The sequence below is a fragment of the Cajanus cajan genome, chromosome 6, assembly GCF_000230855.2.
Source record: "Cajanus cajan strain Asha chromosome 6, NIPB_CcT2T_4, whole genome shotgun sequence".
In the NCBI taxonomy this organism is placed as follows: Eukaryota; Viridiplantae; Streptophyta; class Magnoliopsida; order Fabales; family Fabaceae; genus Cajanus; species Cajanus cajan.
Genome location: NC_138522.1, coordinates 5,196,826 through 5,268,914, shown reverse-complemented (window position 1 = coordinate 5,268,914; position 72,089 = coordinate 5,196,826). Strand labels below are relative to the sequence as shown.

General features: G+C 30.2%; 1 protein-coding gene, 1 long non-coding RNA gene and 1 pseudogene across 3 annotated transcripts; 1 reads left to right on the top strand and 2 right to left on the bottom strand.

The window, feature by feature from the left end:
- Positions 1–23,473: 23,473 nt before the first annotated feature.
- LOC109796027 (uncharacterized) lies at positions 23,474–24,265 on the bottom strand. Its single transcript, XM_020355631.1, has one exon. It carries the CDS (start codon positions 24,263–24,265, stop codon positions 23,474–23,476), a length of 792 nt encoding a protein of 263 aa, XP_020211220.1.
- Positions 24,266–25,089: 824 nt separating this feature from the next.
- On the bottom strand, positions 25,090–34,073 carry LOC145958915 (inositol polyphosphate multikinase beta pseudogene; annotated as a pseudogene). Its single transcript, XR_014434476.1, has 2 exons — positions 27,963–34,073; positions 25,090–27,078 (listed from the first exon to the last, which is right to left on the bottom strand). The product of XR_014434476.1 is annotated as an inositol polyphosphate multikinase beta pseudogene (transcript).
- A 10,953-nt stretch (positions 34,074–45,026) lies between these two features.
- Positions 45,027–46,253, top strand: LOC145958824 (uncharacterized). The gene is made up of 2 exons (XR_014434379.1): positions 45,027–45,455; positions 45,548–46,253. It is a non-coding gene; the product is annotated as an uncharacterized LOC145958824 (long non-coding RNA).
- Positions 46,254–72,089: the final 25,836 nt, after the last annotated feature.

Sequence of the window (72,089 nt, the reverse complement as noted above, 5' to 3'; positions counted from 1 at the left end):
TCTGTCTAAAGTAAATCTACTTATAATATTTTATAATAATGTATTTATTACATGTAACTTATTATTACGGCAAGTTGTAAATTTTATAAATTCAGATATTAACAAGAGTGTTTGAAATATTGGTTACCAAAATACATAAAAGCAACAACAAAATATTTATGATATTGAAAAATAATAGTAGAAATCATTTAAAAAGTCAACTTTTTTAGATATATTTTTATTTTTTAAAATTATAATAAAAATATATATGATTTTAAAATTATAATATATTGTAATTATGATTTTTTAATTCCACCAATTATCACTAAAGATGTAATGACTTGATAGGTCACTACATTTAATATAGTACAATCATTATCGAGCAAAATTAAAATTTAATCACATATACCAAGATATTCATGTAACATATATAGTGTTGGGTACATAATTTAAAACACAAACACCCCTTACTGAGTTTTATATATACCATGTACATATATATGAATAATATACATGAACTATATAATTATACACAAATATTTCTAATCATTGGTCAAACGTTTATACAAAACCTTGCTACATCGGAGTAGCAACACCACAACAAGGTCACCACCAGTGTGGTCCTTCACCAACTAACCAAGCCTTCCAACTAATCCTGCAATGCTCTCTCATAAGTATGATCATAGCAGTTTCAATCACAAGGAAAACAAAGGATAAGTTTGTAAATGGTTCAACATAGCAATTATAAACAAGTATAACTTAAGCTACACCACATAACTTAAACAACTTTAAAATATCATCAATAGTTACAACTTTCAAACTTCACTCACAACTTTCAATCATAGCATAAACAACTTTAAAAAAAAATCAATGGTCGTCACACATATCAATTATGAAGATCTCTTACGACAAAAGTGAGCAGTTTGAGTGATTAGATCCTATCAAACCACAAGGTCTGACATATCATAACTAATTCAAGTATAGACAGCTTTAGGCCTCATTAGAGTGGCAGGTATACAACTTAATTTGATTTCTTAAGTTTCACCATTTAAACTAGAAAAAGTCTAATACTAATGTTAGGATAAAATAACTTGGATGTGAGCCTACCATAGCCTTATCATGCATATCTAAGTATCATATGAGATTAGCATGTCTATTACCCTCTAAATACTATGCACTTTTCTGACAATCAATTAAGGATTTTACTAGCTGATTTCATACTTTACTTAGTTGGTCACTTTATACATGTATGACTCGGCCTAACCCCAAACAAATCTCACATAAAACTTATAGGAAACAACATAAAACATCTAACCATTTATAAGCCAGCTTACTTATTGAAGGTTCTCAACTAGGCTCTTAGAGAATCATAACTTATATCCACACAATGAGATATTCTAATTTTTGTAAAACAACTTTACTCTCCTATAGTTTTTATGTATCTCAACTAAGACATGTATTTCCATCACATGCCTATCATCTTAATAACTTGATCAATTATAGACATCATACAATTTTATATAACTTTATCAGCTATCAATTTACTGTTTAAAACACAACAACATCTTACAACTTCATCAACTTTCATCTATAGTAAACTTTAAACATAATCATACATCATTATTCATTCACATGATTCATCATACTTCAATCTCTAAACATCATTAGCATATGAACTTATTTTAGTAGACCACGCCCAACGCCACTCTTTCTATACTTGGTGTTAATCGAGGTAGACAGTCTCGACTTGCTCACGCCCAGTGCCAATCTACCCGCACTTTAATTTGCGTGGATGAGGCAAAAAATCTTTATTTCTCTCATGCCTAGTGTGGCCATACTTCAAGTCCAACCTCATTTTAGGCAAAAAACTTATATCTTAGTTATGCTAGGCGCCACCAATGTCACAAAGTCAAAGGTTTTTCTCTCTCCTCATGCCCAACGCCATTCAATAAATGTATAGTGTGACCAAGTCAGAGGCTTTTCTTATAATAGCTTGGAAATATCAGAATGAAAAAGATCCAGAGATTTGTATAGGTGTGAAACTACAGTTAAAGATGACTTAAAAAAATTAATTTGTACTACCTATACAAACAAGATGCATATACTTTTTGATAGCTCATCACAAAAGAACTTCATAGTTAAGTGTGCTAGCCCTTATTGGAGCAATTTAGGGATGGGTGACCTTTTGGGAAGTTTCCTAAAAAACGTGCGAATAAGGACAAAACATACAGACAAAAACTTGTGTTGGTTTGTGGGTTAATTGTTGATCCTAAAAGCAAACGAACATTTCAAAAAGGGTCACCCATAAATAGGTTTTAACTAGTGTAGGGTTTTATCCAACGAGTAGTTGTGTGAAGTATCACTATATATGTGAAATATCGTGGAGTGGAACCATTGAGTTACCAAATTTAAAGGGTGTTGCATTTCTTTTTCTTCCACGTCTGACATTATTCATACCAAGCTTGACATGATTAGAGTAGAGAACCTCTAATTTGAGCCACATCCATGCGATGAGGATTTTCTTACTTGGAAGAATCTCATTTTGGCTCAAATCTACCTAAAACTCAGAAAAAACCATCATGTAATGCATAATACAACATCTAGGCTCCATAAACAACTTGAAAACAACTTCATACCCAACAGGCAACCATTATAAAACACAGATCATCCAATTTCCTTCAAAACACAACCAAAACCATAACTCAAGATAACCCTCATCTCCTTCCCATTTTCAATCCAAAATAGCCACCAAATAGTGAATTCAAACAATAAATCATCATTTAAAACACAATAATCATCAAGCTCAAACTTCCCTAACCTCTAGTCGACTAATCGAGAAGAGAGGAAAAGGAGAATAAAACTTTGCACGACTCTGACTCGAGATTCCTACTTTGGGAACTTGATCTCTTACTTAGTTAAATGGGTTCAGATGTAAGGAAGGGAAAATGAATGATTTAGCAGAAGAAAGGGGGGCGGGAGTCTTCAAGTTTCAGAGAACTTCTCTTTAAGTTCTTTATAATTTTCTTAAAACATGAACTTATAAGATTTTCTTCTTAAGAAAATCCTTATATGTTTTTCCTTACTCTAAACCAACTTAACATCTAACTCATGCTACCTCAACCAACTTAACTCTCATGGGCCCTTTGACTCCCAAAGCTCTAAAACATTAATCATAAACAATAGAGAAAGAATAAATTATATATCACATATAATTAGTTAAAACACTTAAAACATACAGTGTTACAAAAGAGGAGAAGATAATTTTTTTTATGAGTTATTTTGAAATATATGTGTCTGTGTGTGTTTAGTCCTCATAAAATGTGCAAGCTTTGATTTTGGTTCATATAAATTTTTTTATTAATTTTTTTATCACTTTAAAATTTGAAATTACTAATTTTGATCCATATTATTATGTAATTTTTTTTAACTACTTATGTATTTATAAGAATGTCAAGTAACCATTCCATATAATACTTACAAACTAGTTATGACATTATATCTGCGTGTGATGCCTTTAGAATTTTTTTTTATAGATTTTTAATCAAATATTATTTATTTACCATAAAATGATTGTTAGAAGTAAAAAATAGCAACTTTAGATTTTGAAAAGATAAAAAATGAAAGAATATTTTATGGATACTAAAATCAAATTTTGATAATTTTACAATGACCAAAAATAGTATTTACAAATTATAGAAGGGTGTAAAATAAATAATTTCTTTTACATGAACAATTATGGAAATCCATCCATTTTATATAAAAAAAATATTTAAACTTATATAAAATAAAGGTTGTTGCTCATTAATTATTTTGTCTAAAATATTGAATAAGCTTATTTATGATACTTTTTAACAACGCAAATATTACGCTTAATAATAATAATATTTATATTATATATATATATATATTATTAAATTGGCTACATTTGAATTACACGTCATTAACTTTTTATTAAAAATATATTTATTATGATAAATTATAAATTTTATAAATAGTTTTTAAAAGGGGCAAATATTAACAAGTTTTTTTTTATAGATATTGATTAAGAAAAAAATGAAAGCAAAAGTAAAATATTAATGATAGAGAAAAAAATCATTAAAAATATATTTTTTATTATTTTAAATTTAAATTAAAATATATGAATTTAAAATTTGAATATATTATATTAATTATCACAAAAAGGGAGAATTCATTTTTTATGCACTACAGTGGTGAGCAAGACTTGGTTTGTTTCACTGACGTGACTCGGTCTGAAAAAGATTGGGCAGATTTAGATTTTAAAATTTAATCGATTTATTATTATTATTTTGATAATCCAAATAATTAAAAATAAAAGGAAATATAAGGGTGCTCTAATCCATTACAAAAATATCACATGTGATATGTGTATTATGTACTACTAAAAATATTGTTCCAAAACTAGGAACCTAAGCTAGTCCATCACATCCAAACCCACAACTTTGAAATAGAAATTGCATAATCAGATTTTTCTAGTAGTCTCATTTACCGCCTGAATATATTTACCTAATTGTTGGATCATAATTGATTTATTATTTTAAGTCGGGTTCAAGTTATCCTTTCATCGTATCAACTGGGTTGAATGTTTTACATAATTGTAAATTTGTTTTTTTACGATTGTGAATTAATAATAAAAAATTTAATTTAATAGAAAATATTTTTATAACATGAAATTATATTTATAATAATTTATTTATTTTAAAATATATATTGTAAGATCTACCTTAATTTAAAAATTAAAAAAGAAAAGAAAATTTTGAGGTTGAGTAATAGTGTGCAATTATCGATCAGAGAAGCAAAGAGATTTTTGGATAATTGTGGCGGTAGAATCGGATGAAGAAAATGTACCCCAAACATTCCCCATGTAAAATAAGAAAAATAGAAAACTATAAAAATATAAAGTGATAAAAATGTTCATATAAAAGTAGACGACTATTAAAAATGGTATCACTTTTATTAATAATAAAGATTTAATTATACAAATTATTAATATTAATATATTATATTAATATATTATGTTAATTTGATCTCGTCTCTTGTATTCTATTTGATACTTTTATCCTGTATATTTATATTTATAGTAAATAATTAAAAAATTGAATAAAACTTTAATTATAAAATGAAAAGAGTTCGCAAAATGTCTCCATAAATAAATGATTCACATTTGTTTCATAACACTAAATTTAGTTTTAAGTTAACTTTTAGAAAAAAATAATAATTAAAGAATAACTAAAAATCTAAGAAGCATCAAAGGCTATCCAAAATTTCAAAAGAATTAACAAAAGGTTCCTAGTTAACATATATGAGTTTTAATATTAAATTTCAAAAGGAAACCATCAAACATAAATCATAAAATCCAAATCTCCTGAGGTCACATCCTACATCAGAATATATCCTAATTACATGTAATGATAATAACGTATCACTCAATTCTTAAATATTCACAACTCATGCACTTAATGTAATGTACATAGAGTTATCTAGATCTACATAAACATACAGCTAATAAAACTCGTGTATGGAGGCTTGAAGATTAATATTCATGTATGGTGGCCCAAAGATTAATATTCATGTACGCTTGCTTGAAGGTCATTACTCATGTACGATTACCTAAAGGCTAATACTCATTACAGTTTTCTAAAGGCCAATACTTATGTACAATCATAAAACATTTTATACACATGTTACACATATAAGACTCTATGCAACATTTAGCCCATGGCCCATCATATACTCATGTCATTCACATAGCATATCCATCACAAGACTCCTACATATACTTGGCTCAATCAAACATATAGCTCATGGGCACAAACATCTCAAATACACATAACAACTCATAACACATTAGTTTGTCATCACACAACATCTCAAACACATAGCTTTAGCTCTTAACACTTCTTATGTACACATTCTAGTTACTCTTTAAACTTTCATACAAGAAGTCATAATATTATTTCCCTTTTAGTTTGTTCATCGTTCTTAATACTCTCCAATTAACATTTTAACTCACAAATGCTCCTTTCCTATCTTAGGTTTCTTTAACATTGTGTGGTATAAAGATGATTCCTAGAGTTATACCTATGATATTAAGTTGATCTTTATTTTATTATAAAGTTAAGACAATAATATATAACTTTCATGACCTCAAGGATTAATTTTACCATATATTTAATACTTTTATAAAATACAAAATCGTAGCTTTTAAGCTTAAATTTGATAGCTTGATTTTCGCTCACTAATTTGATCATATCTTAAGTTTTAAACCTCTATTTTAGGTAATTCCATTGTGTTAAGTCAAAATATGATCTTATATCCCTCATTTTTTTGTGAGTTTTAATGATAATAAATATTACGTCTTTTGACAAAGAAATTGTTTTTGAAAAGTCACTATTGCAGACTGTGGAAGACAAAGTAACGTTTGTAAGACAAAACATATAATTATCTATCATGTTCTTAACATCCACTATTTATTACGATTGACGCGTTTGAATTTTCAAATGAATGCTTTATATCTTAACAGATCGAAAGTTGTTGTCTTGGAACTCACATTCTGTTAAAAGTGTATAAAAACATGTAGAGCATAAGAACAAAGGACACATATCCTGAATTTCACGAAAAAGACGCAGGAAAAAGACTACAACCTCGTTGCACACTGACTTTGATTCTTGTTGTTCCTATTTTGCTACTCTACTTTGATAAGTAGCTTGATTTATCGAAGATAAGGAGTACATTTAGGTAAAAGACATTAATAAAAGCAATTAATGTCCTAATGGATACTTCTTCTCTCTAGATCAGGCAAAGGAGTAAAACGAAATAGTTTTATGAATCAAATTCAAGAAGCTGCAACAATCATCTCTTTCAAAGCTACTATATAAGAAGCTTTGGAACTCAAGACAATCAAGACTTGGAGAAGATTTTGAGATACAGAGAAAATATATAATTCAAGAGAGAACCACATAAAATATTCTTCAAGAGTTTTGTTGTACTTGAACATTTGTAGTAATCACGTTTAAGAGAGACGACAATTGCAACTTTGAAATACCTTCATAACCAATGTTATAGGGTAGAGCCTGGAGAGGCTTGATTGTAAAAGAATACTTGGAGTTGAGCTTGGAGAGACTTATTTGTAAAAAGAATACTTGGATAATAACTTAAAAAGGCTAGTTAAAGGACACTTGTCTTGAGCCAGAAGTGGCTTAGCGAAAGAATACTTGTAACTTTGTTGAAAGTTAGTGAAATTTAATATGGTTGGATTAACAACTGGATGTAGCCTTGGTGGTTGGGGTGAACCAATATAAAAACTTCTTGTGTCCATTGATTACTCTTGCTAACTCTTTGTTCGCTGCAGATACTACATTTACATGTAAACGTGTAAGTTTTTGATATAAATTATTCAACACCCTTTTTAGTGTCTATCTTTTCTTCATACATTGCCATTGAAAAACTAACATCCAAGACTACAACCCTTATAAAGATCAAAAACCCTAATTTTGATGCCCTATACCTTGCATATAACAATAAGCATAGTAGTAGAATAACTTAACAAAATTGTGTTCATGCATAGATAACCTACTGAATAACATAAATTCTGGAAGAGGATATCACATAACAACTAAGCCTATAACTACTCCAATAAGAATATCTAATGAAAAATAACTACAAAATAAGTCTAACATCATTCCTTAAAATATAATTGACAACATAAAAAGAACCAAATACTAACTACAGCCCGATGTCACATCCTAATAAAGTACACCCAACACAAGGTCTAGGCCTTGTCACCATCATCATCAACATCACGATAAACCTCACCTACAACAACATACACATAAAATAGATACAAGACTAGAGAGTAGAAAACATCTTACTATGGCTCGTGGCCTGGAACATAGTTGGATAGCCACACAAACAACATCAAAATATATAACAACAAATTATAATAATAACATGACATAGAAATAACAACACATAACACTAACAAGGTATATTATATCATTAATCGTTGAGTCACAATATGGTTCATCACACGATTACACATTTACATATATGATGCAATGGACACAAACTTCAAAATGCATATGCATGTGACATCAATAAAAACACATCGATTTGCTGCTTGTTTGAAGGCATGCAAAGAGTAGCCTAGGAGAATATGTGGGGTCACTCTCTCATCGTACTCTACATTGGGAGGAGATACACCAGTGGCTCATTAGGACAATTGTGTCATGCAAGTTCCACCCTATATATACAAGTGGGTGAAATTGGGGCTCCCAAACCTGGTTATCCTTAAGGTCATGAATCCCAAAAAACATAAGATATTATCTTGTGTATTTATCTATAAGAGTTTTAATTTAATTGAGATTATTTTGATAACGATATTTATTGATAAGTTTAAATATGTTTTTAGTCTTTGTAAAATGGACGTGTTTTGATTTTGGTCCTTATAAATGTTTATTTTTATATTTTAAAATTTATAAATGTTGATTTTGGTCCATATAAAATGAAAAAAAAAATATTGTTTCAATTCCTATATAATATTCTTCTTTAGTTTTCATATCATAACATCCCAATTTTTGAAAAATAATAAGTTATTTAATAATTATTTATTTTATTGGCTTGATTAATTTAGCTATTAAAATAGATTAAAAGTGTTTTATTGAAATAAAATAATATAGGTTGAGAATGTTACATGTCGATGGGATAAGTGTTTGATTAGGATTCTAGAAGTCCAATCCATTAGCTTAAATCATAATAATATGTGTGGGGTTAGAAGTTATAGATTAATTTTGTGCTCTACACTTTTATAATGCTCAGAGAAAACTTGTAGAGGAGCCTTTGCCTAAAGAACAAGTAAACCAGTTTATGGAACATTAATACCACATCCTCCACATTAGAGATCATCATATAAGGTACGAGGAAAAACGAGAACTATCTTTCATGTGCATGTATAAGAATTGTGGTAGTGGGATTGTCCCTCGATCCATGAATAAAAATTGTGGGTAGTGGGATTGTCCCTCAATCCGTTATGTGTAAATTAAGGCTACATATGTGTTATAGGACTAATTCATGAGTGATTGACCAATTGGATGTGATAAATAAATGTTAGGCATGAATTTGAGAAAGATTGGGGGATTCTGCGTCGAAATTTATGGGTTTGATCACTTAGCAAGCCTTCATAGATTAAAGGCTACAAGAGAGTTATCTTGTTTTCATTCGGTGAGAATGGTCTTGCTCAACGAAGATGAAGAACAATATGAGTGTTCCTGAGTTAAAAGAATTCAATTAACAAGTCTTAGCCTCTATGATAGGTTTGTTTTAATTTGCCAAATAAAAATAGTTTGTTCAAAGAGGTTTAGTCAGTTATGTCTTTTTGTTGCATAAACTAATGTGGAGGGCTGAAATTCTAAACCCTAAACCTAAACCCTAAATTCTTTTACTATTGTTAATCTCAATCCTTATAAGGGAATTGTAACCTTCCACAAAGGGACATACATGAAGTATTTCAATTTTTTTCTTAATAGATTAGCCCAAGTATATCTTTTAGTCTAACAACAACAATTATGTGGGCAAAGCGTGGTGCTATGAACTACTTGCGTTAGTTATCTACATGCCAAAGCTAAGCTTAAGTTATGTTTAGCTATGTCAAGTTTTATGAACTACTTGCGTTAGTTATCTACATGCCAAAGCTAAGCTTAAGTTATGTTTAACTATGTCAAGTTCTAAGTTTTGTTTGGTCATTTATGAAGTCTAAATTTGGTTTAGTAAGTGTTAAGTTTAAATAATATCTAACTTTGTGCCATTTGTGTGTTGCGTGATAAAATCTATGCATTCATACATATTTCGCTTGAAAGTATTGATTGCAAATCTAGTTAGAAAAATTCATACATGGTCTTCAACCTTAGAAATGAAATCTAATTTGTATTATTAAAAAGAAAATCTAAATGAAAAATTAAAGAATATATATCTTACCTTTATGTTTCATCATATATCTGGAAAAAAAATACTCATAATCACATACATATAAATATGAGTTTAGAGATATTTTTTTTCATATAATAGTCGCATTAAAATTAGAATTTATTATATGATATATATTATTTTAATTGTGATTATTAAGTCGAAGTTAATGATTTTTAAAACCGATATTAATTATGCAAAGGTAATTTGTTTTTTAAAAGGAAGATGGGGTAACTTCTCTCATGGACCACTAGCACAAATAGTGTATAGGTGTACCATGAATTTTGACCATAAGATGTATCTAAACTAATAGCTTATTATACACCTTAATACACAGGATAAATTTTTTTGAATTTTTTATTGAATTTTTTTTTTAAATTATCCAAAAAAAACACATGTTACGATGCACTGACGCAACTGTTTTTCACGTTCGGAACGACCCGTTCTGATTTCAAAACGGGTCGTTCCATATGAAACAATGACACATGCATAATGGATCGGAACGGACCGTTCCAGATGAAAAAAAAAAACACAAGACGAATGGATCAGAACGGCCCGTTCCGAAATCAGAACGGCCTGTTCCATATTCAAAAATAACACATGAATAGTTAAACTAGAACGAGCCGTTCTGAATTCGGAACGGGCCGTTCTAACTATTTTTTTAAGCAAAATAATTTTTTTTCATTCTACTAAATTATATTTAAAATTTAAGTATAGTTTTTCAATTGATAATGTTTTTCTATTAGAATTAGAGGTTTACATTAATTATATGCGTAAATTTCTAATTCTAATTAGAAAATAACACCAAACAATTTTTTTTATTATAAATATAATTTTCTCTCATTTAAATCATTGCAAAAATTTGTTAGTTTTAGTTTTATATCTTGACATTTTCCTCTTAAAAAAATGATGTTACCAAATATTTTTAAATTTGATTTACATTAGTTTAATTGCTTTTAAGGTGCATAGACTTTCGTGGTTTTGTTGCCAATGCCACAAACAGTAGGCGTTGATTAAATGTCACCTAGTATGAGGAGAATTACTCATTTTCTGCTTGGATTTGCATTGGGTGCTAATGTATGTGGTGTTAAACATAAGTTAGACAAAGGCCCTCTGCCTAATTAGGGTCGGGCGTGAGTTTTGTCATACTAGACACGAGAGAATAGGAGACTCTTTGCCTCAATGACATTAGGTGCGGTTAGTTTGGCGCTAAGCGTGAGTGAGATATGAAGCTCTTTGCCTCAATGACATCAAGCATCCTATGAATGAAGCCCAAAACTAAGCCTAATAAGCTTAAAACCCAAAAAGTCTTATACTGAGGCCCATAATACAAGACAAAACAATATAAACTCCTATACTACCAAAAATATGAGAAAGGTGATCATCCATGTAAAGCCCAAGTAAAGAGAACCCTAGGCCCACCAAACCCATTGGGCTCACTGAGCTCAGAAGCAGTCAAAAGCCCAAAGACCCATGAAGTCCAAAACTAGGCCCAATAAGCTTAAAACCCAAAAAGTCTTATACTAAGGCCCATAATACAAGACCAAACAATATAAACTCCTATACTACCAAATATATGAGAAAGGCGGTCATCCATGTAAAGTCCAAGTAAAGAGAACCCTAGGCCCACCAAACCCATTGGGCTCACTAAGCTCAGAAGCAGTCAAAAGCTCAAAGGCCCATGAAGTCCAAAACTAGGCCCAATAAGCTTAAAACCCAAAAAGTCTTATACTAAGGTCCATAATACAAGACCAAACAATATAAACTCCTATACTACCAAATATATGAGAAAGGTGGTTATCTATGTAAAGCCCAAGTAAAGAGAACCCTAGGCCCACAAAACCCATTGGGCTCACTAAGCTCAGAAGCAATCAAAAGCTCAAAGGCCCATGAAGCCCAAAACTAGGCCCAATAAACTTAAAACCCAAAAAGTCTTATATTAAGGTCCATAATACAAGACCAAACAATATAAACTCCTATACTACCAAAGATATGAGAAAAGTGGTAATCCATGTAAAGCCCAAGTAAATATAACCCTAGGCCCACCAAACCCATTGGGCTTACTAAGCTCATAAGCAATCAAAAGCCCAAAACTAGGCCCAATAAGCTTAAAACCCAAAAAGTCTTATACTAAGGTCCATAAAAAAAGACCAAACAATATAAACTCCTATACTACCAAATATATGAGAAAGGTGGTCATCCATGTAAAGCCCAAGTAAAGATAACCCTAGGCCCACCAAACCCATTGGGCTTACTAAGCTCATAAGCAATCAAAAGCCCAAAACTAGGCCCATGAAGCCCAAAACTAGGCCCAATAAGCTTAAAATCCAAAAAGTCTTATACTAAGGGCCATAAACCCTAAACCCTACTGGTTTAACTGGTCATTTGCTACTTTTGAAACTGGAACGGGCCTAGGGTTCTCTTTACTTAGGCTTTACATGGATGACTACCTTTCTCATATATTTGGTAGTATAGGAGTTTATATTGTTTGGTCTTGTATTATGGGCCTTAGTATAAGACTTTTTGAGTTTTAAGCTTATTGGGACTAGTTTTGGACTTCATGGGCCTTTGGGCTTTTGACTACTTCATGGGCCTTTGGGCTTTTGACTGCTTCTAAGCTTAGTGAGCCCAATGGGTTTGGTGGGCCTAGGGTTCTCTTTACTTGGGCTTTACATGGATGACCACCTTTCTCATATTTTTTGTAGTATAGGAGTTTATATTGCTTGGTAGTATAAGACTTTTTGGGTTTTAAGCTTATTAGGCCTAGTTTTGGGCTTCATTCATAGGATGCTTGATGTCATTGAGACAAAGAGCTTCATATCTCACTCACGCTTAGCGCCAAACTACCCACACCTAATGTCATTGAGGCAAAGAGTCTCCTATTCTCTAGTGTCTAGTATGACAAAACTCACGCCCGATCCTAATTAGGCAGAGGGCCTTTGTCTAACTTATGTTTAACGCCACATACATTAGCACCCAATGCAAATCCAAGCAGAAAATGAGTATCTCTCCTCACACTAGGTGACATTTAATCAACACCTAATGTTTGTGCCATTGGCAACAAAACGACGAAAGTCTATGCACCTTAAAAGCAATTAAACTAATGTAAATCAAATTTAAAAATATTTGGTAACATCATTTTTTAAGAGGAAAATGTCGAGACATAAAACTAAAACTAACAAATTTTTGCAATGATTTAAATGAGAGAAAATTATATTTATAATAAAAAATTTTGTTTGGTGTTATTTTCTAATTAGAATTAGAAATTTACGTATATAATTAATGTAAACCTCTAATTCTAATAGAAAAACATTATCAATTGAAAAACTATACTTAAATTTTAAATGTAATTTAGTAGAATGAAAAAAAAAATTATTTTGCTAAAAAAAATAGTTAGAACGGCCCGTTCCGAATTCAGAACGGCCCGTTCTGGTTTAACTATTCATGTGTTATTTTTGAATCTGGAACGGGCCGTTCTGATTTTGGAACGCGCCGTTCTGATCCATTCGTCATATGTTTTTTTTCATCTAGAACGGTTTGTTCTGATCCATTATGCATGTGTCATTGTTTTATCTGGAACGGCCCATTCTGAAATCAGAACGGCCCGTTCCGAACATGAAAAACAGTTGCGTCAGTGTTTTTTTTGGGTAATTTAAAAAAAAAATTCAGTAAAAAATTCGGAAATTTTTATCCTATGTATTAAGGTGTATAATAAGTTATTAGTTTAGATGCATCTTATAGTTCAAATTCATGGTGTTCCATACATCACTTGTAAAAGTTAGGCGTGAGCAGAAATTTCGGCCCCGACCGAATCCAAAGTCTCCGTAGGTGAGTTTTTGAGTGCGGCCGGTTTTTGACGATTTTTCCAGTTTTTCGGGTTGTTAGAGTCGGTTTGTAATGGGTTTTATTGGTCGGGTTCGGGTTAAAAAATTTGAACCCGTGGGTATCCATACCCGACCGACCCAAAACACTTAAAAGATATAATATTTATTCTTTTAAAGGTAGCAGTAGCACCGCGAGACGAGAGGAAAACCCTAAGCGCCGCTCATCGTCATCACTGAGAGTGCTTTGTTGTTGTTGCTGTTGGGGTTGTTTGGTCTTGGATGAAGAATAGTTAGGGTAGCCATGTTTGATCGATTGGTGCTGAAGGTGTGGATGGTGCGGATCAGTGTCATGATGGGTGGCATAGGGTACCATTTGGGGATGGTGTGGCAAATTGTGAGGGTTTTCAACTCCTACCAAGACAGAGAACATTCTATTGGGTTCCATCAACAAACACCTTCAAGTCAAGTTTTGAAGCAAAAGGAAGGAACTTTGAATGAAAGGCACTTACCCTTAATCGAATAGTTGAAGAAATCGAAAAGGGTGGCGATAGAGGAGGACATGAATATGGATGAAGGAATTGTGAGAGAGAAGAAAAAAATAAAAAATAAAAATATTGGGTCCAATATGACCCAATCCGACTAACCCGATCCAATTAACTCGAGACCCGAAAACCCGATCCGAACAAACTCGAAACACTGTTCACGGTTGAAAATGGTTTTTTTTTTTGGATCAGTTTGGATTGGGCTTAATAATTTCAACCCGAATCCGTCCTAACCCGCCCCGTGCTCAGGCCTAATAAAAGTGATCTATCAGAGATGCCACCGAAGATGCGAGAATAATGTTCAAAAACGTCGTATCGAAACCCTGTTCATTATCATGCTGATGCGAGAATAGGTGCAAAGTTGTCTTAACAGATGAAAAATAGACAAGACCTTTAAACCTGCAACCACCATTTAGTCAGTGTGCCACATTGCCTTCCTGGTAGGTCCAAGTTCGTACGTAAGTACTTGTGTTGCGTTGCGCCGGTATGAAACCAGAAAATATAAGGCTGAAGAGAAATTTAATTAAAAAAAGTAAAAAACATTAATATGTTTTTAATAAATTTTAATTAATATTATATATATATATATATATATATATATATATTTTTTTTTTTTTTTTTTAATAAAAAACACAAGTTACTATTAACAATCTCTATGCGCCTTCCCAATAAGCCACGTGTTCCCTTCTATTTCCATTAACTCGCTAGTACTTAGGAGTTTTATTGATTTATATAATTCAATAAAATTAATGATTCGAATTAAATTAATTTTTATTAAATTTGATATAAATTAATTAAATTTAAATTTGATTAATTTGAATTACCAAATTTCATTTTATAAATATGATGATTCGAACATTTAATTAATTAAAATTATTATTAATATTTTATTTTATTTTATTTTATTATTTAAATATTATTTTGTAATATTATAATTTTATTAGTAACCCAGTATAACATTATTATATTTCACTATCATTTACCATTTTAATAATACTATAATTATTGTAATTGTTTTATGCTACTACTATTATTATTATTATTATTATTATTAATTTTTATAATATTAATATATTTTATAGTATTATTATTTTATTAGTTATTTTACACTCACCTACTAGTTGTCATACAATTTATACTTAGACACAAGTCATACACCTTCTTGTTATTCAACTTCGTCACTTTCTAATCAATTTTGGAGTCATTGTCCAATTTGTTTTAATTCAATCATTAGATTAAATATTAAAAAAAAATTAACATTTACTTTTTTAATATATTATTAACATGTTGACATTTAAGTTAAAAAAATGTTGGAGGATTACTTGAATAATAATTATAATTTAAATAATTTAGTTATATTTAAAGGATTACATTGGTTTTTAATTGTTATAATAATTACATTTCAAATGTTAGATTATGTTACATGATTTTAATTTTGTATTTTATATATTAATTTTTTTATTTATGTTAAATGTTATTTACACTATATATTTTAATAATTAGAATTGTTTATGAGATAAAATAATGTATTTTATATGTTTTAAAAAATAAATATTTATTATTCTTTTTCAAGAAAACCTATTAAATTGAATGAAATCTACCCATCGTTAGTTAGTTTAATTTAGTTCAGATTACAATTTTTCTTTTGATAAATTTGATTTAAAGACTTTAATTTAGTTAAAATTTAAATCAAATCCGTCAATAAAGACTCTTACAACTACCGCTCCTAATATGCTACGGACAAAATTTCCCAGTTTATGCTCTTTGCAAAAAATCTTAACTAAATGCATGTCGGCGCCATCCACATTAGTAAACATGGCACATTGACTTTGTTATTATTATTTGCTATTTGAAGTGACTATTTTATAATGGTTGTTCATTCAATAGTTTTTATTAAATAATTATTGATGGGTCTTTAATGAGAGAAAATAGAGAAAATAGGATCAGAAAAATTAGTTGGAGAAAAAATTAAAAATTATATAACTTTTAATTTAATAAAAATGTATAACTTCTATGTGCTAAACAATTTAGTTCTTATAGAGATCAAGTTAATCTGGTTGCAATTCTGCCAAAATTAAGAATTGAAATTGAGTCATTAATTAAATAAAGTGTCAAATTACTTGTAATTTTTTTTATTTAAATGCTCTGTACTATTTTTTTCTGAATAAAATAAATAAGAGAAAATCATTATTTAAAATAATAAATTTAGTTTTTTTTTTGTTTAATGACGAGAAAAATTTCTACTATATTATGTATATCAACGTATAAAGGGATTAATTGTTAAAAAAATTGTTATGTTTTTAATTTACAAATATAACTTTGACATATTACATTTTTCTTTTCATAATTTATAATTGAAATTTAAAGAATCAAAAAGCACAGAAAATAATAGTAAAAATTAAAATTAACAGTAACTAAGAATGAATACTGAAACTGTTAATGCCATTGACATTAAAAATTTATTAATAATTTTTTTTTGAGATACTAACTTAGATATTTTTGAAAATTTTGTGATTTAAACATATAATAACAATAAATTAACATGTAAAACGTAATATGTTGGCTTTATAGAACGATTTCCGTTTAAAAGAATGTTACTAATATTTAAAAATAAAAAATAAAAATGTATTGGTTGACATGTGTTTATAGGCACAAGAAGGAGAAAGTTGAATGAGACTCGTATATGTATTTACATTGATTAGTCTAACATGAAGCCTCTCTTCCTTCTTTCTCCAACAACATCAATGAAGAAAGTTGTTCTTGTCATAAGTGATATGTGAAAATCAAATCACTGTGACAGTGTTCACAAATATTTATGATGATTTTAATTTTAATTATTTATTTTATTTCTCTGGTTAAAAATATGCCATTATGAGCCATTTTAGTGTCTCAGGGTCACGGTTGAAACACTCAGCTTATCACCGGAGAAATTTCATGTCATGTTATTGATATGAGCATTCTTGTGAGAGAAAAAAAACACGTATTTGAATAACTTGTATATTTATTAGAGATTTTGTATAGTTATTAAGGGTAAAATGAGAAAGATAAAAGTGGATATCAAATAAAGGAGTTCTTTTTATTATTATTATAAAAGTATAGATATAATACTTTATTTTTTATAAAATATAATATAAGTATTTTATTAATAATTTTGATATTTTTTATTTTTATTAATAAGTGATGCTTAATATTTATTTAATTATTTGATATATTTTGGAATATATTATAAGATGTTTTATTAAAGATTTTAATTAAATATTTATTTAAATTAATTGAGGGAAAGAAAATTTGTAACTATATATAGTTAATTTTTTTAATTGAGGTTAGAGGGAGGTTAAGGTTTTAAAAAGAAGGATTTTTGATTAGTTTTTATGTTTCTCTTATTTTTCACGCACGCGTTTGCAGTTCAGTGTTTGAAGAATATGAATAAGAAGGAAATCACTCTGGAGCTCGTGTACCCGTCATCTAGTGCTTATCCAAGTAACGGGAGAGTGAGAAATTTCTATTTGGGTGTGGATTTGTATGTCAAGTAGTGGGATTGACCCTCAATCTTGTGTATATTATGTATTCATGTATGAGGGATTTTTCTCAATTGTATATGTTTTACTTCTTGTTCTTTTTGTACGTGATTAATGGTATGAATTGTTTGAATATATGATCAATTTTATGTTTTGGATGGTAATTATATGATTTGAGGTCCTTGTGAGTTCCCATGGGAAATACTAAGAGAACGTGTTGTGACGATAGTGAATGGATAATGGTTGTATGTGTAAATCGAGGGATATTGAATGTTAATTGCATGATATAGAACACTTTTATCGATTGAATCGTGTGTTTTGGAAATTTGAAGTGTGACTCGCAATTATGTGTTTTCTGCTATGAGTGTTATTTCTGATACATTATTGGGTGTCACTTGGGATGCGTTGAGTGTCGTCGAGGTCGAGAGCAAAATGTCTTCTTGAGATCTCTCATGTTGAGTGTGAGATGACCCTTACCAGGCATAGAAGCTCCAAGGGTTTCTTGTGATGCTTCCACTCGATGTGTGTTGACCCTTTTTGAGTGTGGGTTCGATTACACCAAGCGCAGTCTAAACAAAGACCAACGTGGTCCTTTGGGCACTGGGTGTAGGGCGTGTGCTGTTGGGCCTTGTCCTACCTGCAAATCCTCTTTTGTTCCTCCGTTAAATTCCATGCTATAATTATGTATTGTGGTGTTTATGTGGATATGAATTAATGTCTATATATGAATGTATGAATATGAATGATGAGTAAAGTGACATAAGGAACATGTGATGTGTGAAAGTATGCAGTCATGTGAATATAATGCATTGAGTCTGTTTGACATGCATCATATATATAAAATATTTTTGTAAGGATACAATATGGAATACATCATCAGAGAAGGTCCATTGTGTAAAAGCTTGGGAACTAACCTTGGAGATAGCTTGATTTGGAAGTCTCAGTCCTATCCTTGTGAGCATGAGATGTATCTTGCACAACTTAGTTATCCCAACCAGATCTTGATAGTATATCCTTCTAGTGAGAATGCGCAAAGGGTGTGATCCAATATGTATTCCTAGACCACTTAGAAGTATTCAATTAAGACAATCATGATTTTTTTTAGAAGTATGTCAAAATTTGCTGGTATTCAATTAAAGTTTTCTTTTCACTTTAAAAAGTCTATTAGTATTAAAAACATATAGAAATTTCATTGGATTATTTTGAATGATGGATTTTGTGAGACATTTTAGTAGAATATACATTTAAGTCACTCATCCAACAATCTCACAAACTTTGAGATTTTGCATGAATTTTTTCTCTTATTTATTTTCCTCTTTTTTTTTCTTGCTCGCCTTTTTTGTTTCTCTATCTTTTTCCTTTCTCGTTCTCTTTATCATCTTCTCTTTTCTCTCTCTTTCATATCTCATCTTTTCTTTTTTCTCTACCTTTTTCCTCTCTCTCTCTCACTCTCTCTATCTCTCTATCTATCTATTCTCATGTCTTTTCTATATCATATTCTCCTTTTCTTTTTCTCACCTTTCTCATTTATTTTTTCTTTTTATTTTCTCCATTTTTCTCCTATTTTTTTTACATATCAGTATTTTTTTTGTTACATTTTCATTTATCAATATTGATGTAAAATTTATTAATATTTATTTAAATTATTAAAAAATTTAAATATGTTTTTAGTCCCTGAAATGTAAGATAAATTTGTTTTTAGTCTCTTAAATTTAAAACTAATCATTTTAGTCTCTGTAATTTTAAAAATCTTATTTTAGTTCTTATACTTAACTTTTGTTAGAAAATATGTCAAATACTGTCAAATATTGTCACTTAAAATTTACGTACTGGTATCCTTATTAGTGAAAACATTATATTAAATCCAACTGATGGTGTATAACTATCTCAATTTATCACTTTTAAATATGTTATTAGTGGCATGAAGAATTAAAACAAGATTTTTAAAAATTACAAGAACTAAAAATAATAAATTTAAATTTGAGGGATAAAAAGTAAACATATCATAAATTTGAGGAACTAAAAATATATTTAAGACAATTTAAATTATTGAATTGTTAAATATTATATTATTAAAATTTCCAAGTTATTAAAATTTAACAAATTTTTATTTTCATTAAAATTTAATATTAAAATATTAATTTTTTAAACATGTATTTATTGAATACTGCAGAATATGATAAAATTGAAAGAAGAAGAAGACTCTATGAATACTTCTAATATTGCTTACTGTTCTTGTGAAGGAGTACAACTATATATACATATATATCAATGACCTGCAATAATAGGTAGACAAGTTATAATAACCTGTTATCAACAGTAACGTAAAACTAACTAATCTATATTAATCCAATACCCCCTCTCAAGATGGGAGAAAAATGTTTTCGATGCCCAGCTTGGACAAGATGCTAAGAAAAGCATTGCGAGGTAATGACTTAGTGAATATGTCGGCCATCTGATGATGATTTCTGACATGAATTAACTTGAGTGCACCTCTTTCTACTTGCTCCCTGACATAGTGAAGATCAATTTCTAGATGTTTGGTTCTTTCATGGTATGTAGGGTTGGTTGCAATATGTATTGTTGCCTTGTTGTCACAGTACACAGCTGCATATGGTGTGACAATATTGAAATCAGTTAATAAATTTCTCAACCAAGTAAGTTTAATAGAGACTGATGCTAAGGATTTATATTCTGCTTCTGCTGAAGATTTGCTGGCTGTCTTCTGTCTCTTAGCCTTCTAGGAAATTAAGGAATTTCCTAAGAAAATACAAAAACCTGTTGTTGATCTTCGGCTATCAATGCATGAACCCCAATCAGCATCCACATAAGCATGTAGTTTTGTGTCAGAGGTAGCTTTGAACAGGATGCCTTGACCAGCAGTATGTTTTAAGTATCGTAGAAGCATGTGAGCTGCATTCATGTGTTCAGAATGTGGATTTGATACAAATTGACTTAATTTGTGTATAGTATAGCAAATGTCAAGTCAAGAAATTGTTAAATACAATAATCTTCCCACGATCCTTCTATATGATCCTTGATCTGCAAGTGGAGAACCTGAGTCTGTATGCAGTTTCAAATTTGCTTCCATAGGTATAGTTGAAGGCTTGCAAGCAAGCATACCACAATCTTCAAGAATAGACATTGTATAATGTCTTTGACACATGAACATTCCTGCTTGTGACTGGAAATTCCAAACCAAGGAAAAATTTCAAATCTCCTAGATCCTTCAATATAAAATGATCATGTAACATGATCTTAGCAGATTTGATTTCAATGTTACTTGGGCTGGCAATTACTATGTCATCTACATAGACAAGAATGGCTATGAATGTCGAGTTGGATCCCTTAGTGAACAAGGTGTAATCAAACTTGATTGTTTGAAACCTTGAGAAATTAGTGTGGTGCTGAATTTGGTAAACCAGCTTCTAGATGCCTGTTTCAAGCCATATATTGACCTATTTAATTTGCATACTAAAGGGGCTGCAGATGTGGGAATGGTGCTATGGCTGTATCCTGGAGGGATTTGCATAAAAATTTCCTCATCTAAGTTGCCATTGAGAAAAGCATTATTAACATCTAGTTGAGCTAGATTCCAATGTTGTGATGCAGTAAGTGATAAGAGGAGCCTCAGGGTGGTGATCTTGGCCACAGGTGAAAACGTCTCTTGGAAATCTAGACCATGTTGTTGAGTGAAGCCTCGTGCTACCAGCCTAGCCTTGTGTTTGGCTATAGTTCCATCAGAGTTGAGTTTTAACTTGAATAGCCACTTGCAACTTATTTGCTTTTTATCATTTGGTAGATGAGTGATGGACCATGTGTTGTTTATCTCCATGGCAGTGAGTTCATCTTCTATAGCTTGCTTCCAATGAGGGAATTTGATGGCTTGTTTATAGGTTTGAGGTTCATGATTAGCAAAAATTTGGCAGATGTAATGATTGTGTGTTTTGGAGAGCTTTGAGTAATCTATGAATTTTTGGATAGGGTATAATGTTTGTGTGTTAGTGGTTACATTGTAGCAATGATAATCAGATAAGTATCCTGGTGGATTAACAGCTCTATTAGATCTACGAATTGGGGCTTGATCTGGTTCGTTTGGGGGAGACAACTGTTGTATGGTAAACTGGTTTTGTGTATGTGTGGGTTGTATAGGATCAGAATCATCAAAGGTTGCAGGATGGTTAAGATTGGGTGTGATTTGGTCGTTGAAGACACCATGGCCACGGTCAGATGAGTTGCTGTTTTGGAAAGGGAATATATGCTCATAAAACTTAACATCTTTAGAGATGAAAGTTTGATGAGTGGTCAGGTCAAATAGCTTGTATCCTTTGTAGCCATGAGGGTATCCGATGAATACAGCTGCAATAGCCCTGGGACTAAATTTGTGTCTACCAGAAAGTAATGTAGAGGCATAACATAATGTGCCAAAGGTCCTGAAATCAGAATAGTTAGGCACCTTGTTATATAAGATTTCATATGGGGATATGTGATTCAGAATAGGACTTGGAGTTCTATTCATGATAAACACAACAGTTTTAACATAATCTCCCCATATTTTTATAGGAACATTTGATTGAAACATCAAAGTGCGTGCAATATTTAGAATATGCAAATGTTTTCTCTCAACAACACTATTTTGTTTCGGCCTTTCTACACATAAAAATTGGTGTAGAACACCTTTTTCTAAGAAAAAATCTTTGAAATGAAGTTCTCTAACATTGTCAGACCTAAAGCTTTTAATTTTTGTTTGAAATTGGTTTTCAACATATGCAAAGATTTGAGGTATGTTTTTAATACAATCAGACTTATTCTGGAGCATGTATATCCATGTGAATCTGCTTTTATCATCTACCAGAGTTAGAAAATATCGAAATCCATCATAAGTAGGTTGTTTAAAGGGTCCCCATATATCAGCATGAATTAAATCAAAACAACTGGGACTGAATTTATTAGGATTAGGAAAAGGTAATCTATTTTGCTTAGCAATGTTACAAGTACTACAATGATAAGTAGAATCAATAGAACTCAGTTTGATTTTATTGGCAATCAATTTGTAAACTGATATAGGTATGTGACCTAATCTCTTATGCCAAGTCTCATAGGTAACACTATTACAATTACTAATACAATCAGAATTAAAATTGCATTTAGGGAATTCAAAAACCAGTAGACCCTGTTGTTGCTTAGTAGTGCCAATCGTCCTTAATGTTTTGAGGTCCTGCAAAAGAAAACTGTTAGACTCCATAGTAAATCTAAATGGGTTATTATTTATTAAAGTGAGAAGTGATAAAAGATTGAATCTAAACATAGGTATATACAACACATTATGCAGAAAAATATCATCATTTATCTTGATACTACCTATCCCTTCTACATTTACTTTAGTGGAATTAGGCAATGAAACATCAGAATTATGGATAGGAGTGTATGAATTGTATAGTTGTTTGGAACAACAAATGTGAGAAGTGGCGCCAGAGTCTATTATCCATGTGTGAGAATTCTCATGGAAATCAGGATTCATACAGGTACCTATGACATTGGAAGCCATTGCATCCAGATTAGTGTCTGGTTTCATTTGGTTTGTCAAAAATGTAAGTAATTGCTGGCACTAAGCAGGGGTCAAATTTGATCTCTAATTAGTGGTGGAACTTTTAGGGCTATTATCCACTTGATTCACAGTATTGGTAGTCCTGTTCTTGAAATAATTTGGGGGATACCCGAAACGTTTATAACACCTGTCTTTGGTATGTCCTAAGATCGCACAATGACCACATTTTGGTCTCTCTTTCTTTACAAATTTGTTCTTACTGTTATCAAATTGATGTTTTTGTGAAGAATTAACAGAAAAGGCTATGTTTTTCGAGTTAGCATTAGAAGGAGTAACAATAATTTCTCGTTGAGCTTCTTCTCGAAGAATTAGGGAGAAGACATTACCAATCGAAGGTAAAGGGTCAAATAGCAGAATTTGGCCACAGATTTGAGAGAAAGAATCATTTAAGCCCATCAAGAAGGACATGACATATTCAAATTTTGTGTGTGCTTGGAGTTGTTGAAGGCCACCACATGTACAGGGGAATGTTGGTTTGTAACCGGACAATTCCTCCCAGATTGACTTCAACTTTGTATAATACGTTCCAACATCATCAGGTCCTTGCTGAAGAGACATCAATTGGCGCCGAAGTTGGAAAATGCGTGGTCCATTCTTTCTTGAAAATCTGGTTTTCAAGTCTTTCCAAATTTCTTGCGCAGTTGTGGCAAACAAGATGCTCGTGATGATTTCTTTGGAAACAAAGTTGTAAAGCCATGAGATGACCACGTTGTTCGCACGATTCCAAGTCGCGATTGTGGCGTCGGTTGCTACAGGTTTAGGGAGGGTTCCATCAATGAACAGTAATTTGTTCTTCACGGAGAGTGCTACCTGCATCGCTCTGCTCCAGGTTGTATAATTCTTGTGGTCAAGAGGTTGAGACGTGAGAACCAGTCCAGGTCCATCCGAATGATGCAAAAAAAGGGGTGAGTGGGATCTTGGCTTGGATCTTTAGATTGATTCGTCATGGCTATGGGAAAATTGATTTAAGGTTGCGGAAATGGCAGATTTGGTTGAAAGAAGATGAATGGGAATCACAAGTTGAATCGTTCTAAGAGCTGAATTCTCTCTTTTGATACCATATTGAATACTGAAGAATATGATAAAATTGAAAGAAGAAGAAGACTCTGTGAATACTTCTATATTGCTTACTGTTCTTGTGAAAGTGTACAACTATATATACATATATATCAGTGACCTGCAATAATAGGTAGACAAGCTATAATAACTTGTTATCAGCAGTAACCTAAAACTAACTAATCTATATTAATCCAATAGTATTAAAAATATATTTTGACAATCCTACCAGTTAATGAATATTGTAAATTTAAACATATTGTTCAAATTTAATATTATGAATGAGAAAATATAAATACATAGAAGGTTATATATAGAGAAATATTATTTAAGAGGACATGAAACTAGAATCAAATTTTTTTTTATTCAAACCTTGTCATTGATTTTTTTTTATATATTAATTGTATTATTTTTTTTAAATCCATATTGTTCTTTGATATCTAATAAAATCCTCTAAAATTTTATAAATTTAAGATACAAATCCATTAAAATTTAAATTACAAAATCTTGATTAAAAAGTTTGTTAAAAATATCTTAAAAATTATTACATTCCAAAACAATCTTTTGAAAAAATCTTAAAATTTATTGAATTCCTACAAAGTCTTTTAAATTTCACTATTTTTTTTTGTGATAAAAAAAATCTTACGAAATCTCAATTCAATACATCACTATATGTAAGTCTAAAAATTTATACAAAATTTTATAGTTTTAATAAATTTTTGTATGATGCAAAATTAATTAATTCAACCATTAAATTATGTGATGTTATACTCAAGGTCATGTATATCAAATTTCACATAAGTCCAAAATTATTTAATAGTTCATCACATTGTTTTAATTACTTTAACATACAATATCATATTTGAAATATATGTAAATATTTCTTTTTAGATAACATATTTAAAAAAGTTCAAATTATGTAAAATTTGATATACATAATCTTCAGTATAATATTACATAACTTAATAATTTGATAAGATAAATAAAAATTTTAAATATATAAGATTTTGTGTAAATTTTAAGAGTTGTTAGTTAATATTTTTTAAAGTATTAGTTAAAGAATAAAAAATAAAATACATAGTTTTTTGAAAACTATATTTATTAATTTTCCCTATATATAAGTTAGAAAAGTTATCTTAAAAGATAAAGTTGGATCATTCTTAAATGATAACATTTTTAATTTATTTTTTTTTAACAATAGCATTTTTATGAAAGTTTTTAAATTTTTTTTTATCAATTTTAATCTATATTTTATTTTAAATTTTATTAATTTTTTTTAAAAATAACTTTGTATTAATAACTCGATCTTAATGGCTTAGATATGAATATGAACTTCATGCAGCAAAATTGGAAACAATTAATGATGGCCTTGCTGTCTTGGAACTGAAACTCCTTCAAGTTATGGTTAGGCAGATGATAAACACACCTCCACTCTCATATAAACACACCTCCTTTTTAATAAAAAAAATATAAAATATCTAAATTACCCTTAAAAAAATTTCTTAAATTTACACTCTCTTCCCCGCACCCCCTTTCCCGCACCCTCCTTCCCCTCACCCCACACCCCCCTTCCCCGCACCCTCACACCCCACACCAGCTCATGATTCTAGTTACACGCCACAGGCAAGGGGAATGGTGGAGGTGAGCGTTGGAGGAGACGAACTTCCTGAGAATGAAAAGGGCGTCGTGGGCGGAGAGGCTCTAGAGGGACTTGCGGGGGGGCTCCCAGGCGGAGAGGGCGTCGCCGGAGATTCTGAAGGCAAGGGGACTCTCGGTCCTTCGCCAGGCACTTAGCGATGTAGTCCTTGGAGTCTCCGAGGTGCCAGGTGCGGGAGTCGATCTTCACGTCCATGACGGAGGGTTTGGCGTAGCCGCGGAGGAGGTCCTCCAGGGCCAGGTGGGGGTGGGGGTTGGAGCCGTCGGAGGCCTCCACCACTTTGGTGCCGTGGAAGGCGGGGGAGAAGGGCAGGGGGATGCTTGGGTGGGAGGAGAGAGAGGAGTAAAACGACAGCTCCCTGGAGCCGCGGTCGTTGTTTTGGAGAGGCTTGTAGAATCTTCCCGTGTCATCCACTAGAGGGCCCAGGACTCCGTCCTTGGCCTTGTGCCCCGCCACCTGGTGCTCTGGTACCTTCAGCATTTTTGTCCAACCTACAATAAGAGGTGTGACACCCTCTACCCCAACATAATTACAATAGATATAAACCATCTATATATAAATTCTTTCTTAGTCCAATATAAAATAATTATCTCAAGTATCATTGGGTAAAAGATGCACATTCATAATTTTCAACTGTAAGTATCAAATTGTCAAGAAATAATAAAATAAAGATTATAGATTAATCCTAGTAAAGGTGGCAGAGCCTCCTAGTTAGGAATTAACTTATAATCTTTTAGTAAAATTATAATATGACAAAAATACACACTTTCAACATAAATAACATAAAAATTACAAAAGAAAAATAATAATAATTTAACAATAAGTCTAGCTAATCCCGATGTCACATCCTATCAGAGCGAAACCCAAACAGAAGCCTAAGCTTCACCACCAACATCCTCAGCCTCATGCTAATTATCTGCATCATAATTTAAATATACACAAAAAATGACAAGGGAGTGAGAAACTTCTCACTCAGTTGCAGATATAGAAATAAAAGTTAAATAGCACACACACACACAATATAATTCACATATATAATCAATCTCACATATATGCTTATGTATAATGATTTTCTTGACTTGACTCACTAATGTATGCATGTGGCGCCATACGGAAGTTCACATATCATCATTGGTGACCCGAAGGCACACCTATACAATTGTCGGTGACCCTAAGGTACACCTATCATTGGTGTTCATACACCTCGTTAGCATATCGTGGGTGACCCAAAGGTACACCTTGTTAGTCGTGGGTATGCGGCCTCAGCGGCACACCTGGAGTAATATGTGCATATGATGCATGTCATACATTCACAGACTCCACCTTTAGCATGTTACACATATCATATTCATATTTCATAATTAAGAATTATTTCAATAATCCAATTTAATAGTCCAATAGTCCAACAGTCCAAACAGTCCAACAGTTCAAACAGTTCAACAGTCCAACAGTCCAACAATCCAACAGTCCAGAGGTTGCTTAGGTATCATATTTTTCAATAATAATATATTAAGATCTTTTAAGTAAAGTAGGAAGCTTAAAAGATAATATAAGATAATAAGGAGGCTCAGCCTTCCATTTAAATAATAGATTACAAATTTATAAATACTTAGGAGGCTTAGCCTTCCATTCAAATAACAGATTCTAATATGTAAATAAATAAGATATAAAACAAAACACATCAATAATACATATTCAAAGAAATAAACAACAGGCAAGGGATCGGGAGCCAATCCAACAAACAAACTATTTAACAATTATTCCCACACCCCCAAGCGAGGTTTCCCACTCCCCCCTTACCTGGATAAATAGGAATTTGGGCAGAATCTCCTCTCTTTCTCCTTAAACCGGAACCGGAACTAGAGCAGAACCTTCTCTATTCTCCTCCTCTTTTCACAACCTAGGCAGAACCTTCTCTCTTATTTTCTCTTTCTATCTCTCTAGAATTCCTTCTCTCTAAACTTTTCTTCTCTCTAGTTATGAATTTTCAAAATCCTTAGGTCCCTATTTATAGAAATTTTGAAGTTACTATGCACTATGCACTATTCATTAAAATAATAATATAAGTTACTATGCACTATTCACTATTCATTATTATATTCAAATTAATTATAATTTTGAAACTTCAAACGTCCGCAGGCCTGAAAACGCAGCCTTTCACTATGCATACATAGTAAAACACTATTCATTAAAATAATAATATAATTACTATTCATGAATAGTAAAATACTATTCATCCAAATAATTTGAGTTTTGCGCAAGCGCTTACGTTTTTTTTTCAAAATTACTATTCATATGAATAGTAAAATACTATTCATAAATACGTATTCGTAAATAGTAAAATACGTATACATAAATAGTAAAAATATGTATACATAAATAGTAAAATACGTATACGTAAATAGTAAAATACATAAATAAAATACTTATTCACATAATAAATACATAAAAAATATTTCTTTTCATTAAATAAAATTTGGGATGTTACAATTCTCCCCTCCTTTTAGAAATTTCGTCCCCGAAATTTTTGTAATGGTAAACTCTTTGCATTCTTACTTCTAATTCTTATGCAACATCACTACCTTGTTGATGTACAACTTTTATCAATTTCCTCAAAGGATTTGCTTAGGGAAAGATCTTGACGAATTTATCCACTTAAACACAAACAAAATCAATTTCTTAAGCGTCTTAGACAAATCTTCCACTAGGGTCTATCTATTCACCATCTTACTTCCAAAATGGAGCATCTAAGTGCTACAAGATTCTTAAAAACTTCTAGTATGCTAACCATAAATATACAATTGCTTTACTCCTCTCTTCATCTTAGGTCACAAAATATCTTCTTAAGATTTTGGTACATCTTAGTAGTTTTTGAATGGATACTAAAGATACTCTTATGACCTTCTTCTAGGATTGCTTTATTAAATTCTAGCACACTAGGAAAGCACAACTTATCCTTAAATCTCAAAACTCCATCCACTCCAAATTTAAACTCACTCTCCATATCTTAATTCAAGTTCTCTACTTCTCTTTCCATATTAGACCATCACGCTTCTCCTGCGCCACTCTGATACATTTTAGTAACTTCTAAATAAATGTTAAGAGTACTCTTATGTCCTTTCAAGTTTTATAACTAAACATCCAACTGTGTCCTTTCTAATCTCTTGCTTATTCTAACTCCTAGTTCCTCTAATCTCATCTATTAGTTACTTCCAACATAAATAATTCAATGCTACTATGGTAATCTTACACATCAAGCATAAGTTTCTAAATTCTGCAATCAAATTCAATCCTTAAATCATCAAAATAATAATTTGGTTATCATTGTAATCCAGATATTTGCCACAACATCAACACCTAAGCATTAGATACACATATCAGATCACTAATTTTACTACTCTATCTACAACCAATTCAAACTCTTCTATGATCAATTCTAAAGATCAGGTACCTAAGCATAATGTACACTCGATATCCATATCAGTTCTCTAGTTTCACCATTTCATCTTCACCCAAGTCATAATCATATCCATCACCTTAACCTATAGCCTTATAACTTGTTACCAAAATAAATCAACTAATTATGCTCCTATAATTTTCTTCAACAATCCATTCGCTATTATACTTAATCTCACAATACTAGAAATAACCTTATAATCCAAACTTAAATTTCTAATTTAAGCCAAAAAGATTCATCTCTCTAATCATAATGAAAGATAAAGATTTCCTCAAAACATCAATCACCACAATGGCTTTAACCAAATAATAAGATCAAAATTTTACTCCTTAAGAAATTTCAACTATTTCTTTTATCTCGTATTCAACCCCTTTGGTCAAAATATATTTAAGGTTCTTATGATCACTAAATACCTCAACCATAGAATCATATAGTTAGTGTCTCCAAATCTTAATATAAATGACAAAGTCGCTAACAAGGTTATGGGTAAGGTAATTTCTCTCATGAATTTTCAATTTCTTAGAAACATAAGCTACTATCTTTTCTTCTTGCCACAATATTCTTCCTAAACCTATTTTCAGAGACATATTTATATATTACAATAATCTTACTAAAATCTAGTAATATTAACACTAGTCAATCTTTCCTTAAGAGTTTGAAAACTACTTCCTCAATTGTTATCCCATACTAATGTAACTCCTTTCTAGTCAATTCAGTCAAAGGTAATAGTAAGTAATTCAAAGAAGTAAGCAACGAAATGATTTGGGTAGTTAAAAATATACACAGGTTCAAGAATTCCTGATATAGATTATCCTTACGGTTGATTCCAAGGGTAGGCACGAAACAACCTAGTGAACTGAAACATCTTAATAACCAAAGAAACGAAGGCAAAAGCAATTTTTATAGTGAGAGCAGTTTAAACCATGAACAGCTGTTAAAAAAAATTACTCACTGAATTTTCATATAAACTATCAAACAAGACTCCTGATTTTACTAATTGACTCAAGTATCTCTCACTTAAGCACAACTTAAGTAGATCTCCCTCCGCAAGAAATTTCATGGTCTAAAATACTCACCTCATACAATCCAAATTCATACTTAGACAATCTAGTTTAAATCTATTTTTATGCCTAACAACTCAAAATATCATGATAGCATATATCTACCTGACAAACCGAGTTGTATTCATCCAAGTGATTTCAAACCTATCTCAAACGAAAGTTAAGTGAATAAGCTACAACTCTTTATGAAGACATAAGATTTCCAAGAGATCATCTCTTTAGCTAAAGATTCAAATATCACCACTAATAAATTCAGTGCTTACTAAATTTCTAATCACCAAGGCAGTCATAACTTGAAGTTCTAGATTTTTGTTTCATCTTATCCTAATTGAAAAGATAATATCTAAAGCCATATTCTTCATAAAGACCTCAAAATATAAATTTTGTCGATATAATACTCATACTATCATAACAAACTATAATGAAAATATTTTCGACACCAAATAGCAATAATGTATCAATATATCTAATGCCACAAAATACCTCAACTTTTTCCAAATTCACTACTTAATTTCTCATTCAAGTCTCTCTTTTCTCAATCAAAACAACTCACATGCTACCTAAACCATAAATAATTAACATACCAATAATAACACTTAAGGGAATTAACATCATTTCGATCTCTCACCAAAGAGACAACCACCTTTAGATTCAACCTGCTACAACTATAGATGTCAGAAACTTCACCAATCATAAACTCTTAGTACACTCAATATATCACCTCCCATCCAAGGTTCTAATAATTCGAGTTGGCTAACACTATCATGATTATCATTCCTCTGATTACAAACTAACTTAACAATCTCAAACTCAACAATATCAACACAGGACGGACATCATCATCATAGTACACAACAAACAAGACATAGTCAGAGTACACAACAGAGTCATGATAAGCACATAACACACACGGTTGATAAAATCGACTTGCTCTGATACCACTAAATGTGACACCCTCTACCCCAACATAATTACAATAGATATAAACCATCTATATATAAATTCTTTCTTAGTCCAATATAAAATAATTATCTCAAGTATCATTGGGTAAAAGATGCACATTCATAATTTTCAACTGTAAGTATCAAATTGTCAAGAAATAATAAAATAAAGATTATAGATTAATCCTAGTAAAGGTGGCAGAGCCTCCTAGTTAGGAATTAACTTATAATCTTTTAGTAAAATTATAATATGACAAAAATACACACTTTCAACATAAATAACATAAAAATTACAAAAGAAAAATAATAATAATTTAACAATAAGTCTAGCTAATCCCGATGTCACATCCTATCAGAGCGAAACCCAAACAGAAGCCTAAGCTTCACCACCAACATCCTCAGCCTCATGCTAATTATCTGCATCATAATTTAAATATACACAAAAAATGACAAGGGAGTGAGAAACTTCTCACTCAGTTGCAGATATAGAAATAAAAGTTAAATAGCACACACACACACAATATAATTCACATATATAATCAATCTCACATATATGCTTATGTATAATGATTTTCTTGACTTGACTCACTAATGTATGCATGTGGCGCCATACGGAAGTTCACATATCATCATTGGTGACCCGAAGGCACACCTATACAATTGTCGGTGACCCTAAGGTACACCTATCATTGGTGTTCATACACCTCGTTAGCATATCGTGGGTGACCCAAAGGTACACCTTGTTAGTCGTGGGTATGCGGCCTCAGCGGCACACCTGGAGTAATATGTGCATATGATGCATGTCATACATTCACAGACTCCACCTTTAGCATGTTACACATATCATATTCATATTTCATAATTAAGAATTATTTCAATAATCCAATTTAATAGTCCAATAGTCCAACAGTCCAAACAGTCCAACAGTTCAAACAGTTCAACAGTCCAACAGTCCAACAATCCAACAGTCCAGAGGTTGCTTAGGTATCATATTTTTCAATAATAATATATTAAGATCTTTTAAGTAAAGTAGGAAGCTTAAAAGATAATATAAGATAATAAGGAGGCTCAGCCTTCCATTTAAATAATAGATTACAAATTTATAAATACTTAGGAGGCTTAGCCTTCCATTCAAATAACAGATTCTAATATGTAAATAAATAAGATATAAAACAAAACACATCAATAATACATATTCAAAGAAATAAACAACAGGCAAGGGATCGGGAGCCAATCCAACAAACAAACTATTTAACAATTATTCCCACACCCCCAAGCGAGGTTTCCCACTCCCCCCTTACCTGGATAAATAGGAATTTGGGCAGAATCTCCTCTCTTTCTCCTTAAACCGGAACCGGAACTAGAGCAGAACCTTCTCTATTCTCCTCCTCTTTTCACAACCTAGGCAGAACCTTCTCTCTTATTTTCTCTTTCTATCTCTCTAGAATTCCTTCTCTCTAAACTTTTCTTCTCTCTAGTTATGAATTTTCAAAATCCTTAGGTCCCTATTTATAGAAATTTTGAAGTTACTATGCACTATGCACTATTCATTAAAATAATAATATAAGTTACTATGCACTATTCACTATTCATTATTATATTCAAATTAATTATAATTTTGAAACTTCAAACGTCCGCAGGCCTGAAAACGCAGCCTTTCACTATGCATACATAGTAAAACACTATTCATTAAAATAATAATATAATTACTATTCATGAATAGTAAAATACTATTCATCCAAATAATTTGAGTTTTGCGCAAGCGCTTACGTTTTTTTTCAAAATTACTATTCATATGAATAGTAAAATACTATTCATAAATACGTATTCGTAAATAGTAAAATACGTATACATAAATAGTAAAAATATGTATACATAAATAGTAAAATACGTATACGTAAATAGTAAAATACATAAATAAAATACTTATTCACATAATAAATACATAAAAAATATTTCTTTTCATTAAATAAAATTTGGGATGTTACAAGAGGATTTCAAATCTATGACAAAAACAAAAACCTAAAAGGAAAATCACGAGCTGAGAGAGGAGATCCACGTTGTCAAAAGACAGTGACATGAGAGTTGAGAGTTGAGACTCAGAGCGTGCACATAAAGCTATGCACCTTTACGCTATGCCTAAACTTGCACTCTTAACACTCGCTTACATTATCGTTCAATGCCTAATGCATGTATTACGTGAAATTTTGCTCTGTTAATGTGTGCATTCTTTTTTGTTACAGCTAATAATGATAGGGTGAGATATTCATCAGGAGTGGATGCAGAAATGACAGAAATGATAACTTCAGAGGCCGTGGCAACTTTGGTGGTGGCCGTGGTGGCAAGTATGGAAGTAGGAATGATTTTGAGAAACGGGGTGAGTTCTCGGGACGACCTCGAGGAGGCAATAATGGTGGACGTAGCAATGGAGACGCTAGGCCAAGAAATTATCAGAATTATCTTGAAAGTTACTTGATGACATTGAGCGAAAAGAGGCTTTAGGAAGAAGGGGGGTGTGGGGTGTGGGGTGTGGGGGTGCGGGAAAGGGGGGGTGTGGGATGCGGGGAAGGGGATACGGCGAACGGGGGTGCGGAGAAGAGGGGTGTAAATTTAGGAATTTTATTTTTTTAAAGGGTAATTTAGACATTTTATATATCTTTTTTAAAAAGGGGGTGTGTTTATAAGAGAGTGGAGGTGTGTTTATCATCTGCCTTATGGTTATGGTCCTAGGCCCATAGGAGGCAATTAAAGCCCAGTTTTCGTCAGATGGATATAACCCAACACTGTCCCCAAGTTCCACTTCACCATGATATTTTTATGATCGGTAATATGTTTTTACACCACGTGAGATTTAATTCAAATGAGGGTAAAAAAAAATGATACATGGTGTTATAAGAAAGCATACAATTTAGATACGATACTTATACTACATTGATAGTGTTCTCCGATCAAAATTTGAGTAAAAAACGTCAACTGAAAATTAGAGTAAAAAACATCAACAATACGTTTTGATACTACTGTATGTTGTGATAAAAGATTTTCAAGAGAAAATGAGTATTAAAAAAAATTAAAATCCTTTAATAAATTTACATCTACTTCATTTTTTATCAGGCAGAAATAAATCAAACAAACATGTTTAAGTAAGTTTCTCCATAAACATTTTTAGACTAGAAAAATAGGAAGAAAAATTAAAAAAAAAATCATAAATTAAAATTAGCTTATATATGAATTAAAAATAAGATTTTAAAAAAATTAATAGGAGATGGTTTCTACAAATCAATTTAAAGAGAGATTTATTTCATTTATTTTTATTTTTCTCTTTTAAAAGTATTTTTTTTAGAGAAATTTACCAAACACATGCTAAGAATATTTCAATTTGGTAACAATGGCTCCCTGATTGGTTACATGTCTGCACAGCATATAGCTTTCACATCCTGAGTTTTGCAATTTGGTTACAATGGTTTAGTTAATGGATTTTGCTAAAGATGATCTTTAAGCATTTCATGTAATTATTTTTTAAAACAATTAGTTAAAAAGATGTATGCAATTGATTCATGAGAAATATAAAATTAAAATAAAAGCTCAATAGTGATAACACTGCTTGCCGAAACCCTAGTTGTGATGCATTATGGGGAAAATTGCTTCAGCCAGCATATGGCAATGGTGATCTCAATGAAAACTTGGTGGTGGGGTATAGTTCGGGTGCCATTTAAAATTTAATTAAAAGAAGTGGGGAAAAAGGCAATCATAAAAGGTTGGACCCCATAACCTAAAATGAAAAGGGTTGTCAGTGATCATCGAGACACAATAATGTTGAACTATGATTGAAATTAAAAAGCCATTAGAATTGGGAAATAACAAAGAATTTCGACAATAATTATTCATTTTTTAAAATTCAAAAGATAAACAGTTATCTATACTTTTAATAATATATTATTATTTTTTTATGGACAATTTATTTAATATTTCAAAACTGATAATAAGTACAAATTTATGCTCACCGAATGGGACTTTTCTTAATCAAACATTATTTTAAGATAGATAAGAATCAAACTTTATAACTACTATTATTAAAGAGTTTTTTTTATGTACATAAATTTTAGACTAATTTATCCTTATAGCTATTTCTAAATCTGTATTTATTTTATTTGTTTTTTTTTTTACTTGAATGTGACATTTAGTTCCTAAATTTCTAACTATTTAAATTATTACTAATTATCTTTATTTATTTATGATTTAATTATATTTTTAATTTCTCTAATATTATAATTGTGCTATTTTGATTTTTAAGATTTTAATTAAGTGATTTTAGGCACTCATAGACATCTTATGTTAAGTCAGACGAAGCAATTTCCAGTAAACTTTTTAATGAGACAAATATAATGCATATTGTTATTTCTAACGAGTGCGTTAGTGTTTCAGAAAAACATAAGTATAGACAAGTTGAAGACTAGAGCATATGCATGTACCACTTTCTACACCAGAGCGCAACATAAGAAATCAAACACAAGGACAAAACAAATATCGACCAAAGAACAAAACTAGACTAAGACAAAGCTGGCTTAGTACCAAATAAACATCAAATGAAGCTCAATGGTCAACTACACAAAGGTCAAACAAAACAAGTATTAGTCGTTGGATAACACAAAACGAAGAAGTATTCTAGACGGAATAAAAGTCATCCATCCTCACGACTAATCAGACGAGATGAAAAAGTCTAACTCTTAGACGGAGACTCAAATTTCCAGACGCAAACGAAGAATGTTGAAATACGTCTGAAGTCTACTAAGTCACAACGAGAAGTATTGCTTATCATCTACACTCTCAGAAGAACACATGAAGTCATCAAAATTAGAAGAAGAGAGAAGAGAAAAATGGACTAGCGCTTATCCACAAGTCAAAGCTGCATGTGTCAGTGCAAGTACACCTACCATTCAGTAAAAGACAACGCCTTTGCAACTACAATGCCAGGAAAGTACAAATATGCCTATGTTATGATTAAAGTCAGACATAGAAGTGAACAAATGGTACAAAAGACTTCATGTAACACAAATTCGGCAAATTGCATTAAATACAAGATCTACGAAGCCTGGACAAACTAAACAAGAAAATCAGATGATGGTTGGTCAAGCAATAAGAATAGGCCTGATCAAAGACAAAAAGAACATTCAACAAACACTAGATGAGGCCTACTACAAGTCAAAACCTTTAAGTATTAGACAAAAAGTCAAAACAGGGCTAAATCTAGAACAAGACAAAAATGGGTTAAACATCAGATGTAACCAAATGGTCAACTCAAATGAAGAACAGTCAAGGAAAGGCACATCATGAGAATTAGACAAATCAAACTAACTGAATAGACAAAGTATGATATGTGCGCCAGACGACTATGAGTCTAATATCAAACGAAGATGTGTCAAGGACAACCTCAAGTGCAACATAAGAAATTAGACGAAGCATGAGTCAAAGATCAGAAGAAAGTCAACTACACATAAGACGAAGGACAACACAGACTGAAAGATATTTCAGACAAAAACAAAGTCTGTCCATCTATGATGTTGACCAGACCAAAAGGAAGTCAAAGCATTAATGTCAAATGCTTAGACGAAGATCACTACTTGAGATGCATATGGACTGATAGATGCAGACAAAGACAACCATGAAAGCACTTAAAGAATCAAGTCTCAAAGGACTACTCAGGCATCGCCTACGATCATATAAAAGCTCTCAACACAATCACGTGATTAAAGGAAGAGAAGAAGAAGAAAAGCACGCAAAAGTAAAAGCATGCATGTGTAAAAAAAAGTACATTACTTTTTCAGATAAGGACAACACTTTACAACTATGCGACCGGAAAAGGACAAAAGAGTTCCTAGGTCTCTGCTAAACTCAGACATAGCTGCTAACAAGGAAAAGAAGACTTCACGCAATGTCTATAAACAGGTTATCTCTGTAGACTAAGGAGTTCCAAGTGTAACTTAGGAACATGAACCTTAGTGAGTGTAAACATTATTTGTATCCTCTTTGTGAGAGTAAACCAAACACTCAAACCAAACCTATTTAGTTACCATATGTAAAGCCTGAAGAGGCTAGGGAAAGAATACTTGTAAAAGCTTGGAGAGGCTTGTCAAAGAATACTCACTGCGAGCCAGAAGTGGCTGAGCAAAGAATACTAGCGTCAACAAGTGAAGTTGATGAACCAAGAGTGGTTGAGAATACTTGGGGCCAGGAGTTGGTCGACAATACTCACTGAGAGCCAAAAGTGGCTAATTAAAGAATACTAGCGCTAGTGGTGAAGTTAGCGGGCCAGGAGTTGGTTGACAATACTCACTAAGAGCCAGAAGTGGATGAACAAAGAATACTAGCACTAATGGTGAAGTTAGCGGGCCAGGAGTTGGTCGATAATACTCATTGAGAGCTAGAAATGGTTAAGCAAAGAATACTAGCGTCGACGAACCGGAAGTGATTGAGAATACTTGGGACCAGGAGTGGTCGTGACCTGGGTGGTCTAGAATACTCACTACTAGCCTGAAGAGACTGATTAAAGAATACTAGGACCAATGAGTGAAGTTGGCTGACCAGGAGTGGTCGTGACCTAGGTGGTCTATAATACTCACTGCGAGCCTGAAGAGACTGAATAAATAATACTTGTACTTCATTGAATATCTAGTGGAACCTTTCAATTGAAGGAGACTAGACGTAGCTTAGTTTGAGCGGACCAATATAAAAATACTTACACTATTTTTATATGTTTCAGACGTACTCTTACTTAGTTGATTTAAGACACTAAAAACTTCGTCCAATGCTTATCGTCCATTATAACTATTTTCAGACGAAAACCACACATGTTTAACTTACTATCTTAAAGAACAATTTTTCGTTTAAGAATCATTTTCCCTGTGCAGACGATAAACTTTTAGATGCAAAATCTGCACAACAAACGCTAAGCATTCAAAATAACTTTTTTACTGGACAAAGAATGAGTCCCTTGCGAAAACATTTTCAAAATTCCCTTGTTCACACACACATATTCAACCCCCCTTCTATGTGTTTTTTCGCTAAACTTCATCTTAGAGATCCTTGTCCTTCGTCTAGCATTCATTGAGGTAATGGGGAGCGAGTAATCTTACTTTGGAGTGTGAGCTATCTATTGGATTGTAGGACTAACCCCCAACTCATTTGTTTGTTCCTCTATGCTTTGTGGGGAACCTTAGGAACTTCCGACTTTTACTTGTACTTGAGTGATTACTTGTAATATGATTCTTTTGTGCTACATGATTTATAAGTGTGCTATGTTGTTGTGAATTGTGGATTAATTGGTGTAAATTGTGAATCTATGAGAACCATTAAGTTCTTGTAGGAAACTCTTGTTATGAAGTAGGTTGAAGATTGATAAAAATTGGTGCTTTGTATAATTGATGTGCTTGGATTAATTGGTGGTACAATAGAGTAGTTTTAGACTTTAATTGATGATTTAACCGATTGGAGTGAGTGAGAAGTGAAACTGTCAAACTTATGAGATTTTACATTTTATGCAAGTGTCTCATAGTTGGTATTGCGCTAAGCATAAGAGCAACATAGAGCACATGTTGCTTCCTATGGCTCATGCGTTGAGTGTGGGATTAGCCATGCGAAATGCGGGAGCTCTAGGGCTCTTTATTATTATTTTGTTGTGCGTGAACTAGGTCACATCGAATGTGAGACCTCCAATAAGCAACACATGCTCTTTTGGAGTATGGCATTGGGTGTGGGGGATGCCTCACCGGGCACGACACTAAGTATGAACAAGGACTTAAATATTGAGAATTTGAGGCATCTTGGTGATGTTTAGCTTAGGGATGTGATCTGTGATATCAATAATAGTAATTAAATGGTGATTTGATGGCTAGTTTAAGGGTAAATCTTAATTATATTGCATTGTTAGTGTGAAGTATGAGGAATGGTGATGTAATGTACTTTCGTGTGTGTGGACCATATAATGGTCAAGAAACGTGAAGTCTAAGTTGTGTTAAGTGTACATTGTGGAATATGCTGCCAGAGAAGGTACCCTTGTGTGAGCTTGAGGATTCATGACCTTGGGAACATTGAGGTTTGCGAGCATCAATTCTGTCTATTTGTGTGCATGGTGTGAAACTTGCATGACATGTGACACCTTTTACCTTGCATGCCATAACACATAATATAATAAATAACATGAAATACCTCAATATAATAAATAGACTCAAAACTCATACAAGTAGAAAGAATCACATGTTAATATAACTAGACTTAGCAAAAATATCAAATTACAAGGGAAATAAAATCAACTATTCAATTTAAATAACACAAATCAAATTCTAACTAGTCCTAACTAATCCCTGGTGTCACGTGTCCTATCAGGGCAAAATTCAACGTTGAGGACTAAGTCTCATCACCAACATCTCCAATACCATGTTTGTGGTTACCTGTAGAAATCACAAGAAAATAACACAAAAGAAAAGGGAGTGAAAAACATCTTACACTGGCCAAGTACAAACAACATATATAACATGATATAGTATAGACAGTTACACATCATCATCATACTTAGCTCATCCATAACATAATAAATAATAATAGATATAATTATAATGTGTATATAATGGACACGAACTGCATGTTATCATGCATGTGGCCACAATAAAAACATCACACTTGTGCATTGCGTTAGCAACACACTAGAGTAATCTAGGAGTACATGTCGGGTCACAACCTCTATGCACTCTCATTAGAATAACATACTACTAGGATTTGGTTGCGATAGTTAAGCCATGCAAGATACATTTCATGCTCATGAGGGTAGGACTGAGACTTCTAAACCGATTTATCCCCAAGGTTGGTTTCCAAGATTTTACATAAGGAACCTTCCCTAATGTTGTATTCCACAACATACCCTTTCAAAAAACATTTTTATGCACATGATGTATGTACGTCAAATAGACTCTATATATAACATTTCACATGATCTCATTAATTCACTATCAACTGATCCCATAACATAAAATCATCAACCATTCTCAATATAGCTATTAACAATTCAACTATATTAATTAAATATTAGAAATCAATGGAATAATGGATCACAATACTACAACTCATACATAGCTCATAAGCATATCAATAGCACACTCACATACTATATTTCTATAACTTAATCTTCTACGATATCATGTGGTCCAAACACCTTAGTTAGAGCTATATATATGCTATTAAGTTGATCTTAATTTTATTAGAAAGTTAAGACAATTATCTCCAACTTTTGTGCTATCCTCAAGAGCTAAATATGCCATCTAATATTTTAAATAAATACAAAACTGCAATGTTTCAACCTAAATCTGACAACCTGACCTTTGCTCATTAATTTGATCATAACTTGAGTTATAGACCTTCTTTTTAGGAGATTTCAACAAAATTTGAAAGCTAACATACAAGGCTACGACTTTCATGAAGATTATAAAACCTAATTTTTCCATTCAAGCTTACTCTAAAGGCTTACAATGTACGCATGTTACATTTTGCGTCACTACAAAAAAAAGTCAATTTAGCCACCGAAATTAGCGACCGAATTATTTTCGTCGCTAATAGCGACTTAATTAGTGACCGAATTTGACTCGGTAGCAAATTTTATTTAGCGACCGATTTAGCGACCGAAATTTGTAGTGGCTAACAATCGGTCGCTAAATCGGTCGCTAACATAACAAATGTTTGTTAAATTAGCGACGAAACGGTTTCAGTCGCTAAAAAAATTAAAATAATATTATTCATGATGATTTTAGCGACCAAATAGAAAATCGGTCGCTAAAAAAATAAAATAATATTATTTTATAACAATTTTAGCGACCAACTAAAATCGGTGGCTAAAAAATAAAAATAAAAATTATTATTTATAATAAGTTTAGCGACTGAAATATAATCGGTCGCTAAATAAATAAAAATAAATATTATTTATAATAATTTTAGCGACCACAATAAATTCGGTCGCTAAGAAAAGAAAAAAAAAATATTATTTAAAATAGAGTTAGCGACCAACTCAGAATCGGTCGCTAAAAAAAATATATTGATTATTTATAATAACGTTAGCGACCGAATTGTAATCAGTGGCTAAAAAATATTAATATTTTTGAAATAATTTTAGCGACCGAAATATAATCGGTCGCAAAATATATAAAAATAAATATTTATTATAATAATTTTAGCGACCACAATAAATTCGGTCGCTAAAAAATAAAAAAAAATATTATTTAAAATAGAGTTAGCGACCAACTCAGAATCGGTCGCTAAAAAAAATATATTGATTATTTATAGTAACGTTAGCGACCGAATTGTAATCAGTGGCTAAAAAATGTTAATATTTTTGAAATAATTTTAGCGACGGAAATATAATCGGTCGCAAAATATATAAAAAATAATATTAATTATAATAATTTTAGCGACCACAAGTAAATCGGTGGCTAAGTGAATAAAAAAATTATAATATATATAGTAATTTTAGCGACCGAATTGGAATCGGTCGCTAAAAAGAATAAAAATATTATTATTTATAATAATTTATAAAAAATGTTTTCATTTTAATTTCTTGTAAAATAATTATAATATTTAATTTTTCATCATTAAAAAATTACCATTATATGATTTAATTTTTTTAATTTAATTAGTTATTATAATACTCTTAGCCACTATATTGACACTACAACAAAATTTAGTATTACTGACAATTATTTAATTTTTTGATTTAATACTGGATTTCTTTTTATTATAATATTTTAATATATTTTATTTGAAATATCAGTTAAAATATTTTATTATCTTTTTATTTTAATTTATTGTAAAATAATTAGAATATTTAATTTAGTATCAGTAAAAAAATAACTATTATAAGATTTAATTTATTTAATTTTATTATTTATTATAATATTTTTAGTCACTGTATTGTTAAAAAAATATTTGTAATTAAAATATATTTTAAAATTTTAATTAATTCATTATCATTCACTCACTTTATTAAAAATTGATAAAATATAATTAATTTTCAATTAATTTAATATAATAAAAAATTTAAAATACATATCTAAAATTTGCAACAATTTTAAATACAAATATTTAATTAATTTTAATATATACTAAATTTAATATTAGAAAATTTATTATGATTTTAGTTATCATTTTTATTATCTTGTAATCAAATATTGGGTTTCTTTTGATTATAAAACATAGTAAATAAAATCTAAAATCTGTATTAGTTTCTTTGATAATTTTTTTAAATTAATTTTAATATATAATAAATTTAATATCAAAATATTTATCTGGATTTGAGTTATAATTATTATAATTTTTTGATTTAATATTAGATATCTTTTGATTATAAAACATAATAAATAAAATCTAAAATATGTAGCAATTTCTTTGATACAAATATTTATTATAATTTTAGTTATGACTTTTATAATCTTTTGATTTAATACTAGATTTCTTTTGATTATAATATTTTAATGTATTTTATTTGAAATATCAGTTAGAATATTTTATTATATTTTCATTTTAATTTATTGTAATTAGAATATTTAATTTAGTATCACTAAAAAATAACTATTATTAGATTTAATTTATTTAATTTTATTATTTATTATAATACTTTTAGTCACTGTATTGATAAAAAAATATTTGTTATTAAAATATATTTTAAAATTTTAATTAATTCATTATCATTCACTCACTTTATTAAAAAATTGATAAAATATAATTAATTTTCAATTAATTTAATATAATAAAAAATTTAAAATACATATATAAAATTTGCAACAATTTCTTAAATACAAATATATAATTAATTTTAATATATACTAAATTTAATATTAGAAAATTTATTATGATTTTAGTTATCATTTTTATTATCTTGTAATCAAATATTGGATTTCTTTTGATTATAAAAATAGTAAATAAAATCTAAAATCTGTATTAGTTTCTTTGATAAATTTTTTTAATTAATTTTAATATATAATAAATTTAATATCAATATATTTATCTGGATTTCAGTTATAATTATTATAATCTTTTGATTTAATATTAGATATCTTTTGATTATAAAATATAATAAATAAAATGTAAAATGTGTAGCAATTTCTTTGATACAAATATTTATTATAATTTTAGTTATGTCTTTTATAATCTTTTGATTTAATACTAGATTTCTTTTGATTATAATATTTTATTATTTTATTTGAAATATCAATTAGAATATTTTATTATATTTTCATTTTAATTTATTGTAAAATAATTAGAATATTTAATTTAGTATCACTAAAAAATAACTATTATTAGATTTAATTTATTTAATTTTATTATTTATTATAATACTTTTAGTCACTGTATTGATAAAAAATAGGAACTCCCCCATTCAATCTGTTCTTGCATCCTGATCTTACTTTAAGTGTGGCTGCTCCTTTTAATGCTGCAGTTGGCAACAGTTTTTGGTCCATAAATCATTTATCAATTTATCAATTTGGGATTCCGGGCTGCGTTAATAAAAGACAAGTTGTTTTATTGTTTGCAGCATTTTTTTAAATTGTGAAAATTATATTATTTCAATAATTTATTATATGAAAATTATATTATTTTATAGTTGATATAATTAAATAAAATTTTGTTTAGATACGTTGATAGAAAAGAGATTTTAAAATGTTTAATTTTCTTTATATGTGGTAAAAAAAAGTTATTTAGTAAATCAGTTTAAAAGAAGGCAAAAAAAACACCGCTGAAAAATATTTATAAGCTTCAAATTTTCAACTTCACAAGAATAACTTATATTTTAGGAAAAGAAATCTGTTTATAAATTTAACCTATTGTTTCAAACATATTTTTTTTTGTGAACAATTTCTTTTCTGAACAAAATAGTTGAGATTAAGAGATTTAATCTCTCCCAATCACCATCTCAGTATAACAACAAAATAAATTAGAAAAAAAGAAGGGAAACTCTATCGACATATTTACATTCTCTTACTCTTTTTTCAACACACTTTTTAATTAGTTAAAATTTTATTTAAAAATATAAATTTTGATAACTTCACAATTTATTTATTGAATTTCTCATGATTTTTTAGTTTTAAATGTGTTAAGACCCAAGAAATAGTTGATTTTACTTTTTTGTCTTTTATAATATACTATAAAATTCCAATAAATTGTTGGCTCTTAATTTGTAAGACACACAAGTGATTCATTTGTTTGATGGTTGATGTGCTTGGTCAAAGGGACAGTGAAATAGAACTTGTGGGGCTCTACAACGTGCAACACACCAATATGATTATGAACACATAGTTGACAACATCCCAGACCATTCAGATTAATAATTTACAAACATTCAGGGTCTATATCTTTTCCTTTTAAAAACCTATTATTTAACTCAACTACTAACCCCAGCTACATGATTCTTTAAAAATATTTTCATCAGATTAATAATTTAAAATATGATAATTATAGTAAGCTATATTAAAATATGATCTATAAAAATTAATGAATATATATATTTTATAATTTGTATTGATATCATAATTTTAGCAACAATCTAATAAAAGTTAAACCCTTTATAATTTATTTACTTTAATTGCATGTTTTTCTAAAGAGAAATATATATGATGTTCTTGTAGATCCATTATACATGATGTATAAAATTTTATTTTCACTCTAAAAGATGATTTGTAAAACATATTTAAATATGTAGTCTAAGGAATTTCAACGACCACCAACTGCATGGGAGATAGTGGAGAAAACAAAAAAGTTGAAGACTGGAGATTGGGTTAATGACAAGACCCGGGACCTTGCTGTAAGTTTTACCTTTCAACTTTTCTAAATATATTTTGAAGTTTATCTTTATATATTAATTGTAAAAATATGATGTTTTAATTTATTTTGCAGGAAAGATATCAAAAACGTCGAGAGGAGGTCTTGCAGTGTACTGGGGAAGGAACATCTACACAAGAGTCTCTTGCCTCTATCAATGAAAATGAAATATATTTAGGTGTTGTAGGTGAGAATAACAAAGGACATGTCTATGGACTTGGTACTTTGAGCAAAAAGTTTAGTCGGTCAACACATGCTCAATCTACTTTAAGTCAACCTCCAATGGTAGAGGCAATAGAGGAAATGCGTCAAACAATTGAAAAATTGAATGCTGAGCTTCTAGCAAAGGAAGATAAGGAGAGGATGCTTGAGCAAAAGATGGAACAATTAATGAAAAATCATGAGTTGCAAAATGAGCACATGAGACAGCAAAGTGAGCGTATGCATCAACAAGATCAGCAGATGCAGTTAATCTTACGACACTTTCAGATTAACTCTCTTATGCCAGGGCCTAGTTTACCAACTACCACTATGGATGACCCTAGACACCATGTTGAGGACGAGCAGCATGATCATGTTGATGATACACCAAAAGATTGTTGATTGTATGTGTATTTCTCTTTTATGATATCATATACTTGTTTTAGTTTTTATTATTAGTTAAATGTTATATACTCCTTTTGGATGCTTTTAGTTAGTTGTGTATTTGATGACTTATTTTGGATGTTTTATATTAATTGTGGTTTAGAAAATTTTATTTCATTTTTACTATTAGTTATTAGTTAAATGTTATTTTTTTTATTCTTTTTATTAGTTGTGATTTTGTAGATTGTATCATATATTATATATTTTAATTACTTTTATTATGATATTAGGACTATATATGCATTATCAATTTTAATGTTATTGTTTCATTGTTAAACAGCTTCAAAATGAAAATGAAAATAAAATATATAGTGTTTAAGGTATAAAATTAGCGATCATGTCTAAAAATAAAGTAAGCCTAGCGACCGAATTTAGCGACCGAAAAAATTTAGTTTTTTTATTTTTTTTCAAAAATAAAATTATGTTTAGCGACCGATTTAGCGACCGAAATGAAAATTAACTTTTTACTATAACAAAATTTAGCGACTGATTTAGCGACCGAAATAAAAATTATTTTTTAAATAATAAAATTTAGCGACCGATTTAGCGACCGAATTAGAAATTATTTTTCAAAAAAAACTAAAAAAACACACTTAACGACCACTTTAGCGACTGAAATTAAAACCGTTTTTAACTAAAACATTTTTAGCGACCGATTTAGCGACCGAAATTAAAAATAATTTTTTATTTTAAAAAATGTTAGCGACCGAATTAGCGACGGAAAGGAAAATCATTTTTTAAAAAATTAAAAATTAATAACACAATTAGCGACCGATTTAGCGACGTTTTTTTCGGTCGCTAATTTGGTCCCCATATACTATGGCGACCATAATCATAGTGACCAATTAGCGACCGAAATTTTCGGTCGCTAATCAGCGACCACCAGTATTTCTGTCACTAAACAACTTTGCGACCAGGGTTTTTGCAACTACTTCAAATCGGTCGCTAATTCGGTCGCTAAAGTAAATAGCGACCGATTTGAGCAATTTAGCGACCGATTTTGGTGGTCGCTAAAATCCTTTTTTTTGTAGTGCGTACAGAAGATGAGGTTTATCTTTTAGCTCACAAAACTCGGTCATTCCTTAACATTTTTATGTGATTCCTGAGTCTAAACTATAGTCTCAAGTTCTAACTTTCTAATCCAATAATTAGAAATCAATTTCATTAATCACACATAGAGAAATCACATAAATATCAAAGTATATTTATACCAAAATTTTCAAAACAACGTACAACTCTCACCCAAACTCTTTTCTCCCAATCCAATTAGTAAGAACTATCCATAGGTTATGTTACAATTCAAAAAGACATAATTTAAACATAGACACATACTCACGCCATCCCCTCATACAACCACTAATGCATTCCCTTAGGATTTTCCACAAGAACCCATAAGAGTACTAAAATAAACAATTACAAGTCAAACTTGAAAATTACCAACACTTTCATACTAATTACATCAATCAGAACATATAAGGAGAAATAGAGAAGATAAAGAAACATTTGGGGAAAACCTCCTCATACATAAACATACCACAAAGACAAGATTGGAGGCCAATCCCACTACCTAGTATACATTTCCACACCCAAAGCAAGGTTTTTCACTCCTTTTTTACCTCATTTAGCTCTAGATGATGGGTGCATGGCTCCATAGTGATTTCCTTCCTGCTCTTGTTTTTTGAGCTCTATAATATGTACATGAAAATAAAGGTGTAAAAAGAGTTTGATCAAAAAACTCCTTTTTTAAAAATCTTAACCTCCCTTTAACCCTCTAATTAAACACTTTAACCCCAATATATCCCGAAGATCCCTTTCCTTTTTAATAAAATATTATACTATTCTTTAATAAAATATTATATAATATTCTAAAATATATTACATAATTAAAATAAATATTTAATAGTCCTTATTAATAAAATAAAAATGTCAAAATTATTAATAAAATACTTATATTATATTTTATGAAAAATAAGGTGTTACATGACACTGTTGTATCGACATGTCTTGTGTATCTCTCCCTAATGTAGAGTGTCATGATGGATTGACACTGACATATTCTCCTAGACTACTTTATGTGAGCCTTCAGTTAGTGTTAAAAGTGTTTTATCGGTGCTACAAGCATATAAGCTAATAAAGTTCGTGTCTATTGCATCCATATGAACTGTGATTATTAAATCATGCTCATAATTGTTAACGTGCCTCTTTATTTAGAATCTTCTTTATCACTCTCTCTCTATTTGTGTACAAGTCTATGTTGTTTGATGTGTGACTATTTGTCATTATCTCACATTGACAGTCAGAGTGAGATGCATCTCACTCACCTATTTGCTATGTTGTTTATATATATATATATATATATATATATATATATATATATATATATATATATATATACATATTGCATATGAGGATCATTATGAGGATGATGTATGATGAGACTTAGCCTTATGCTATCTTTGTGGGTCAAACTTTGATAGAATATGACACTGGAATCCATAGTTTAGGAATTGTTTACTTTGCTTTGTTTATATCTTTTCAACTTGCTTAGGAACTTTTGTTAGCCTCCAGATTATGTATTCTTTTGGATGATCACTTTGGTTTAACTCTCATTTTGAGACTTATTGTTTTACACTTGTTTCATTTTGAACCAAATGTGAATTCTCTGTATCCATGAGGAATTTATGAACTATTTTTCGTTGTTAATGAAGCTTTTATTTAGGAAATTTTTGTTGTCTCTTTATTCTTATTGATATAGTATAGGAGGTAGAGAATATCACATTTTTTACACAGTCACCATATGTATTATTTATTAATATTTTAACTTGTACAATGCACATATTATATATTTATTATATATAACTAAAATTTATAATATATTATATACAAATAAATAATATATTCAAATATATAAATTATATTTAAAATTTATATAAATAGATTTTTTAAACATATAAATTATATATTTTATATCTATGATAAATAATTTATATTGTAATAAAAAATTATTTTAATCATTGATAATTTATTTTAAAATATTAAATATAATTTATAAATAAATATTATAATTAAAAACTAATTTAGATAATTAGTTAAACGAATCTCTAAAACTTTTATCATCAACCTTCAAATCCTATATATTAAATACAAATTTCTATCTTATGCGAAATTATTTTTAGGGGTTTTTTCAAATGAAAGAGTTTGTTCAGATTTTTCTTAACTTCTTATCTAATTTTATTTTTATTTACCATACATTTTATGAATTAAATATTAGTATTTTAAAATATTTTATCAATAAATTTTTGTTACAATACAAATTAATTATCATAAATCTAAAATATAATTTATATGTTTAAAAATATTTATGCATACCAATTTTAAATATAACTTATATATTCAAATATAATATTTATTTATATATATAATTTATAATAAATTTTAATTATATATTATGAATATTTTTGTACCTTATACAAACTAAAATACTAGTTATAAAGAAGTCTCTAAAAATCTTCTTGGTAAAAAGAAGTTTTTAAAAATGCTTTTACGTGAAATAAATGTTCAAATTTAATATATAGGTGTGAATTATTTTAAATTTAATTAGATAAAAAATAAAGACAATGGTATATATCTTCATTACTAATAATAAATAGTCTATAATATAAATAGGAATAATAAAGAGGTATGACTTTTAAAATCAAGAAGAAAACTAGAAAAATAAATTATTTGAATCAAAATATAATTTTTTTTATTGATATGTTACGTCAAAATTTAAAACTCAAATATAGTTGGTTAACATGACAACGATCTTAAAAAGAAATTTAGTTTATCTGATAAAAAGGTATGTTTAATTTGAAATAAGGTATCGAAATTTAAATTTTAAATACAGCTGTAGTTTAATTTAAGTTGTTAAATTTAAAAGAAATAAAAGTTATAAAAAAATTAAATATCCGTAGCAAAAAACTAGTCACATAATTAATAAAAATTTCTAAAATCATTATTATTCGATATGAAAACTCAAATTTACATGTACTATAAGTTTTTTTTTTTTTTTTTAAATTAGTAATGTTTCAAATGTTGTTTAATTTTATTTTGAAAGACAAATAAATTCATAAACCTCCATTTTGTTCGACCCCAACCAAGAATCTCCAAAGAATCTCAATAATTTTTGTTATACATATGTTTTAAGTATAACTCTCTTTTTTTAGGTTCATTGATATTGAATCAATTGAAAGAACTTCTTCTAATATCTGTTTCACTTTTGAAAGATCTTGTGTTATGTTAACTGATTTAGATTTTTCATATATAAATGTTATTAATATATCTCTTTCAAAAATTATTTGTCCATAATGATCATGAAAAGTTACTCTTAAATCCTCAAATGAGGATTAGTTAATATTATCTTTATAGACTTTATTCGAACAGTACAAAAATAAATAATAAATAAATAAAAAGTATAACAAAAACTTCCTCAATAAAACAACAACAAATTCATAATCCTAATTAAGATAATAGGCCTTATACTTCCACCAATAAAAGTCAAACCCAAGAGATTAATAAATTAGTTTTCTAATTCAACATAACTCATTTTGCTGGGCATTTATTGACTCTTAGTTGTTGTCCACACATATAATGTTTCTTGCTCCTTCACGTAGTTGTTATCCACGCATGTATATCATACTTCTTGCATCTTCAAACTGATATCTCATGTTTGCTATCATAACTTTAGCTGATAAATAACTAGAATTCAACACAATCTTTATGTATATGATCACACCCGCCTTGTGTTTGATTAAATGTTGAAGCGTTTCAATATGCATTTTCTCTTTAAATGAATGTTAGTTTTGAAGTAAATGACAGACTACAAAAAAGAGGGGTTGAATTGTTTTGTTATTTAAAAATCAGTTCTTTATGAAATTGTTATACAAAAGGTAAACTTTTAAGTATTTAAATTTAGAGTATTCTTATGAAAATAGTTTCTAACTTAACTTGTTTTAATAATAAATTATGTAGTAATAGAATAAGATGCATTAAGATAAATGAAACAAGTAAAAAGATAGAGTTAAATAGATTACACACAGATTTTTATACTGGTTCATCCCAATTTGAGCTACATCTAGTCTCCACATAAAATTGTGAAATTTTCACTATTACAACCAACTGCTATTTAAGAACAACTTAGTCACCTACTAATTAATACAAGAACATCACTTCACAGTCACCTGTTATTAGTGATACACACTCAGTCACCTGCTGGGCCTTTCACACTCAACAATCTGTTGAGAAAACCAACCTCACAACTACTTGCTATGAGATTATACAACTACGTGTTGTGATTTCTTTCTACCTTCCTACATCTCTACAAATTCAAATCTAAGTGGGTGTGGAAGAACGCATGTAAAAGATTTTGATGATGCCAAACAAATTATAGAAAACAAGAGGTCAAGTTAAAGCAAGGTGTTCAAGAAACAAAAATCTCAATGTATTTTAGATAAGTCTTGTTAACCTAGCTTTATATGTAAAAAGAAATCTTTAGAAAAATTGCTTCCTTTGGGTACAAGAAAACACTGGATAACATCTTGGTCAGGAAGCGTGATTTTCAAGCAGTAGACACTGATGATAGGACTCCGTCTCCACCTCCTCAAGATCCTTCATAAGCACTTCTCTCGGATGTTCTCAATGAAATTAGAGATCTCCGGTTCTATGTTGGTGGACGTTTTGATTCTCTTGACACTCGAATGACTCGTCTTGAGGAGGAAGTAAAACTCTTAGACGCCCTTCCGAGTAGATAGTTGTCTGTGATTCTGTTAGTTGCTCTTTTAGTTTATCTTATGTTTTGGACTATTTTTAGTCAAAATTCTGAACTTTTGATTAGTATGTTCTAGGGTAATTCTGCTTGCTTGACTCTGACTATTTTGTGTAGGGACATATTTGACTTTTGGTTCTGAATGGTGTTTGTTTATCTCATTCTATATTTTTTATATATATTGTCTCATTCCTTTTGATGTTGCCAAAGGGGGAGAGGAAAGGAAAGAAGAAAAAGGGATAATTTATTTCTGATCAAAAATTAAATATTTTGATGTGAACAATTTAACCTGATCACTATAACTGTCTATTTCTGATCAAATTTTTTATAAAATAAAATTAACATCAAACAATGATTTATTAAGGAGGAGACTAAGGGGGAGTGATCGATATACACTGTTTTTTGTTTCTTTCCATTTACAGTATGTTGTCATCATCAAAAAGGGGGAGAATGTGGAAGAACGCATGTAAAAGATTTTGATGATGCCAAACAAATTGTAGAAAACAAGAGGTCAAGTTAAAGCAAGGTGTTCAAGAAACAAAAATCTCAATGTATTTTAGATAAGTCTTGTTAACCTAGCTTTATATGTAAAAAGAAATCTTTAGAAAAATTGCATAAGGTTCTTGGCCATTTAAAATAAAGAATTTCAAGAAAACTCAAATATAACCTTTTATATTAATAAGGTTTTGAAAATAATGGTTTTCTATATTTTAAGTTTTAATAAGGCAATTATTGTTTTAAAGAGTCTGGTAATCGATTACCAGTACATGTAATCGATTACCAGATGATGAATCTCATGTTCAAAATGCACTTATTAAAACGTGCTCTGGTAATCGATTACCCATTCCCTGTAATCGATTACCAGAAGTTAAAAGTTCCAAAATTTGAATTTAAATTTTACAACGTTCCAAACGTTTTGAAATTAAACCGTTGTAATCGATTACCAAGTCTTGTAATCGATTACCAGAGCCTATTTTCTGGAAAATTTTAGAAAGACACGACTCTTCATGAAAAGTCATGACCTATGAAATAATCATCTATAAATACCAATAATTTTTCAGAAAAAGGTTACGAACTCAATTGTGAAAAATTATCTTTACAATCACTTGGCCAAAAATCATTTGCAAATATTATCTAAAGAGTTCTACTAGATCAACAAAGTGTAAAATCCACTCTTCAAAGAGAGTTGTTCTACTTCATTCATCTTTTCTATTGATCTGTAAATGGGAAATTGTTGTTCTCCTTGGTGGTCTGTGATTCTCAACACGAGGAAAGAGAATTCCTAGGTGTTGAAGAATTTGAGTCTTGTAAAGGTTACAAGCATAGTGAAAAATCTCAAGTGGGTGACTTGAGGACTGGATGTAGGCAAGGTTGGCCGAACCAGTATAAAATCAAGTTTGCAATTCTCTATCCCTATACTTTTAATTTTGTTGTGAAGTTTTTGCATCATTACGTACAAATTGTTTATGATATTGATTTTATAAGAAAGAAGTTAGAAAAACTAATAAAGAGAAGAAAAATTATATAACTTAATTCACCCCCCTCTTAAGTTACACGAGGCTACTTGACTAACAGTGGGAATGGTTTTTACATAAATGAGTTTTCTAACTTAGGAAGTTTCTAAACTGCTAGACTTTTGACCAGAGACGGATTTACATATAAAAGAGTGGGGCACTTGCCCCCACTACCATTTTGCACATACACAATTTTTTTATATAAAAAATTAATATATTTTAAAAAATAAAAGTTATATTCTAATAATATATATATATATATATATATATATTTAAGTCATTGTATGTAAAATATAAATTCAAAGGAGTTGTTCACTTATTTAATAATTGTCAAACTTTCGAATGAGATTAGTTCTCATATGTGATAAAAAATACTTCTTAATAACAAACCAATTTTTTTAAAAAGTTAAATTATAATATATATATATATATATATATATATATATATATATATTAATGCTCACATATATAATGTAATATATTAATACTTTTTTATTTATTGTATATGTTGATAAAAAAAATCAAAAATAGTAAAAATTGTAAGATTGTATACGTTGATTTAAAAAAAATCAAAATAGGAAAAATTGGAAGATTTATGTTCTATTTATAATTTTTATTATAAAATATGTTTTAAAATAAATTAGCATCTAAAAATTTATATCACATATTAAAAACATGTTTATATCATAAATAAATTAGACTTTATTTTTATAAAATTTAACATATTTATTTTTATATTTTTATTATTGTTAAATTATTATAAAGTATGTCTTTAATATTGTAATTTTAACCAAACATTTAAAAAATATCTATGATAGATAAATATGTCATATTTAGAACATATATTTTTAAAAAAAGTTAGGTTCAAACCTATTAAATTAATTTAATAGTCTAACATAATTTGTTTTCATCCTTAATCGTAATTATAAATATAAAATCTTGTAAAAAATAATTATAATATTTATTTATACTTTTAAAAGTTATATGTAAAATTTTTAACACGACAAATATATGAATAAATATTGCCCCCACTATCTAAAATTTCTGGATCCGTCACTGTTTTAGACAATCTTTTTAGTAATTATAAATAATTTTGAAATATTTGACCTGTTTGCACATGCATATTAACTCTTCTACACTAAAATTTAAAATTAAGAGTTTACTATTATTAAAATTTATATTTTAGACAGGATTCAAGAAACTTTCCACCAATATACCTTCATCTTCGCATATGTATTTCATATGCACTATTATGTATGTAATAATGTATATAAATTATGATACTTTTCTACTTTGTAAATGTTAATGCTCCATACTTTTTCATACATTTATATATACTCATTTGAATACTCTATCAAATAAAGAAATGAGTTTCACTTTATTTCCTGTACTTTTAGACACTTTGTCAACAACCACTTTTTGACTTATCTTTTTCATTTTGAATTTCATATAGAACTAAAGTTTTAATTTGCGCATATAAAATTAATTTTTATTTTATATAATAAAAATAATAAATAATATTTTTGATAAAAATAGTTGTATTTTAATTTTATGATTAATAATTTATATTATATATTTAATTATTGATTTTTTAAATATTAAAATTTAATTTAAAAATAAAATTAAAACCAAAAAATTATAAGAGATAAAAGATTAAGAAAATTTTCTAAAAATATTATCTTTATAAAAAAGTTAAAAATGTTCTTGTTAAAATAATATATTTTACTAAAATACATATTCATACATGATCACTAGAGTTAGCTTAATGGTTGGGTGGAGAGGGGTTGGGGACTTGGGATAGTTATAAAAGTATGATAATCTAAGTTTAATCTTCATTGCAACCATCGGGAGATGCTTTTAGTCTGGTCAAGTCTCTTCCTAAAGTCAACAAAATCTAGAAAGATTCTTACTATCTAAACTAATTATTTCAAAATTTTATCTATTTTTAATTTTTTAAAAATAAGTTATAAAAAATAAAAAGAAAAAATAGAAAGTAATTAATTATCTTCTCAAGATCTTCCAACATGATGATGTTGAGTTATCTTTTCAAGAATCTATTTAATGAGATCGCCATGTGAAAATAACCATAAATAGGAGAAGAAAAAAAAAAGGAAAAACTAATAAAGGAAGAGAAAAACACATAACACTAGATAGTGAGTTAGAGTCCCCACCATGAAAAGTTTTCAACAAAAAGGAAAAGAAACGGAAGAACTCCACCAACGTTTTAAGAAGCTGGAACTAGAGTGGCAAACCTTTAAGGAATCCAAGCCGACAAAAGTTTCAGGCTACAAACACACCATTCTGAAACCTCACAAGAGAGAACTCATGTTCAACTTTCAACAACAAGAGTCCCCAGAGGAAGCCTGGAAGAACATGACGAGAACCAAAGACATGGCAGTGCAAGAGATTCTTCAAGAGCGTAGGGAAGCTATTGAGAGTGGAAAGTTGAAGGGTCGAAGACTTTTTCATTCACCGGAGGAGGGTGAAACTGAAGGTAATGTCACCAGAAGCCATGAAGTGAGATCAATGTCTTACTATAAGTCGGAGGATGATAATTATATACGTAAATTGTCTTATTCTTCTTCCTCTTCCTCATTTTGTGGGAGTGACAATGACCAAATTATGGAGCATGTGACACATTTGACGGCAATTATAACAGAGATGGAAGTTCTCAGTGATCGGAGGCGTGGTAATGGAAGATCAAGTTATGTTGTTTTCTTTTGTTGGATCGCTATTATTTTATTTGTGATTGCAATGTGTATGAGCTTGGCAAAGAGTTCTCTTGGAGAGAACTCCAACATATTTATAGTTCCAACATGAAATATGTATATATTTTTTATTGATAAAAATTATAATAACCACATCAGAATTCGACTTCTATGAATGTCATCTCAATGATTATAACAAGAAATATATAAACTGTTTTCAAGATTATGATATAGTATTTAATTGTGTAACTGACGTAGAAAAGTAGAAACTATATGCATACACAAATGCTGATGCTTGCTTACTAGCTAGTAGTTAATGGTTTGTTTTTTTCTAAAGTATTTCTATGCATACTTACGTCTTTTACAGATTGTTGAATCCATAACAGATCATAAACATATTGTTTCTTTTGATATAAATTTTTTAAGAAGACAATATTCTGAGCATCTTCACTCTTCAGTCTTCAGAAAATAGCCGGAATAGGTAAATAACAAACAAGCTGGGTACTGTATATATATTATTACACGTTATGATTTGAAATGTCAATTATCCATGACATTAAGATTCTTCGAATAAACGTGATTGAGTTCCATTAATAATTCCTTCATATTTTCTATTACAATGTGGGAGACACATTAATTATTGAGTTACATGCGAATAGGTTTCCCAAGATCTGGTCGAAGCTTTCTGCTGAATTATCAACAGGATGTGTATGAGTCCCTTCGTAGGTTGTTACCACGATCTGTTCATCTAGGGAATGGCGTTGGATTTGTTTCTTGACATTGCACTCTCGATGAGAGCACTTGTAGTAACTTCTAAAAGCAGCAATATAAAATTGGACTTACAATCAAGCATAGATTAGTAATTAAGAATGGCCAAAATGACATGGTAAAATCTCTATTACTGATAATCTTAATTTTTTGTTTGGTTAACCAATACGGGACTACTAATATAAAGGACAACAAATCCTATTTTTTTTCTCCTTGTCCATAATTAGTCTTTTTTTAAAAATTTAATCAATTATCTTTATTAGAATTTCCCATCTAAATTACATTTTTATCTATTCATAAGGTTCAATTCGAGACATTTCTTAATAACATCAAACACAGTGTTATTAAGATCAACAAATTGTCGATATTAACTACTAAGGATACGTTCTCCATTAAAAACAATACACTAATTCTTTAATTTTCTAAATGAATGGTAGCATTCTGTCTTTCTTAGAATAGTGGATTAAGCCTAACTCAACCCTACAAAACCGGCTTGTAAGGTAAGGGTTGCTTTCCACTTATATACTATTCAATTGCCTAATCTCTAGTCGATGTGGGACTTGGGTTTTTCCCAATACACCCCCTCACGTCCAGCACTATTGAGCTTGGTACATGAATAAATGGTGGATGGCCCTTTTTAATGATCTAGGATTGGCGGGACTTGGATTTTTCCCAATACACCCCCTCATGCCTGTGAGGCATGCATCAATGGTGGGTGGCCCATTTTTAAAGTGGATCTAAATGGCTCTGATACCATGTTAGAATAGTGGATTAAGCCTAACTCAACCTTACAAAACCGGCTTGTAAGGTGAGGGTTGCTCTCCACTTATATACTATTTAATTGCCTAATCTCTAGTCGATGTGGGACTTGGGTTTTTCCCAATACACCCCCTCACGTCCAGCACTATTGGGCTTGGTACGTGGATAAATGGTAGGTGACCCTTTTTAATGATCTAGGATTGGCGGGACTTGAATACACCCCCTCATGTCCATGGTGCATGTAGCAATGAATGGTAGGTGGCCCTTTTCTAATTGGGACTTGAAATACACCTCCTCATGCCCATGGTGCATGTATTTCTAATTGACGGGACTTGAAATACACCTCCTCATGCCCATGGTGCATGTATCAATGAATGGTGGGTGGCCCATTTTTAAAGTGGATCTAAATGGCTCTGATACCATCTTAGAATAGTGGATTAAGCCTAACTCAACCCTACAAAACCGGCTTGTAAGGTAAGGGTTGCTTTCCACTTATATACTATTCAATTGCCTAATCTCTAGTCGATGTGGGACTTGGGTTTTTCCCAATTCTTTCTTTTATGAGTTCTTGTTCATAATTTTAATTTTAAAGGATATATATATAGGTGAATCTTTCAAGAGAGGTGATTGTATGACTAGAGTATATATATATATATACTACAAACCTTCAAATGGAACTGTTAAATTTTAAAATATAAAAGTGGCAGTGTGGCACTAACCTTGGGAATTTATTGTTTTTCACTATCTTTTTCCCATATTTCTTCCACTGGTACCCATCGTCCAGAACATCAACCGGACTCCTTGTTTGAAATGCATATCTTTGCTGCTTAATCTCCTGATCAGTTCTTGAAACCTCATGAACATTAGAATGATAAGCAACATTAAAATCAGATGAAAAAGCAGTTGATGAAGTAGGGAGCATCACTTGATGTGTCTCCATTGATTGAATAATAGCTACATACCAGCTAGCACTACAGCTAAAAAGCTATATATATGGCAAAAAAGTGATGTGTGTTTTGTATACATATATTTTGGAAAAAAGGTGATGGCGATGTATGCATATTTAGAAGGCAACAAAAATGAGGGCGGAATGCAAGTCAAGATTGAATTTGTGTGACTACATAGAAACTGTACATGTAACTACATAAAAGACGATACGCTTGGTAAATTCGCCGTGTAGAAAAGGTAAGTTGTTTCCTAAATTGTAGGGAATCGAATAAAATTATATGCATCCATTTTTATATGTCAAAATTAAGTTTACTTATTCATCCTGTGTTAGACAAATCAAAAGACAAGATTGGGAAAAATTTATGTTTCATAACTAACGTTTCTTTATTTTCGAATGAATTTTTACTACTAATTAATCTATATTACAAAAACGGAAAGATGTCGAGGGTATGTATGGAATGCAACTGCTTAGTCCTTTTCATTTCCAATTTAATCTATGAGTAAAATGTTTTTTTAAGTCGTTCGTTGAATTTTCATCCAAATTAATTTTAGTCTTTATGTATGTTGGAAATATTAAAATCAGCGACGGAATAATTTATATATGGTTTTTTAAAATTTGTCGGAGAAAACAATTTTCAGTCACTTAAACTTGGTCGCTAATTCATTGTTTTTTAAATATATTGTTTTGGCCTCTGTACTTTGAGATGTGATATTAAAACTACCATTTTAAAATGTAGGAACGAAAATCAATTCTTACCGAATGTTAAGTAACCTAAAACAATTATTTCAAACTAATTTTAGTTGGGTTTTATTTTTTTACACCCAATTGTTTAGTTATACCCTCAGAGAACACCTATTCGGCTATTCACATGACTAATAAATTTTTTAGTCAAGCAAATATTTTATTTTCTAATTTATTAAAAAGTAAAAAAAATAATTTTTAAAGAATGTTAGAGACACATGATTTTGTCTTAGTTTAGTTATAGTGGGTGTCTATATGAAACATTTTCCTTTTCACTTAAAAGGTTTTGCAGAAGATCGAACATGCATGTCAAGTTAGATCAGGTTGGCAAAGTGGATGTGATTTTAGTTGGTTAATATTTTAGTTATCTTTTTATGAATAAAAATGATAAAAAAAAGAAATAACATTTATGCTTATCAGATAAAGAATTAATGACATGTTGAGAATTATCCATCCCAACACTATTTTTATTCTTATGTCGATGTAGTTACAAATTCAATATGGCAAACCTGATTTCAGTTTGAACTCCACAAGGCCCCAACAAAGACGTGACAAAATTGGCATACGGGAAGGCGTGTTATATAATGACCAACATCAACATGGGATACACGACAGGGAGACACATTTCGTGAATCATGAGTGCATGCATGTACTCAAAATAGGTCACATAATAAGACCCATAACTGATGACTACTGCCACTATATAATTGTACACGAAATGTCCTCTAGGAAAGTTCCCATCAAGTTATTGACTTATAGTACACTAGCTAAATAAATATTAAAGAGTAGTGAAGATTTCTCGTGACGAAAACTTCACGTGCCATATATCGGGAACAAATTAGATGGAAAATATTGAGAGAAAAAAACTCAAATTTTATATTGATTGATTAAAAATAAGACTAACAAAAGAAAATATATATAAGTAAAGAGACTTTACAAGTCAATTAAATAAAGTTAAATTAAGACGAAACTCAAATTCTAAAATAATATCAAAATTATTATAAATTTATTAAAAGGATTATCTACAATTTAATTATATACATATAAGTTTAACGGTATTGGACATAAGATATATATTAAAAAAAATTTCAAATCTTGAATAAAATTATCTCCAACAAAAATACATGTTTTTTAAAAAAAAAGTACAGTAATATATATAAAAATTAATGTCACATCACATATTTGTTGTAAGTGATTTAATTTTAATAATTAAGAAATTATGGATATTAAAAACAAATAGTTATAATTACAAATGAGATTAAGTCATTTTTAATTTTAACAATTTAACTATAAAAGCAAGGTTTATGGCAGAAGATTTAGATTACTCATTCCTGATGAAATTGAAAAAAAAAATCTATTTTAGAATTAATGAATGTTTCATATTATTGCCCATTAAGTGATTGACACTAAGATAAATTAATCTTATGCATAGCTGGGAGTTACGTCCAGTACAATAAATTTAAACCAAACCATTTTTTACACCAAATTTAAACCAAACCGTTTTTTAAACACCCCCAATTACTACCACTCCAATATGCTATGGACAAAATTCTCCATTTTATGTTCTTGCAAAAAAAATCTCAATTAAATGCATATGTAATAAACATGTCACATTAATTTTGTTATTATTTACTATTTGAATTGATTACGATTTTATAATGGTTGGTTCATTCAATAGTTTTTATTGAACAATTATTGATGGGTCTTTAATGAGAGATAAAACGGATAAGGAAAATTAGGTGAAGAAAAAAAATTAAAATAAGACAATTAAGTGTTCAAATTAGACCAACAATTGAAGGCTCAATAGCATCGAGGATTGGATTGAGATTGTGATCTATATAATTGGGTCAATTCACACTCAGAGAATACTAAATTTGGTGTTTATGGATTTAGCTATTATAACACGAAGAACTTTTAGCAATACTTGAAAAATATTATAAGTATTTTTAATTTAATTTTATAACATATTATTAAATATTGTATATAATTTATGTTGTTTAAATTGTTAATAATATTTTTATATAATTAGATGACATTTTTTAAATGTTATCAAAGTAATATTTTTGTAACATTTTAATGATGTTGTTAAGTTTTTATTAACTTTATAAAATGATAATTAATTTTAATTTAGATATTACTATCAATTATTATATTTTTATGCCTCCTAAACTCCTAGAAGTTCTTTAAGAGAAGGTTAAAAACATTCTTAATTAATCACCACTAGTTATATATCAAATATCAAAGTTCATTTATTTTAAATATAACTATTTGATTATATATACTATTTACGTGTTATTCATTTATTCGATATGAGACTTTAATTATGAGTAACAATTAAAAATGAAAAAAAATATACTTTTTTTATTTGATGTGGGACTTTGATTTTATAAGTAATTAGAAAGAATAATGTTGAGATAAAAAAATATTACATATCTGTAGTAACATTTTTCAAAAAAATGTCGTAAAATAATTTATATGATATTTTTTTTACTCGATATGAGACTTTGATTTTGAAAATAGTTAAAAAGAACAATGTTGAATTAAAAAATGTTACTTTATTTATAGTAACATTTTTCAAAAGAATATTGTAAAATAACCTATTTATTCAATATATAATAACATTTTAATAAATGTAAGGTAAAAAAATGTTGCTAAAAAATTAAAATGTAGTAGTTGTCTCATATCTCATGGTAAACAAATGAAGTAACCCACTATGTCTCAATCCTCAACAAAAGCATATTGTATATCATTTTCACGGTATTAGTTGTTTGTTAAATAGGTCAAAATTTACTTGCATCCACTACAAGAAATGTTATAAGTAACATACAAAAAATGTTATTATATGTATAATTAACGAGGAAGGATTCGTTTACTTCAGAAGTAAGTTTATCTAGACTTACTTCGTTCAATAACTCATGCCCTATATCAAGTTTCAACGATCCGACTGTTAAATTTAAAGTTTTTAATACATAGATCAAAACTGCAAATTTTTAAAAAAATTTAAAAATTATTTAATACTTTATTTCATTAATTCAAATTGACGGCTAACTGCAATTTAATGTTCTTTAATTTAAAATTATTTTCATTATTTATGTTTAATATACTAGAGTGTTCACTGTTAATAAATATACACTGTTCAATCAAATTCATATTCCAGTATGTAGCCATATAAAAAAAAAAAATCAGTTACTCAATCTCGTCTGCATTGTGCTTTACTACATTCCTTGCATAGAGGAGAATGTATTCCAGGGCCTGCATAAAGTTGAACAAACTCTCGTTTTAGGTCCTGAAAAAAGTTGTTTTTATTTTCATTTCCGTAAGACTTTTATTTTTTTAAATTACTTTCACTCAATAAAAAAATAATCGGTTACTAATTTTAATTAAACAAAAAAAATTAAAATAAAATAATTATTAATTTTAATTAATTATCTTTTAACATATTATTTTTAACTAACTTTTGCTCACATTCTTGAATTAATGAAGAAAGATATATTGGGCCTGCCGTGTATCCCAATAGGAAAGAGTATCTAAAGATTCCACCATGGATTTTCCTCTTCATACTAAAACTCAAAAAGAGGAAAATTAGCCCTCAATTAATTTTTGAACTTCCTCATCGTCAAGAACAGATTCAGTCACCTCCAACACCGGAACTTCTATATTTAAGACAACTCTCCAAGCACCAAAATACCATTAAATAAGGTTTAAAAATTATGATACAATGTGGAATATAACTATAATATCTAAGACTAGCTATATTGAGTTAAGAGGTATTTCATAAAGAAAAAAGTTTAAAAATTACACTAAAATCAATTTGTAATTTATTTACGGTATTAAGTGTTTATCCTAATTTTTTTTTTCAATCAGAGTTTATCCTAGTAGTACATATTCATTTAATTATTTTTTATAAGTATTGTGACATGATTAATCGATGAAATATTAATATTTTGCATATAATGATTAATGTAAAAATATTGATAAAATATTTTACATACAGAATAACTGTTGATAAATGTTTTATCAAACATTTCATATAATGATTAATATGAAAATACTGATAAAATATTTTGTAACCATTTTTATTACCACTAAAAATAATATTAAACACCATTAAAAATCTATTTTGTTGTTAGGAATATTGTATATGTTATCTCAACATTCCACCTCAATTCTAATGCATGTTATGAGTAACTGTTTATATATATTGTCACGTGGTTCGTGAACATTCTTTATATATGAATAATTTTTACATCTCATTTATCTCATTAATTAATTACTATGTGCTTTCTCTATTTTTATTATTAAAAAAATATTTTTTAAAATATAAATAAATTTCAATTATTTTTATTTCATTTAATGATATTTTTCAAGTTATATATATTTTTATAATATTTATAGCAAGTATAATCTAAAAAAGATTATCATGGAAGTATACTTTTGTTCCCCATTCTGATATACAGTGAAGATGGGTGATAGAGAAGCCCATTTGAGAAAGGCAACCCGGTTGTCACGGGGCCTAAATGCATTTGGAAAGAGACGGCCCTGATAAGATTCCAGCTCAATCAATCACCCACCATAAAATTACTTCACAAGACTAATAATAATATATATAAAACTTTAGACACACTACCATATTAATATTATTTTCTAATTAAAATTAAAATTTTAACTTGATAGTATATGTTACATTTAATAAAATCATTTATAATATATATTATCAAAATGGTACTACAGTTTTAATTCTTTATATTAAAATTTATTTTCTTAAAATAAAATATAGTTTATTTTGATAATATTTATTAACTAGAATCAATTAGAAATATAAAACAAAAACTAAAGCAAACAAGCAACGTAAAATCAAAGTGAAAATGGAGCATCTTCTCACAATATTATTCCCAGAAACACCGCTACCTGTTTGCTGGATTTCAAAGTGCACTTGACTTTCTCTCATTTTGCAGAATGCATTTCGTTCACGCGTAAGAATTAAAGTCTCACTTTTTTTTTGTACAAAAAAAAAATTAATAAAAACAAAGAAGTGTATGATTTGGGCGGCGAAAATATATGGTTAAGATGCACTTTTAATCTTACAATATTTAATTTAGAATTTTAATAGTTTAATTTTAATCTAACAGTTAATGTATGGATCATTAAAATTATATTTAATAATTTAATATTGAATATGTGACATATATCAGTAAAAAAAAGTGATATATAAATTAATATTTAATAATATTTAGTCTTAAATGATATCTTTAATCAAAATTTTATTTTACAGAAGAGATAAAATAAATAAAAATTAAAAAAAAATGTAATTTAATTTAAATATTAAATATTAATTAGGATGTTATCTACTTAAAATTAAGTCATAGTGAATATTATAATTTTAATGTTTAATAAATGAACATTTAACTATTAAATTAAAATTATAAATTTTACAGAATTAAAAATTAAATAATCAAAATTACATATAAGATACTATAGAAACCAAAGAGTGTAAGTTAGATAAATTCTTTTATCAATTAAAACTCCATTATTCACACTATTCTCCTCCCCACATGGACTTCGATATTTTAGTTTACACAAAAAAAATTAAAATTGCATATCATACATATATGATTCTCATAATCATTTTTAATAAGCTTTATTTTTAAATGTTTTATCATTGGTTTATACCTTTCCAAATTTCAATGGAAGAGATTGTATACAGTCAACCTTTATAATTAAAGTTAAGTATTTATTTTTATTTATGATAATTTTTTTAAATTTAATTTTTTTTTGACAAGTTATGAGACATGTTTTATTATGGATGTTAAAATGAGTTTAACCCAACTGCTATATTACCTATTTAAATGAATTGGATTGAGTTGCACTTTTTAACTCTCTAATCTAATGGACTAAATATGAAGAGTTAGGCTAGTATGTTGAGTTGACCTATTGAATTGGTCCATTAAGTTGTCTGATGTTTTTCTTTGACTTTACCTATTAACACTGATATAATATATTTTATTTGTAATTGTATTATGTAATTATTTTGATGTTGTTGATATACTAGGGCGATATACACATTTTATGACGCACTTTTTATGTCGGATGTCATTCATACAATATAGAAAGTAGCATATATAGTGACATACTTGTAAATATGTCAAAATATTCTATAACGAGTGTTGACTTACCCGTTATAAAATATTTTTTCTAAGATGGGTAAGTCAACACTCGTCATAAAATGTGTTGGTAAGCCTTTGCCAACAACCATTCTATGACGGGTGTTGACTTACTCGTTATAGAAAGTTCATATTTTATGACAGATAATACGTCATTCGCCATAGAATGTCTTATTATTCGGTCACCAGAGGGCGCAGACCCATTCACGCTCTTTATTGCTCTTCTTCTTTTTCTCTAGCGATGACTCTACAACTGTTTCGAAAACTACGTGTCCACATCCTCTAGGCAATTTTGACGACCACTACGAGCAAAATGCTTTAGCGATCAAGGTGAAGTGTTCTCTTTCGACTCTAGCAACGTTCTCCTTCGTGCGTGCTCCTACGAGGTACAAATGTTCTTTTTCCTTTAGTTGGTTGGTTTTTAGGGTTTAGGGTTTTGATAATGTGAATGCTTATCTTCCATTTGTTGTCCCTCCGTTCATGCACGCCTTCCTCTATTTAGCCATTTCCTCCATTGAGTCACTTCTTGTCAGGTTTGTCTTGTTTTCTCTTTTTTGAGCATTTGTGCTATTGAATGAGTACTGAAAGTGGTTTGCTAGTTTGTAGTTGGTTTGGTTTGCTATTTAATGAGTGTTGATAGTGGTTTGTTATTGAATAAGGGTGCTTATTTAGTTGGTAATGGTTTGGTTTGTTAGTTTGGGTGCTAGTTTTATTAGCTAGTTTTGGATTGGTTTGGGGTTTGAGTGCTTATTTGGTTGCTTTGTAGACACTATAAGAATTTTTTAATTTATAATGTTCATATGTATTATATTATCATTTGTTATGTGTATAATATTTGTTGTTATTTTAATTATTAGCATGATTACTTTTTTTTTACAGACTTATGGCTAGCATAGACGATACTCTTCCTCTTCCCCATCTCATTTAAGAGATGCCGAGCAGAGTTAGTTGTGTGAGACCCGTGGCTGGTTTGCTCATTTTCTTCCTCTCAACTCACTTTCTCACTTCACATTTCTATTTCTTCCCCAAAACTCTCTACTCACTTTCCTGATTCACTCTCAACTTGGGGTTTGAAGGTGTTGATCCAGAGTAGGCGGAGCTAGTTGTGCTGTGCGGAGCTTCTCTCCAAGTTTCTTCTCCTTCTTCACTTTCTTCTCCGCGATCCCAAAGCTCGGATTCTTCACCGAGCTAAGGGAAGCTAGTTATTTTACTGTGTTTGGCTGTGACTGAGTGCTTAAACTCATTTGTTGTTTGATGATTGCTGACTTTTGAGCTGAGGTTGCTGAAAAATGGGGGTTTTGGGGGTTTCGGAAGTTTGGAAGAAATTTCGGGATTTTGATGATTTGTGATTGCATGTATGAAAAGCTGGTATTTTTAAGCTCTTTGATGAAAATAGGAACGTTTGGCTGGATTGCATGTGTATTTTGTGTTAAGTTTCGCAGGTTTTGGTGAAATTGTTCCTGTTTGAATTTGCGCCGGGAGCAGTTCTTCGCGCCGGGCGTGAGTTGAAATGGGAATCCCTGGGTGGAGAGAACCACGCCCGGCGCAATAGACCCCTGGTTGAGAATAGCGCCGGGCGTGCATTTGATTTTCAGAATTGGACCTTATAGTCATTATGAAAGTTGTAGCCTTTGATGTTAGCTTTCCAATGGCGCTGGAATCACCCAAAAAGGAGTTCTAGAACTCCAGATATGGCTATTTTAGTGAAAAGGGGTCAAGCTGCCAGCTTTGCTTATAGCTATTGCGGTTTTTAGAATTTTTAACAAGGTAAATGAAGGAATTATGACTTGGTGTCTTCATGAGAATTGTAGGAAATCTTCTTATTTTTCATATGAGATAAGGATGAGTATGGTAGGAGTAGTATAACTCCTGATGCGCTGTTTTTTGTGAAGGCTGCCATTTCACTTTTAATGAATTGGTTAAGTTGAAAGTTGTTTTAGGTGCTTAGGTGTATTGGTGTTGTTTGGGTGAATAAGTTGACAAGATAGATGAGTTGTAAAAAAGATGGTTGGGTCGTATGATGTGTTGAACATATTGTACGTTGTGAAGTTGTTGATCATGCTATTTTAAGCTGTTAATGATGAATGTTGTTGAGCTGAGCGATGATATTGATGTGTTGCGCTGAGCGCGGCCCTTGTCGCGCTGGGCGTGAGACTCCTTGGGAGTCTCTGCCTCGAGGGCGATGAGCGCAATTTGGTTTGCGCTGGGCGCGAGACCAAGGGAGGTCTCTGCCTTACCTGCGCTAGGCGCGGGTTGGGGCACGCCGGGCGTGTGAGACTCCTTGGAGTCTCTGCTTGGCCTGCGCTGGGCGCAATTGGGTATTGCGCCAGGCACGAGAGAGTTTTGGACTCTCTGGCTAAGTCTCGCCGGGCGCAGGCACGCTTGCGCCGGGCGCGTTGGCCCCTGGAGCCCTCTGGTTGCGCCACGCCGGGTGTGACCATGAGTGTGTCGGGCGCGTATGAGGATGTGAAGTTATATGCTGAATTTGATGATAATATTGTTTTATGCTGAATGTTGTTTATGCTGATTAATGCTGCCAATGTCGTGTGATGAAAAGTTGTGTTATGTTGTATGTTGTTAATGATGTAAAGCTGAGTTGTGCTGTGTGATGCTAATGCTGAACTTTATTGTTTGAGTCGAGCTGAATCATATGCTGATAGTTGTTGAATTATGCTGTAATTGCTGAGCTGAGATGTAATTGATAAATATGTTGTGCTGACTAGATGTAAATGCTGAAAAATGATGTTAAGCTGTAATAGATGTATATCGTTGTGCTGAGCTGGGCTGTTATTGATGATTTTAAATTCTGATTTATAATATGGCTGTGCTCTAGAATGATGAGTTGAGTTGTGAGTAGTAAGCTGTGTTGAATACTATTTAGTTGTGCTGTATGTTGATTTTGCTGTGCTGTGCTGTGAGCTGTTTTGCTGTGCTGTTAATTGCTGAAAAGTATGCTGTGTTAGCCACTATTGTGGTGCTGTTATAGCCGCTATGTCGGTGCTGTTAGCCACTATTGTGGTGCTGTTATAGCCGCTGAGCGGTGCTGATATTGCTGAATTTGCTGTGGTGTAGTATAAATTGTACGAGTGTGCTGATAGCTGTAAATGCTTTTATTTACATATTTATGTATGTATGTTGATTTTTAATTACACTAACTTACCCTTTGTTGTTTCCATGATGTTTGGACTGCAATGATCATACTATGTATGGGAGCAGAGCAGGGATAGATGAATGTCTAGTGGTGAGTCTTCAGCGGACCGGTGGAGCTGATCTCTTTTGTGATTATTTTTGTTGTTGAGCTACTTGGGATAGTAGATTTTGATTGTAATTTTTGTACACTTTAACTCTGTTCAGATCGGATCATGTATATGTATATTCTAGACTCTATATGTATACAGTTGTTCTTTTCTATGCGATGTTTCTAGTGTGCTGTGTCGTGTATAGTGACCAGCCGGGTCGTTACAAGTTGAGTCAGCCTACCAAGAAGAAGGTTAGGCAACCTATTACTTTGAAAGACCTAATTGCTAGTCAGAATTAAGGGAGCTGAAGCATGTTGACATTAATATAGAGTTGGGGCTTGCTTTTAGGCAACACACAAGCAACAATTTCAAAGTTTTGTGGCCTTGACTAGGAGGAGTAAGGCATCCATTACTTTGAGAGTTTTGGAGCATGTCCCCAAGAGTATGAAGAACCAGATATGACAGACTATCACGATATGAAATATTATCTTTGTATATAAAATGATAGTTAATTATATATTGCACATTTACTAACTAAATTATTATACATGTAGCTCACTTATGACATTCCCAACATTGACTGGTTGAGGAATAAATATGTTAGTTATGTTGGTCAATGTTGAAGGGGTTGTAATTAAGAGCCAACTCAACAATCATTATAATTTTGGTGACAAGGTAGATAAAAACCCTTGTCATGATTATCCATATATTAATCAAGAGAGTTGAGACAGGTTCCATGAGTATAGGTTTTTTCTAGATTATTTGATAATTAAGTTAACTCAACAATTATATAAATTATTTATTTACTAATATGTTTTGTTATTACTAATGAATTTTGTGTTTCTATTATGCATAAAATAGGAAAAGAAAATGCGGGATAGGAGTTACAAACTCTTAATGTCTTCACCCATGTATTGTCTTGTGGGGGGTACGACAAGCTTAAGGAGGAAATGATGAAGGATATTGCTACTTGTTTGGGTGATAGATTTGGGGTCAACCAGCAAAGCCGACGCAATCGTCAGGCCAAGTGGAAAGCAGCTCGATAGAGGAAATCAAGGAAGTATAAAAATAACGCCACTCGAGAAGTAGTAGAGAGGATTGTGAGTATCTTTTTTTTCATATGTTGGATGGATTACTCATCATTAATTCCTGACAAATTTAATGTGTATTGTAGGGCAATTTAGAGGATTAGGTCAGTCTGGGAACCTTTGTTGAGGAAGGGCGACAAGACATTTTGACGGTTACACTTCACACTCAAGAGCATTTGGGATGTGTGCGTACAATTGAATGGGGTAGAGGCATATACAATGTATTTGGACCTCTTGTAGCTGTGCATGTCAGTAGATCACAACTTACTCCTGATGATTAGGCACGCCTTAAAGTTGAGTGAAGGCGAAGGTACTATAGGACCTCAAAGAATAACTTGCATTCAAGGGTTGTACAATGCAACCTTCTCCTCCTCCTCCTCCTGTCATCTCTTAGGGAAGTTGTGCTACCCCTAACACGTCAAAGTAGTTGGTGGCTATAGGCAAGGTGTACATGTTGGGATCAACCATCCACCACAAGATATTTCATATGATATGCTACAAGTGGAGGTTGTCGACGTTAGAGAGTAGGATGCTTGAGTCCTTGTGCCCACTGTAGAGGTTTGGATAACAAGACAAGCCCTATGTATCTTTATCCTATGACCATCTAGGCTAATTGGGGCCAGTGTGGATAAGGTAATCAATGTTTCAATTTATTACATTTTAATGATATCTTTAATCAATTGTGTTTTACTAAATTAATTGTATTATATGATGTTTAGGTTCCTTTTAGAAAAAGGAAAGTTGCTGCTATTACATGTGCAACAACTTTTGAGTTTTCTCCAATCCATTAATTGGCCTTGGCAACTATTAATCTTTGTAGGCATGATGTACAAATAGAGATGCCTCATGAGGTTGTTGGTAGGGACATTTCTATCCCTTTCTTTATCTGCCAACGTGATGTCATGGACATAGTTTCTGGGGATGAGCTCCTTTCCATATCAGTGATCCAATTATGAATTATGTGAGTATTATTTGTAATAATTTTTAATTTAATATATTCAATTACACATTCCTTACATTATTTTTTCTCTCTCACAATTATAGGTATCTTTATCGTGTAGTTGTGGGCATGCAAAATGCCTTTTATTTTGGTTCCATTGACCCAGTTGTCATCCAGTTTGTTGGTAACAAAGACATTGAGATGAATTAGTATTTGATAAACCAGTTCAAGGATGAAGGAAAACATGTGTATTCAGCACCTTATTTGAATAAGTAAGTACTTGTGTTATATTTTATTTTAAGTTTACAATAAATTAAAGTGTCTAACACTATTACAAAACACAGTGGACATTGGCAACTCTTCGCAATAATTTCAAGGTAGTTTCTTGTAGTTCTCTTGTGTTCATGATACAAGAAAATTGATTATTTGCCTATTAGACACATTTTCGACTTGTAAGTATCTACTATCAGTCTTTGTCATTTTTTTATTTATAATTTCATGAAACAAATAAAAGTTGTATCCTTTAACTATTTTCAATTTATCATTTGCTTGCATAGGTCTTTAGAAGCAAGCTTTAGGTTGCAGGGTTTCCTTTGGCAGCTAAGAAGAAGCTTAAGTATATTACCCCCAAAGTAAGTGAGTTGTCAACCAAATAGTAGTTATAGTCTAATTAAAATATATTTTAAGTATGATTTATTTATATTTTATATTATAATGCCTATATCAATTAAGCTGGTAATCACGAGTGTTGTTATTACGTGATGAGACATATGTTCACCATCATTATTGGCAATATTAAGGATTCATAGAGAGGTAATACATTTTAATTCAAACTAATTACTTTAAATGATTATACAATAATGTAATGATTGACTAATATTTAAATTATCTCTATTTTGAATTAATTATGTAGGTATTCAAAAATATCCATCCATTTTCCCATGATGACATGCAAGATATAAACAAAAGATGAACTTCTTCCTTTCTGGAGGCAATTCAAGATTGAGTTATGTTTTTGACTTTTTGTACATTAATTATTAGAGATTTATTTGTGTACACTAGCAACAAACACGTGCGCGCGCATAAACACACACACACATATTTATATATACTTATGTTTTACTTTGGCAACATATATACTTAGGTTTTAATTTTATCCTCTGTGTTTATTTGTTTGTTTGTGTGTGTATTGTGTTTAATTTATACATTGTTTCAAATTAAATGATAGGTATTCTATATTATATATATTAGTATTGAACTTATATAGATTAGTATTGAATTGGACAACAATATGCTGAGTTG

What these genes read in the sequence shown, in the direction of transcription:
- LOC109796027 (XM_020355631.1), bottom strand. Translation starts at nt 24,265, where the DNA reads ATGCAGGTAGCACTCTCCGTGAAGAACAAATTACTGTTCATTGATGGA.